The following is a 68056-nucleotide window of genomic DNA, read 5'->3' as shown; positions in this document are numbered from 1 at the left end:
TCAGCAGACCCACTGAAATTGATAGGCATGGCTAAATAATGCTAATTTCAGATGCATGTGGGAGAGGGCTATCAATGGCGATTAGCAGCTGTCCGGAGGCTGCTGTGAGCCATCGTGACCATGCTCTGCCTCCGCAGTTGGAGGCAGCAATGCTTCTGAATACCAGCTTCTGGAAATGGCGGGGGGGGGGGGGAGTGCTCTTGTGCTCAGGTTCTGCTTGCAGGTTTTTCATAATGGGCATCTGGTTCCGCCCTGTGAGAGCAGGATGCCGGACAAGATGGGCCACTGGTCTGATCCAGCAGGCTCTTCTGATCTTCTTACTTTCAAGAGGTCTGCTCTTTTGAGTTGGAGTCAACTCTGGATTTCAATTCAGTTTAGTCTCGTGCACTCCTCTGATGGCCTTAGACCATGTGGAGGTTTATAAACATGTGAAATAAATGATTTTTAAAAATCTGACACTGAGAGCTCCACATGAGTGTCAGGGGCTGGACTGAGGAGGAATGGTGGGAACCATCCTCCCCATTTTCCTACACCTTCCTGAAAAGAGGAAGACAATGTAGATTTAGAACAGTGGTTTGCAGAAGGCCATAGTTCAGAGGCTGCAGAGGGGGTAGAGCTGGGAAATATTGGAGGGGGGGGCAGCAGGAAGAATAAGCACCAGGGGAGAGAGAGCTAACAGACACAGTGTCTCTTGAAAGCATTCCTGACCCACCCCCCATCTCCCAGAACAAGGCGTGCCTTGAGAGTAATAGAACAGAAAACTCAGAGGCAGAAAGCACAGATCAGCTGGTGCAGGGGTGACGTAGAATAGGAGGGACTGAGGGGGTGGGACTTTACTTGGAGCAACGCCATTAACAAAGAGAGACCGCATTCCTTCATCTCTCTCTGTGAATATTGAATAAACTACATGGTAAGAACTCTTCTTGTTTTTCTACTTCTTGGCATCCCACCGTGAGAGGGATAGCCTTGACAATCAGGTTGAGAAATTTTATTTATTTTTTAACCATCGCTCCCCGCCCCCACCACCCTTCAATTCCTTGCAGCCGTCACCCACTTACCCTGCACTGTGGAGAGCCCCGAGCCAGACACCTTCCCTTCCAGTTCGCCCTTGGGGTTGCTAGCTGCAGACTCCATGACGGTCAGATCCTGCTCAGAGCTGTTCATCTGGTTCAGGACCGCCTGGACTATGGGAACCATCATGGCGGTGGTGGCTGTGTTGCTGATCCACATGGAAAGGAAGGCTGTGACCCCCATGAAGCCCAACATCAGCCTGCAAGGAGGACAGAGGCGGGGAGGAGAGAGGGAAGCTTGCCAGGTGGTCGCTTGGGGTGACTGAGGATCAGCCCCAAGGGACCAAGCAGAGCACATTTAAATACCTTGACTCCCACCCACTCATGAAAAACACTTACATCTGAGGTTGGATGGATAGGTTGGGGAAAATCATGCATGTTACACCCCCAGAGCCAGGAAAGGGCAACCTGGCTGCGGCAGGGGCTTTGTGCTGGATAGGCCCCCTGTAGAGCTCAGCTGAAGCTGCCCCCCACCCTCAAAGGTGGGTCTACAAATCTGGCAGCACACGTGGCAAGCCTATGCAATGTTTAGAAAGCCAATGCAATTTTTACATCCGTTTTTAGTCTATTGTTATTTTAACTTTTCAAAAGCCTTTAACTATTGCTGTTATTTTTTCTTATTTTTAATTTCATTGTTTTGACTTTTATGCAAATCACTTTGATGTTTCTTAAAAAAAACTATCAAAAGTTGTATAAATTTTGTGAAACGGATAAATAAATGGGAGGGTGTGCCTCCTGGGACAACGTACTGGTCCTCATGCCCAAGCAGCAGCTGTGAAAGGAGGCCCTCTGAGCATGTGACGAGTGTTACATGTAAGCCTCCAGCCCTGACCCAGTATAACACCCCCCCAAGACACACACACACACACACACACACACACACACACTGCATTAGAAGCTCAGCCATCGCCCCACCTGGTCTCATTTGGGATGTTGGGGTGGTTAGACAGGACAGGAGTCACTTACAGGGCAGGTTTCACCCCGACAATCAGCAGCACCCTCAGGGCAATCCGTTTGTGCAGGTTCCAGTGTTCCACAGCGACGGCCACGATCAGGCCCCCCACAAAGAGCATGTTGGTGTCTTTCAGGTACTGCATGCACACCTGGGAAGTGAGCAGGGAAATGAAGGAGGCATAACTCTTGGTCACTTTTGGCCACTGTCGTCAGAGATGGTGCAGCTTCATGGTGGATGGCTTGGTTGCCTTCCCCCACTCCCTGCCTCTCTGGGAAGGGCTCCCTCCCCTCTCTCCCAACACCCACCCTCTATACTCTGGCATCAGGGCTTCTTTAAGGTCTGGAATGCCTATAGTCCTTGCAAAATAAAATAAAAAAATCCTTCCAGTAGCACCTTAGAGACCAACTAAGTTAGTTCTTGGTATGAGCTTTCGTGTGCATGCACACAAAAGCTCATACCAAGAACTAACTAAGTTGGTCTCTAAGGTGCTACTGGAAGGATTTTTTTATTTTATTTTGTTTTGACTTATGGCAGACCAACACGGCTACCTACCTGTATAGTCCTTGCAGTCACCTCTGGCCATGCACAGAGTGCATTTCCTTTCCCAGGATGGCCCCAGCTTGCACTGTGGCTCAGCTCGTCTTTTTCAGGGCCCAATCCAGTCCGCAGCCTCCCTCTTGGTTCTGCCCCATTCAAGTGCTAACCTGTCTGTGTATTGAGATCTAATTCTGCTCCTGCCCCGCCTCCCTGTTGTCCTCTGACTTCCTGAGCTCAGTTGTGGGTTTTGCTCAGTCTCAAAAAAGGTTCCAGGTTCCAGCCAGTAGAGGAGGAAGAATTAAAACTTTTCTTGCAGGGCGCCTCACCTCTGCTGCCCTTGAGCCTTACCTTTTTGGACTCCAGGATGCCAAACATTGGGAACAGGATGACAGGCAGGAGGGCTGTGACTGCCAAAGGGATCACCTCTGTGCACCAGTACACAGCCATGAGGATGATCACATAGCCACACCTGGCCTCCTGCAAGGAGGGGAAAGAGAGAGGGAGGGAGGGAGAGTTCCATCAGGCCCAGTGATCACAGACTCAGAGAACTGTAGTATTGTATGGTTAGGAGAGACTCAAAGCATCCTCTAGTGACCCCCCTCTAATGCAGGACACAGGCAAGAATGCCTCAGGGCCCAGGAACCCTCCTTGCCAGAATGGCTGGCCAAGCACAGTGGCTGAACCAGAGGCTCAGCCTCCTCAGGAGACACTGGGATGGGTTGAACTGGTGCACCCCACATTTTGGGAATGGGACATCCATTCCAGTTTCCCAGATTTGCCAGGAAGAGACTTGATTGATGAAATCACTGGTCTTCGTAAACTTTTGCCTGTGTGTTCACTGGGTTCGCTGCCAGCCCCGCTCTCCAAATAACTGCCTGCCCAGAGCTATTGTGGTACTGAACACGTTGCAGGATTCTTTTTTCAAAATGCTGAGCTAGCTGGATCAATGCTCCTACAAACCTTTCAAAAGGCCCAAGACACTAAGACCTGAGGTTTGTAGGAACATTGATCCAGCTAGCTCAGCATTGCCCACACTGACTGGCAGCAGCTGCTCTCCAGGGGTTCCGGCAGGGAGTTTCTCCCCATCCCACCTGGAGATGCCATCTGATTTTATCCAGATGCCTGAATTGAGGATGGCTGACCTCCCCACTCCTCCTCACTCTCACTCGACCCAGACTCAGACCTCTGCTTATCTGCTGATTGCCTAGCAACACTCTGGCTGCCTTCCAACTCTTCCTCTCCATGAGAGCTAATAGAGTCTTCTCTAGGAAGGGGGGGGGTCAAACTGCCATTTCTCAATTCTGACAGTCAGTTCTCACCTACAGAGCCGGTACCTCATTCACTTAATTCACTCTCTGAGTCTAACTAATCCTCTGTGTTCTGGAGGCCCACATTGCTGACATCCAGGAGAGAATATCCTGTGCCACACACAACATTCTGCCTTCTGACATTTGGTTGCTGTTCCCTGCTCCCTGCTTCCTAGAATCTGCCTCCTGAGGCCACTGCCCCACTCTGCCTAATGGCAGCACCGGCTCTGGTTCAGAAACCAGTGCAAAAGAGAGCAGGCTCCTTGCAGATTCAGGAGGCATGGGAGAACCTGCCATTTAAGCTCATTTTCCACTCTTCAGTTCTCCACATTGCCACATTAGTTTGCAATTTTCATTTTTTTTAAAGTCCTCCTTAAAATTTGTCAGCATTGTTATTATATCAAAATATAAACATTTTGGCATGCAGTGGTGCCTCATATTTTGCAGAACAATTTCCCCTAATATAATGCATGTTTGTAAGCTATTTTCACAATTTAAGGCGCACATTTTACACTAGAAACATACATCTTTGCACACATTCCTTGGCTGGAGAACTACGCTGCAAAATTCAGAGGTGCACATTTTGAAAGAGGGCTCTGTGTTTCAGTTTGTGAATTGTTTCAGAAAACTCGAATTAAGTGAGGCTGCACACTGAATTCAATTGGCACAAGCAGAAAACAGGCAGAAAAGGAGCTGAGTGGGCTGGCTGGTGGGAGGGGGAAAGAGATCTACACTCATTCAGTAACTCCAAGAGCTAGGATAGGGGCGCCACTAGAACCAAAAAGTCCCCCACTTAAAAATTTACAATTACCACAATGCAGGAGAATTAATCACTCCCCTGACAGCCCATAATTGGAATGAATCTCCACCAAACCACAATTACGGCAACCACAAGCCAGACTCTCTGGATTAATGTTGCGTAAACAGGCCAGATCAAACTGCTAATGAGAGGCTGAAGTGGCCTAGAATTTGTCAAGTCAATTTTCCTGTGGGTAGACGTCCTGTAAACAGGGGATCTTTGGGGCAAACACCTCATTGCCTCTACATTTGATTGTGCCCAAAATGACTGTTTGCCAGAACACAGGGCAACAAATAGACCTGCTCTTACCCACAAGACCCCTCTTAAAAAAGAAAAAGAAGCAGGGGGTCAGATTTCACATTGGTCCAGACCTGTCTGCATGGGGCAGGTGGCCTATTTATTGTACATCTGGTCCTCTCCTCTGCTGATTATGGTAACCCACACTGCCAGAGCATCCCTGAAGCCTCTAAGCAAGGAGAGCCCATTACCTTCCCAAGCAGTCTTGGAGTAGGTGTTGAGCAGCTTCGACAGTCAGGTGGTCCTTCCTAATGTTCCTGGCCACTTTAACCCTTTGGTGCCTGGGTCCTGCCCTCTCCCGCCTCCCAGGCCGGCCACCAGGACCTAATATGGGCAAATGGGCTTCCCTTTGCCCAAACGTCCAGGGTGACCTCCCACGCCCTCCCTCTGCCTGAAGAAGCACCTGGTGCCCTCGGGATCCTGGGGCAGCTTGCATCCTTCCACCCAACACCAGCCAATGCCCTCCTGACCGGCTTGGAGTAAATCATTTCTTTAAAGTTCAAGAATACAACCAGGCTTAGAAATTAACGCAGCTGAAGTCGGCGGGGGTGGGGGAGAGAGAGACCAAAGGAGGGACACCTTCTAGGCTTGCGCAAATAAATAGAATATCGAAATCATGAAAGCATTGGGGGAAACTGCTGGCGACACAATACTAAAGCTGCATCTGTCAATGGGACGGACGAGATTTAGAGATTTATTAGAGTTGCCTGTGCAGACATTGTTGGTCGGTTCAGGCTGCCAAACACCCCACAGGACCCAAGTAGCATTGTGGCGAACGCAGGCAGAATCTGCTCCCCGCTGGGCACACAACTTGCCACCCTCCTGGGCAGCTCTTGAAGTGTGTGCCGCCGGATGCATCTGTGAAACTCTTTCCTTAGAATCATAGAATTTTAGAGTTGGAAGGGATCCCCAAGGGCCATCTGGCCCACCTCCTGCAATACAGGAATCTCAACTAAAGAATCCCTGACAGATAGCCATCTGAACTCTCTGTTGAAAAACCACCAGTGGGGGCGGAGCTGGGGGCTCAGCGTGGGCGGCCCCCTCTCAAGGTGCCTATCTGGAGTTGGGACTGGCGCTCCCCCTTCCAGTTGACAAGGGCTGGTGCTGAGCTTTCCCCCCTTTCAAAACCACACCGAAAATCTTTTTTCTTTCTCCCTCCCTCCACACCCCCATCCCGCTTGCTACTGAGCATCAGAGCCAGAAACAGATTTGAATCGGGTCAGTGCTCCGACCGGAACATGCACCCAGCAATGAACCGAATGTCTCTCTCAATGTCCTCAGCACAGGAATTGCTTAGGGCTACCTCCTGTTTGCCAAGTGCCTCCGGGAAGTCCACAGACCGAGCCCCCCCCCCAAAAAAAACTCTGGTGTGCCTGGCATTTACAGGTATACGCTCCCTAGACATGGAGGTTCCATTGGGTTTGTCTGAATCCTTTTTGCACCTATAGGTGGCGGTGATGCTGGTGACAGCTAGCTCCCTCTTCAGGCACCCAGTCCCCCTCCCCTCCCTCTCCCGCATGTTCTTGCGGCGGGGGCTTCTCTTGAGGAGGTTTTCCCCTCCCTCCTGAGTCTTCAATACCCCCCAAAAGAGGTGGACACTCTGGGAGGGAGAGGCTCAGGTCTTCCCTCCGTTGAGGGAGCCCGAGTGGGGAGGGGGCGCTGCTGATGGTCTACAGAAGAGGCCCACTGAGGGACACCCCCCACAAACGCCCCCGAGGAAAGAGACGGGAGGGGCGATTGCAAAAAGGGCACCCCCGCGAGCTCTGGAGAGGCTCCGTTTGAACCTGGCGTGCCTTGGCTTCCCCCGCCGAGGCGACGCTTATGCCTGGTCCCGGCAGCAGCAGAGAAACGCCAGCCCGGGCCGGAGGCAGCGCCGGGCCAAAAGTTGGTCCTGGGCGGTAGACTGTCCCTGTCCGGAGAGGCTCGGCGTGCCACCCCAAGGGGAACTGGCGGAAGGGGGGGCGCCCCTTCGCTTGACCAGGAGAGGGACCTCGCTCTGCCGGCTGGCTGCGTGGCCGGCCGGCCTGACTAACCTGAGTGGGCACGAGAAGCGGAAGCGGCAAGAGGGCGAGCGGGAAGCCGAACAGCGTGATCAGGGTCTTGCAACGGAGCAGAGAGCGGATCAGCGGAGGCGACGGCATCCCGAGACACAGAGGCACAAGAGACAGCGCCGCGCTCGCCTGGCCGGCCGGCCTTTTAAGCAACAGCGCCCGCCTGGGACCGAGCCAGCCCCCGCCCCACTCACTCCTCTCCCCCACCCCTTCCCACTCCGGGAACCGGTCTCCTCCTCCGCTGCAGCCTTCGTCGCCTCTCCTGGCCGCAGGACGCCTCTGAGCGCGTGCAGAGTGCCCTGGCCTGGCCGCGCAGGAGTCGCCGTCGCCGCACGGCGGGACCTCTTGCTCTCCTTCCTCGCCTGATCCAGGGAAACAGCTGGAACTGGAAAGTTACATCCAGAGTAAAAAATTTCCTCGGGCGAGGAAAGTCAGGGGAGAGGGGGCGGGGCACCCCTCGTGTTTGGGGGCAGCCGCAGGACAGAGAGGCAGATGAGATGGGTTGGGGTTGGGGGTCACCTCCGCGTCAGGTTGCACAACGCGTGGTGCGCTCTTGCGCAAAGAAACAGCTTCCTCAGAGGCCGGGATTTTTGCGCTAAAAGTGACGGGAAGCTACGGGGGGGGGGGGGTCACCCTGCCTTTGGTGCGACCTCTGGAAAGATACAGAGCAGGGGTTCCAACTGTGGGATATGTCAGTCAATTCAACATTCCATGAGATGGCTAACTGCCATCTGTGAATCTGTCAGTTAGGTCGGTTGTTCAGATTAGGCTGCTCCTGCTGGTTGTACATGCTTTGATGGAGTCTCTCAGTTTATATAGTTTATATTTTTTGTTTTGTAACCTTAATATGTACATGAATGAATATGTCGGCAAATTAGTTTATTTTGGTTATTAATCAGATTCACGTGTATCTTTATTTTAAGAGGGATAAAGGGATTGACAATCAAGAAAGGACTAAGGACTCAAACGAGTCAGCAATCCGTTTGCCGCTGTGCAGGTTTAAATAAGGAACGTTTAACTCTGCAACTATATTATATAAACGTTCCAACACCAACTTGAATAAAATTTGGGGGGGGGGGCAGGTAAGCCTTGCCCCGCATAATCGATCACGTGACTTGCTGCACGCACACTATTTGAATGGTAATGCCCATCAACTTTTTCTGAGGGGGGGCCTCAAATATTTTATTGGGGGGCGAAGGGACCTCAGTCCCTAGGAGTTCAGTCCAATGCTGTAGAGCCAGGTCGTTGGACTAGACTTCAGGTCCCTTCCAGCTCTACACTTCTGTGAATCAGTGCTCAGTCGCTCAGTCGCTTACTTGGTGTCACTCTCAAGGACCCCTCCAGACCATAATGCCCCTGTGCCATTGAGCGGTTTCCCCACTAAGTCCTGGCTGCAAATCTCATTTCACCTGAGTCGCTGTCAGCCTTTGCAATAGAAGCGTGATTATCCTTCCTACCTTACAGGATCGTTGTGAAGATCCCTGAGAGAATGGATATGAAGAGCTCTGAGCTCTTGAAATGGGCTTTATCAATCTGTCTTTTTTGCCAGGCCCATTAAATGGAACCCTGCTGCCCCTGGACTCCTGTTTTTAAAGGTTTTTACAAGACTTTTGTATACCACTTAGGGTTTTTTATTTTATTTTTAAAAATCTTCAGCAGTTAGGAAACACTTTTAAATCATTAAACCTATGCAGAGGCACATTCTCTGTGACTTGGGGGGGGGGGGTCTGCAAAGACAGCTCCTATCGATGGGGCAGGAGGGGAGTGTTGTGTGCACGGCAGGCTGATTCAACGTTTTCAGTCTGAATTGCTCAACCACTTTTCTCATGTAAATGTTCCCTTTAAAACCATGAGGACTAGAATCTTACTTTATTTTCAGAAGGAGGGCAGTAGCTCAGCGGCAGAGCAGCTGCTTGGCTTGCAAAAGTCCCCAGGTTCAATGGCATTTCCAATGGCATTTCCAGGCAAACCCAAACTCGGCCCTCCAGATGTTTTGGGACTACAACTCCCAACATCTTTAGCTAACAGGACCAGTGGTCGGGAATGATGGGAATTGTAGTCCCAAAACATCTGGAGGACCAAGTTTGGGGGTTCCTGGACTAGACAATCCTCACTTTCCCTTCCAACTTTATGATTCTATGAACCTGTAGTAAATCAGTACCATCATCATCAGATAGGACACTCTGAAGACCAAGTGCCTCTCTTTGCCTGAGGCCCTGCCAGTCAGAGGAGGAGATGCTGGAGAGCTCCTGCTTGTCAAAGTCTCAAGGCCGGCCCTAACCTTATGCAGAGCAAAGGCCATTGCACCCTCAGCCTTGTACCTCTTGAGCTTCTGCCACTGCTATTCGCCTCTGTTGGAGGCCAAGGTGCCTCATCTCACAGACCTACTAGGAACGCTGCAAATTAGCTTGGAGGAGATTTGCTGCCCCTTAGCCACTATGGAAGTCAGCTCCACCTGCCAGTCTGCATGTGGACATGCAACCAGTGTGGTTCTTTTCTCCCAGGCAGGAAAAATAACCTACGTCAGCTTTTCGTGCTCTAAAATGTCCGTAACGCATGGCCTGTGAACACCCATGCTGCAACATTGTTCAGTGGAGATGCCCTACATGACTCCCTCAGCAGAGAGCGGAAGCGGGGAGCAGGCACCCCCGGAGCAGACCTTCTGGGGTGCTTCTCAGGGTGCTCATTTCCCCAAGTCCAGCCATGTCAGGGAGCCTCAGTCTATCCAGGGTGTGTCAAACTTGGAGGAGCATAGTTAAACTATGGAACTCCCTTCCAAAGGAAGCAACACCCCCCATCAGATGTCAAGGAAATAAATAACCGTAGAACTTTTAGAAGACATCTGAAGGCAGCCTTGTGTTGGGAGATCTTTAATGCTTGGTGTTTTATTGTGTTTTTATATGTGTTGAAAGCCACCCAGAGTAGCTGGGGCAACCCAGCCAGATGGGTGGAGTATAAATAATAAATCTATAATCATCATCATCATCATCACCATCACTATCATCCTAGGTAAAGGTAAAGGTAAAGGGACCCCTGACCATCAGGTCCAGTCATGTCCGACTCTGGGGTTGCAGCGCTCATCTCGCTGTATAGGTGTCCACAGACAGCTTCTGGGTCATGTGGCCAGCATGACAAAGCCGCTTCTGGAGAACCAGAGCAGTGCACGAAAACGGCGTTTACCTTCCCTATTTATCTACTTGCGGTACCTATTTATCTACTTGCACTTTGATGTGCTTTCGAACTGCTAGGTGGGCAGGAGCTGGGACCGAGCAACGGGAGCTCACCCCGTGACAGGGATTCGAACCGCTGACCTTCTGATCAGCAAGCCCTAGACTGTGTGGTTTAACCCACAGTGCCACCTGGGTCCCTATTTAAAGCTACCATCCTAGATGGCTTTAAAAGAGGTTTAGGCAAATCAGTGGCTACAAGCCATGATGGCTATGCTGTGCCTCCATGGTTGGAGACAGCCATACCTCTCCCTGCAAATCACAGGAGGGGACAGTGCTCTTGCGCTTGAATCCTGCTTTTGGGTTTCCCATTGGGGCACCCGGTTGGCCACTGTGAGTCCAGGATGCTGGACTATATGGGCCATCGGCCTGATCCAGCAGCCAGGCTGTTCTTATGTTCTTGTGGAACTTCCATATCAAGAGACAGTCTATCTCAATCCCTAGGTCCTATGGGGTGTTTGGCTAAAGTAAGAAATGGATGCTGAGCTAGATGGATCATTGGTCCGATAGAGCAGCTCTCTTATTTGGGTTCTTAGGTTCTCTTGCAGGCCAGAGGTAGGGGCTCACTTGGAGGTTTGGGGCCAGCCTCCTCAGGTGGAAGTTATCACCAAGGAGATGGGTATCAAACAGGTAGCAGAAAAACCGGCCTCCCTACATTGCTGCAGGTGAGTAACTGTACCAACCAGCACACTTAATCCTCTCCTAATCTCCCCCTCCAGGAGGCTGGCAGAGGGAGACTTCTTCCATCTCACCTCTCCCTGACCTGCTCACTCCTCCACAAGGGGGGGGGGGCAGGTGAGAAACAGGAGGGAGCTGGCATGAGCCTGGCACTAGGTGTGCAACAGGCAGGCAGCCTTAGCCCTCCTTGCACAGGGCAACAGGGAATGCCCCTGGCACATCTGGGATTGCTCCAGGATGGGCTGAGCCACCTTAAGAACACAAGAAGTGACTGCTGAATCAGGCCAATGGCCCATCTAGTCCAGCATCCTGTTCTCATGCTGGCCAACCAGGAGACCTGCAAGCAGGAGTTGAGCACAGGAGCCCTCTCCCCTCTTGTGTTTCCAGAAACTGGCATTCAGAACCTGCTGGTGGTGGAGGCGCAGGCAGAACCCTCCTGGCTAGTAGCCTTCAATAACCTCCTCTGCAAATTTGTCTAATCCTCTTTTAAAGCTGTCCAAGTCAGCGGCCATCACTTACCTCTTGCGGGCGTGAGTTCCATAGTTTAACCATTAATTTTTAATTATTATTTATTAAAATTGGTATACCGCCCCATACCCGCAGGTCTCAGGGCGGTTACAAAATGAAATCACAATATAAAAACACAAAATGCATAATAAAAACAAAAACAACCCAATAGACCCCCCCCAACACATTTTAAAAGGGCAGTGGATAACTATTATTACCATTATTACTATTGCGATGCATGAAGAAGGACTTTCTTTTGTCTGTACTGAATCTTTCAACATTCAACTTCATGTGGTGTCCACAAGTTCTAGAGTTATGAGAGAGGAAGAGAAGCCTTCCTCCATCTGCCTTTTCCATGCAAAGCATCATTTAATAAATGTCTATCATATCACCACTTACTCGGTCCCAAATGCTACAACCTTTCTTCATAGGGGAGCCACTCCTTCCCCAATTTTTGTTGCCTTTTTTGGAACCTTTTCAAACTGGGGCAGGGTGTGTGTGTGTCTTTGCAGTGTCTCACCTGTGCTGGCCCCTGTTCAGGTGAGACCTCTCAGCATCATCACCAAGCACTTACATTTGTGGGAAGCAAACCAAGAGCAGAGCCACAGCCCAGTGGTTAGATAGTCTGCCTTGCGAGCACAAGTTCCCAGTTCAATTCCTGCCAGCATCTGACCCAGAAACTACAACTAATCCAGAATGTGGTAGCTAGACTGGTGACTGGGAGCGGCCGCCGAGACCATATAACACCGGTTCTGAAAGACCTACATTGGCTCCCAGTAGATTTCTGGGCACAATTCAAAGTGTTGGTGCTGACCTTTAAAGCCCTAAACGGCTTCGGCCCCGTATACCTAAAGAAGCGTCTCCACCCCCATCGTTCTGCCCAGACACTGAGGTCCAGTGCCGAGGGCCTTCTGGTGGTTCCCTCACTGCAAGAAGCAAAGTTACAGGGAACCAGGCAGAGGGGGCCTTCTCGGTAGTGGCACCTGCCCTGTGGAATGCCCTCCCACCAGATGTCAAAGAAATAAACAACTGTCTGACTTTTAGAAGACACCTGAAGGCAGCCCTGTTGAGGGAAGCTTTTAATATTTGATGAATTATTCCAGTTAAGGTGCGTAGCCATGTTGGTCTGCCATAGTCGAAACAAAATAGAAAATTCTTTCCAGTAGCACCTTAGAGACCAACTGAGTTTGTTCTTGGTATGAGCTTTCATGTGCTGAAGAAGTGTGCATGCACACGAAAGCTCATACCAAGAACAAACTCAGTTGGTCTCTAAGGTGCTACTGGAAAAAATTTTCTATTTTGTTTCGATGATGAATTATTGTATTTTAATATTTTGCTGGAAGCCGCCCAGAGTGGCTGGTGAAACCCATCCAGATGGGTGGGATATAAATAATAAATTACTACTACTACTACTACTACTACTAGTAGTAGTAGTACTATCTCCCAGCAGGGATGGGAACAATTCCTGCCTGAGATCCTGGAAAGCTTCTGCCAGTCAGTGTAGACAGTACTGAGCTAGATGGGCCAATGGTCTAATTCAGAATAAGGCAGCTTCCTATGGGGCAGGCAAGCAGGCAGGCAAGAGAGCCCAAGAGGGGTGAGCGGCAGGTGTGGAGGTATCCAGGCAGGTTGTCCTTGGGTAAGGAGGGAGGCATTGTGTGAGTGTGCTGGACTGAGAAGGGCAACAATAGACCAGCCGACAGAGAACATCCACCACCGGTTCTTGGAGTGCTGCCAGAGCCCAGATCCAGCAGAGAGATTCTGCTAGGCTGAGGCCAGTTCAACCAGGCAGACATTTCCCTCATTTTCTCCAGCTAGCAGAGAGATGGAAACCGCAACTGCTCCGCACAGCCATTTTAGTTGAGCCACTGTGCTGGGGCAGGGCCCCCTTCTCGGCAGTTGCTTCCTCCCTGTGGAACACTCTCCCATCAGATGTCAAGCAGAAAAAGAACTATTCAACTTTTAGAAGGCATCTGAAGGCAGCCCTGTATCAGGAAATTTTTTTATGTTTGATGTTCTGTTATGTTTTTATATGTGCTGGAAGCTGCCCAGGTGGCTGGGGCAACCTAACCAGATCTGGTGGGTTGTATAAATAATACCATTATTATTATTATTATTATTATTATTATTATTATTATTATTATTATTATCTCTCAAGGGCCCAGCCTTTGCTCATGTTGTGTGTGCACCACCTTTTGAAGGTGTGGAATAAAAAAGCAAGGGCTTTTAGGCATGTGCAAAGTGCTTTAGCAAAGCCACAACCATATCCTGCGAGCGGACAGTTTTCCCCAAGAAAGAGGTGTGAGGAATGGAGCCACACTTGATTCTGGGCTTTTAAACTTGTACAAGAAATGGTGTGGAGTTCAGGTTGGTGAGCAGTCTGGCTTGGCCGGCGGGGCAGTGACAGCAAATTGTTTAAGGAGTGGGGGGGGGCAGAGGCTTCAAAGGGGCCTATCCAAACTTGGTGGAAGGGCAGGAAAATGGGAAATCCAATTCAGTGTAAGGAAGCAAGGCAGCACCAAGGCAGGAGAGGGATGTAATTTTGCACACCTGCTCATGGGGACAGAACTGGCAGTGACTGCCAGGAATGAGACCTTGGGAGCAGCAAATCCCATGCCAAGGATGGTTAAGAAGAGGGACTGTAAAAAGTATGATAACGGCATTATGCAAACTGGTGTTGTGACCACCCTTGAAATATTGCATACTGCTATGGTTGGCCTGAGCATATCCAGGGAAAGGGCTCTTTGCACCCAGAAGGGGACCCCCCCCCCCAGGACCCCTCTCTGAAGGCTCGGTTCTGAAGATCTGCAATCCTGGCAGCAACAGCTCCCTCTCTGTGGCAGATTAGCGGAGCCCCTTGTTGCCAATGCCAGCCCAGCCCAGCAGGAGCAACCCCCCAAAGGCCGCCGGTCCTCTTTGGACCTCCCTAGGCTCACAATGCCCAAACACAGCCTGTCTTGTTCTGTTCTGTACCAAGAAACTCACACAAGGAAACTCACAGAGGGAGGGATGGGGAAGTTGCAAAGTGGCATTGTGAGGCCGCTGTGTTCCTTCAAGATCTCCTTCCGCAGCTTTTCATGCAGCAGCAGCAGCCAAGACTATCCCAAGGAAGCCTCTCCAGTCTTTGGCACTCGGTGTGTGCCCCCACCCACTCACTACTTTTACCCCCCCCCAAATAAATAAATAAATAAATAAATCTCTGAGCAGCAAGGTATTCCAGGAACTTAACTAGGGTTCGGTTTTCTTGCAATGAAGATCAGTGGAGAGGTAGGTGTCTTTAGAATGGAAGGATTTAATTAAAGGGACTGGTTGGGCAAGCTTGCTTTCATACCTTCAACCCTGACAGATACAGGAACCCAAGAATGGGAAGAAACTCAGGGCATCATCCAGACTGACCTTCTAAAAAAAAAACACCAACAACCCTCCAAAAAAAATCACTACATCACCTGTGGGTTGAAAAGCATCTTTGGTTTGTGGCTCAAGCAGCTGCTAAGGAGATGGGTGGGGTGGGTGGGAGGAAGAGAGGAGCAGGCCTGGCTACATCCCCCTCTGAATCAGCTGGAATTGCCCCACTCATCCCTCTGTGCATGGGTGTGAGAGAGCCTTGGCGGCGGCAGCGATTCGGCCAAAGGCTGGACTCTCTTCCCACCCGTACGGTTCTGTAGAATTGGTCCAGCACTTGAACAGGATGTCTCCCCGGGAGTTTTGAATCACACAAGATGTCAGGAAGGGAAGGGGGGCCTTTTGTGTAACTGTTTAGAAAGGACCTTGAGGGTCCCAGTTAAACTGCAGAACTCCCTGCCACAGGAGGTAGTGATGGCCACAAACTTGGATGCCTTAAAAAAAGAGGATTAGGTAAAAATCCGAGGAGGAGAAGGCTATTGATGGCTACTAGCCACAGTGGCCGTGCTCTGCCTCTGCAGTTGGAGGCAGCAACGCTTCTGAATACCAGTTGCTGTGGAAGCCACGGAAGAGGAAAGGGCTCTTGTGCTGCTTGCTGGCTTCCCACTGAACCATCTGGTTGGCTACCGTGAGAACAGGATGCTGGACTCGATGGGTTCTATATGCCTGATCCATCAGGCTCCCCTTGGGTTCTTAGTCCCCACCTGATGGAGATTAGCGGGTGTGGAGTTTCCCCAATCCCAATGCAGACTTGAGTCCCCTTTCGGGAACTGAGGCTCACTAGGAAGCCCCCACTTGGGGATGCAGCCCCAGGGGATGCAGGGAGCGTGGTCAGCCCTCGCCACAATTGGCTGGCTGAACAAGAGCCATTGTTACATGCCCAGAGAGGGTGGAGTGATGGGGTTGCACAGCTCCCTCTGCTCCCTTGGGGATGGTCCAGGCACCCCAACTGGCCAGAGCCAATGTTTTTCTCTCGGCCTCCAGAGACAGACGCCAGCGGTCACAGCAGCAGCGCCAGAGCTGACAGGCCCCTCCAGATCAGGACGTGGTGAAGGCAATCCCCTTGGCCCTGCCAGACCCCCAGAGCTGCAGGGGGGGCAGAAGCAGGGCCCCTAGGCAGAGACCTCCCTGTTTCTATACTGCTCTTAAAGGTACAGGATCCCCAGGGTCTCAACCTGACATCCTTCCACCTTTCACCTTTGCTCCCCCTGCCACTGCACAAGCCCACAGCAATCTCCTTCCCTGCCGTAATATGTATGAATTGCTCGTCCGCGGGACACCGTGTCCTTCATCCTGTGTTGCAGGGGTTGGACATAACAACAACAACAACAACAACAACAACAACAATAATAATAATATTTATTTATTTATTTATTTATTTATTTATTTATTTATTTATTTATACCCCACCCATCTGGCTGGGTCTCCCCAGTCACTCTGGGCAGCTCCCAACAGAACATTAAAAACTTCTCTAAACGTCCCTAGATGACCCTTGGGGTCCCTTCTGACTCTATAATTCGATGCCCTCCGTGAGAATGATACTTTCCAGTGCAGCACTGGACAGGTCCTCTGCCCGCAAGGAGCTTACAATCTAAAACAATGGAGCCTGATTGTTTGGCAGGCAGAAAACCCCTGGCTGAATTCCCAATGGCATCTCTAGTTAAAAGCAGCTCAGGTAGCAGGTATGGGGTGTGGGGAAGCTCCCTCCTTCGGAGACCTGCAATCCCAGAGCAGCTCACTCTCAGAGGCTCTGAGTGTGAGCCTGAGACCCCCCCACCCCACCAACAGGTTTTCATGGACCATGATGAGTTAGGCAAAAGGAGCTATATGGGAAGGGTCATAGCTCAATGGCAGAATAGCTGCTTTGCATGCAGAAGGTCCCAGGTTCGATCCCCTCCAGCGGCACCTCCAGGTAGAGCTGAGAGAGAGCCGTGGCTGAAACCTTGGGGAGCCGCTGCCGGTCAGTGTAGGTAATACCGACGTAGATTGACCCACTGATCTCACGCAGGTACAGTATAGGGTAGCAAGCTTCATGTGCTCGTCTGCTGCCCTCTGGTGGCCGCATCGGGTACACCGGTCCGGCCTCGCCTGGATCGCGCGCTGCTACGAGAAGCGCCGTCGGGGCTCCGCTCTCGGCGAAAAGGGGGAGCCCCGCCGGGGGGGGGGGCAGCAAGGATGGATGCCCTGGAGTACCACCCAGGGATGCTGCTGCTGGCTGGAGCTGGACAGCTGGCTGGCCCGCCGGCTTTCTCCTTGACCCGGCTGTTGACGTTGCACCCAGCGACTGACTTTCGTTTCCACCCAGGACAGATTTTGCAGAAATGAAAGTGAAAGAGGGCGCTGGGCAGAGATGGGAGATGGAGGTGGAGACACGCGTCTGCCAGAACTGGTAAGGAATGCAGCCCTGTCTATCATTCTCTGTCTGTTGAATCTCCTTCCCTGCAAACAGGCTGGCTGGGCTACAGTGGGACTGGGGCCCAATCCAGTAGGGTCTCCGGGCATGTGTGGGAACCCCGCCTCCACGCCCCGCGTTAAGAAGTAACGTTGAGGGCCCGGTTGTTTTGCATGTAGGGGGCCTCTCGGATTTTGTGACTCATGGATAAAATAATATCTGTCGTTTAACATAAAAGGAATTGGATCAATATAATTGTTGGGTGCGAAAGGATTCATATAACTTCACATATAAATGTGAACTCCAGTTGTGTTCCTTGAAACCTTCCAATATTAATTCATGGCGTTTGATTTTGGTACGGAAACTAGTTCTCATCTGTTTACTTCTAGGTATCCCTTTCTATTTGTTTTATTATTGGCATCTGTTACTATTCTTAGTTATTTTACAAATATATGGAAATTAATTTGTACAGTATAGAATTACAGCAACAGCCAGATGCAACATTTAGAGTTCCCTTCCCTTCTCGGTCCCTGCCGTGGGCAGTGACCCTCTTCTTGGCGAAGTCCTAGCCTCTCACAGTTCTATTGAGGACTTCCCAGGCAGAACCGAGTCCTTTGCCTTGGCAAAAGGCTCAAGCTTATTTATTTATTTGCTTAGAGCATTCCTGGTTTTAACAGAGCATTTGCACCAGAATGGCTTACATACAAAGTCCCTGCCCGTGTAGGCTTACAATCTAAGAAGACATGGCACACAAGGAAAAAGGGACAAGGAGGGAGGAGGAAAAACAAAATCCAACTCTGGCACTAATTCTTGCAGTATATCGTTGTTCTTATGAAGACCAGTTGGCACAGTTCAGGGGTGGTAGGAGGTGCCTTGTGGAGCTGGGCTTCCAGCAGTGCTGACTTGGCTCCTCTTCCCTCACCCAGCAAGCGGGACGTGGTGGCTGCCAACTTCTCCCTCCATGAGGCCCACTGCTTGCGCTTCCTGACCATCTGCCCCAAGTGTGAGGAGCCGGTGGTGCTGAAGGACATGGCGGAACACCTCGCTACAGCCCATGAACAGGTAGGGCATGGGGGATGAAGGCCCATAGAAAAATAGAACTGAAGAATTGGAAGGGATCCTCAGGGGTCATCTAGTCCAACCCCCTGCGATGCAGGAATCACAACTGCCCAGGCAGCAGATGTAGTTGTAGGACAGATGAGCCTGCGAAGTGGGTCGGGGATCAGAGTTCACCATAGCTGTCAACTTTTCCCCTTTTTAAAGGGAAATTCCTTTATTCTGAATAGGATTCCTCACAAGAAAAGGGGAAAGTTGACAGCTATGGAGTTCACATCAGAGGAATCATGGCGGACAAACACCACCTTCCACAGCCCTGGGTCTCTGCATTTGTAATGAGCTGTGGCCTGGCAGAGACAGAGAGTGAAAGCCATGGGGCCTGGCCAGATTCAGCCCCTTAGCCTTTTGCCCCAGTATATGGAAGGGAGCCAACTTGTGGTGAAGAAAAATCAAGACTTTGCATTGTGGTTAGGGTAGAAGTCTACTCAAGACTGTTTGTTAAGGACAAGCAATTGCGCTGGAGAAGTCCCCACCAGCCAAACCTACTTCTGATCTGATCCGATATGGGGTGTTCTGCCTATGATACGGGGTTCGCAAAGTTGTCACAACCTGATTAAGGAGACATAGCAAGAAAAACACAGGGAAACAGCATTTCTGGTCAAAACCCACCCACCTGACGTCCTGGGTTTGGGGTGTAAAAATGGCATGGGGGGGTTGTCAGGGAAAACCCAGATGTATGGCAACATGGTGGAAAAGGCAGTGGAAACAGCTCAAAAAGCTTAAAATTATTTTAGGAAATATGGCAACCCTATGCTCTCTCCTTTTTCCACTGTGAGGGAGACGTGGCCTTAAGACAGGCTCAGGCAGAGGTCCTTGCAGACTCTGGACCCAAACATTCTGCTTCCACATTTGCCTTTCTCTGCCATCGCCCTCTTGCCCTCACCTCGTTAACATCTTTAGAGCCTTGTAGAGGCACTGTAGAGCAGCCCCTCCAGCCTTGGGTTAGAACAAGGGTCTCTCAAAGCAGGTCCCTGGGGGGTGGGGGGAGGCCCTCTTGGGTCTGTGGCAGAGCATCTGCTTTGCAAGCAGAAAGTCCCTCCGCTGCTGCTGTATCATCACCAAATGGGGTAGTCAATGCCCCAGAAGTGGGGCTGATCAGGCACCTTCCTCTGTTCCTTGGGGTGGGGTGGGGTAGGGTGGGGGGTGGTTTCCCTTCTGCTACCTTGGGGCCTTCTTGTGTCAGTGCCAGTGCCCTTCCTCATCACCACCACCTCCTCCTCTTCCCACTTCCAGGTCAGATGCAAGCGCTGCCACCAGGCAATGCAGCGATACTTACTGGAGCACCACGAGGTAAGGAGGGGGCCAACTGGCCTTCCCAGGAGGATGCTGGGGCATTTTCTGAGAGAGTCAGGAACCTGCTGACTCAGCTTCCTGAGTCAGCCAGGAGCCAGTGTGGTGTTGTGGTTAAGAGCAGTAGACTTGTAATCTGGTGAACCGGGTTCGTGTCTCCGCTCCTCCACATGCAGCTGCTGGGTGACCTTGGGCTAGTCACACTTCTCTGAAGTCTCTCTGCCTCACTCACCTCACAGAGTGTTTGTTGTGGGGGAAGAAGGGAAAGGAGAATGTTAGCCGCTTTGAGACTCCTTCGGGTAGTGATAAAGCGGGCTATCAGATCCAAACTCCTCCTCCTCCTCCTCCTCTTCTTCTTCCTGCTTCTGTTCTGACCCTGGGATAACAGCAGCTCTCGGGCTCAGTTTGGTTAGAGGGGCCTGAAAGGGAGCCAGCAACACCCCCTCCCCTCCTCGCCCCCCCAGGTCCCTGGACATGGCTGCTTTTCACCCTGGCAGAGACAAGAGTTTGGGGCGGGGGTGGTCCTTGGGGGTGCCTCACAGGGAGTAACTAGCATTGGCTCCCTGAAGAGCTGACATGTGCTCCCGAGGTTGTGTTTCCTCATTCAGACAGTGTGGTGTAGTGGTTAGAGTGTCGGGCTAGGACCTGGGACAGACCTGGGTTCAAAACCCCACACCCCAACTTGGCCATGAAGGCTCACTGGGTGTGTGGCCTTGGGGAGCCAGTCACTCCCTCACAGGGTTGCTGTGGGGATTAAATGAGGACTAGCACCTTGGAGGGTACCAATCCCCACTCCGCCATGTGAAGCTCCGTGGGCTGGTCACTCCCTCTCAGCCTAGCCTACCTCACAGGGTGGTTGTGGGGATTAAATGAGCAGGGGGGGAGAGAACACCACCTTGAGCATCTCTCCCCCAGCCCCCTTTCCCCAAGACGGACCCCTGTCTCTCCTCTCCCGCTGCAGGCTGAAGACTGCCCCGAGCGCCTGGCCCAGTGCCACTTCTGCGAGCTGGAGGTGCCCTTCCGCCAGCTGCAGAGCCACCTCAAGGCCTGCGGCAGCCGGACCACCCCGTGCTGGGACTGCGGCAAGTACATCATGTACAAAGCCCTGGAGGACCACAGCCGCACCTGCCGGGAAAACAAGGTGCTCACTGGCCCCGGTGAGTTTGCCCAAGTCCTTTTTTTTATGTGGTGAGCGGTGAAATCTGAAATCTGTGGACTCGGTACAGTGTGTAGTTCAACTGTGGAACTCCCTGCCTCAGGAGGCAGTGATGGCCACCAACACGGATGGATTTAAAAGAGGACTAGACAAGTTCTCAGAGGAGGAGAGGGCTCCCGGGGGCTACTAGCAATGGATACCAGTCGCTGGAAACCACTGAAGGGCAGAGGGTTGCTGCTGAGCTCAATTTCCAATAATGGGCATCTGGTTGGCCAGTGAGAGAACAGGATGCTGCTCTCGGTGGGCCGTGGGCCTGATACCGCAGGGCTCTTCTGAAGCACAGTGGTTTTCCCCCACGGACCCCAATGTTGAAGTAACCCCTTCTCACAGAGAGAGAGGGCAATGAGTTGCTTTTAGATAAGCAAACAGGCAACTAGTCTAATACAAGGCCTCAATACAAAGTCTCTCACAAGAGGGAGCAGTCCTTTTAAGTACAAGGAAAACGGTTCGGTTGTTACTGGAGTCCAAAGTTGCTTGCCTGTCCCTTTCTTTATTCTCCTGGGTCTCTCCTGGCAGAAAGTTCTCCAGCCTCTTCCCTGCTGCCGCCATTCCCCCAGCGGCACCCCCAGCAGTTAATCCTCCTGCTAGCTACGTGTCCTTGATAAAAGGATTCCGTTCACACTTATCTGCTCTGCCTCCCACACACTTCATTTTCTCCTCTCAGACCGGACTCTACGCCTCTGTAGTCATGCATGCGTGTTTCCCTTTCTAAGGAGGCGGTTAATGAGAGTCACAAGACACAAGGCAGCGACTCGGGAGCTGGACCTTAAATACATTCACTGTAATGTAGTTTGTAAAATGCACAGTTGCAATGCATACACCAACACTTCTTTGGTTCCTATGGCAGCTGCAGGCCCTTACCCTGCCTCTACTTTTCCTTGACTCCTCCAATCTTGCATGGTGTTGATGTCTCCTAAGCCATCTCCCATTCTGGGGGCTCTGCACATGCCCCACATTAACCCCTAGGGAAGGCCAACACACTGCCCTCCAGATAAGGGTGCAAGAAGAGCCTAGGCTGGATCAGGCCCATAGCCCATCCAGGTCGGTGGCCATCGCTGCCTCCTCCCTCATCTCCTTCGTCCCAGCAAACGGTGGTGTAGCTGCTGACCCTGGGGAGAACTGAGACTGTGCCTGCATGCAGCCAACCTCTCCTCTGTCTTTTTCATGCCTCTCTTGGTTCTGTGAGACTGGGGGGAGCTTTGTCGCAGCAGGAGGGAGAGACATCTGTGACTCCTCTCTGCCCCTTGGCCTCCCTCCTCTCCTGGTTCAGCTTCTGGCTCTGATTCTGGACTTCTCTCTGCCACACTCTCCCAGCTCACTAAACCCTGTTGCCTCTTCAGCTTCCGAGACCACCTCTTCCCAATCTCTCTCTGACCACTCATCATTGTCCCACCACCACTCCCTGAGCTCTGAGCCTTCTTCATTTGGGGTTTCCCCAGCTGGTTCCTCCCACCATTCCTCTACGTCCAACCAATCTTAGGACACTGACATAGTCCGCCTGTCACTAGTAACCCTTTCTCTCCCTGCTACAGGGCCCAAGGCCAATCTGTGCCAGAACTGTAACAGCTGGTTCCCCGACGAGAAGTACCTCCAGCACCTGGTAAGCTTCCTGGCTCCATCTCACCACCATGGGGGCTTTGACTGGAGCCCATGAGAGGAGGCACAGATTCCACCCTCCCGCCGGCAAATGGCAGCTGCCAGTTGGCTCTCCAGGACAGGTGGCCGGGTGGCAATTTGTGACACCTGTCAAGTCACTGGAATCTCACCAGCCAAACCCTTGAGCCCAGGGATTAGGGGGGGGGGTCTTGGGCGGCTTTCTAGGGGCTGTGTGCCCCCAGTGGTAGGTGGGGCCAAATGTAAAAATGGGTGGAGCAATGGATAGGAAGCTTTGTCTAGTAGTGTGTAATCTGGGGGTGGGGTGGGGAGTCAGTAGTCTAGTAGTGTGTAATCTGGGGGTGGGGTGGGGGGCCCATTCCAGCCACCCCAAGGCTTTGAGAGCACAGAAGAGGGCTGTTGAGGGGTGTGGTCTGCAGAGACTCCCAGGGGCCAGTTAAAGAGCTCAGGAGGGCCATGTTCAGCCTGATATTCCCCAGCCCATTTTGTGACCCCCCTCCCTGCTAGGGTAAAGTTGGGGGGGGGACTTGGCTCCTTCCCACCTGAAAGTCACCCAACTTGGGGTGTGGGGAGGCTGTATGCACAGCCAAGAGGGCACCCCGACTCACCCCAAGCCTTTTGCCCCCATGTGTTTGACTCCAGCCAGCTTCTTCATTTGGGGAGGGGGGGTTGTGCTGCTGAGTCAGCCCCTCCCTGGCCCTGACTCTGCCCAGCTCCAACCTCCCTTTTTCTCCTCCGCAGAACGAGTGCAGCCCCCTCTCGCAGCTCCTGGGGGCCCTCAGCACCCGATCATCCACCTCCCCTCCTTCCCCCTCGAGCCCCCTGACCCCAGCCACTCCGCCCCCCACCCCGAGCCCTGCAGCCGAGAAGGACGTCCGGCCCAAGGTGAAGGATAAGGAGCTGTCCTCCCTGGGGAGACCCTCGATGAAGCCCTCTCGGCCCAAGAAGTCCTCCAGCCGGCCAGCCTTCACCTCCACCCTACCACAAGCCCTGGGGGACGAGGAAGAGGCCGCCACAGCCTATGACCAGCTGGCCACCTGTTCCCAGTGCAACATCCTCCTGCCCAGGCCCACCCTGCAGAAGCACGAGGTGAGATGGGGGGAGGGAAGAGGAAGGCTTTGGCTGGGTGGAAATGGGGGGGGGTATTTGCAGACTGCAAGTGGGGGGTAGCTCTCCACCTGAATCCCACCCCTAGGATCCCAAGAGGTCTCCCCCTTTGTTGTTCCTTCTCCGGCTTGCAAGAGGCCCCCAGCCCTCCCCACCTGATAGAATCATAGAATTGGAAGGGTCCTGGAGGGTCATCTAGTCCAACCCTCTGCAGTGCCCAACGTGGAGCTCGAACTCTCGACTCTGAATGGGAGTTGGAGCCCAGCAGCATCCAGAGGGGGCCACAGAGGAATGTCTGAGACTGTCACTACAAAGGGGGTGACCTTGAGACTCCAGCTGCAGAGCCCACAGGAAATGCAAGATAGCACTAGATCCAAAACAACTGCTTCTGCACAAAGAAAAGGCTCTGTTTCCTTAACTTTACAGGAGCAAATGGAGAGACTAGCTGCTAGTATTGCAGATATAGCACAAGGACTTAAAAATGTAACTGACGAGTTGAAGCAAACGCAGGCCTCAGTAAACACAATAAATGCAACAGTTAACTCTGCAACAGAAAAACTTCAAGCTGAAATTAAAGATTCCACCCAAACATTGGAAAAGTCAATTGGACAAATTGAGGAAAACGTAAGGAAAAATAGAGAAGAAATTAATAAAATTGGTCAAGAGGTGACAGTTTTGAAAAAGGACTCAGAGGAATTTAAAGTGGTTAAAGAAAAAATAAAAAAGGTGGAGGAGAAATTGGATAATATTGATTTGGAGAAAATAGAAAGAATTGGAACACAGCAGAGAAGTGTAGAAGAATCCCTTGCCTTTCTTCAACTCCGCCAAAGAGAAGGGAACATCCGTCTAAGAGGTCTCCCTGAATTGGAAGGCGATAGCCTAAAGGCATATATCGTGGAGCAATTTTCAACATTTTGGCATTTGGAAGCAGAAGAAGTCTCAGCCCTCATAGTGAAGGCCTTCAGGTTTGGGCCTAGAGGATCCAGAGGAAAGAAGAACACTAAAACAGTCAGCGACTGTCTGATTGTGCTGCACAACAGATACGACAGAGACTATTTTCTGGACCTACATTACAAGAACAACCTGGTGGTACAGCAGAATAAAGTCATCTTTTATAAGGACATCCCCAAATTTTTCCTGGACAAAAGAGTGTCGTACAACGATTTGGCAACAGAGCTAAGGAGAAGAAATATCCCTTTCAGTTGGGAATTCCCGGAAGGCCTGGCGTTCACGTTTGAAGGAAAAAAGATAAGGATAAAATCCCCGGTGGAAAAGCAAAAGTTTCTGGACAAACATCTGGAAGATTTTAAAGATACACCACTTGACCCAGCATTCTTTTACAGACTTCCAGGTGCATTCCCACCGCCGGGGTTACCAGGACCAAGTGAAAAGGACCCAGAAGAAGGCAAGAAAGCAGAGGCATCTGGAGGAGGAGAATAAAAAAGTAAAGGAAAATGGCGCTCAAATTGATGACATGGAATGTTCGGGGATTGAACCAGAGACCGAAGAGACGCAGAGTTTTTTATAGTTTGGAAAAGAAGAATTTAGACATAATATGTCTACAGGAGACCCATATAGTTCGACGTCACAGAAGACTATTACAGAACAAAAAACTAGGCCAAGAATTCATATCATCGGATAAAGTCAAGAAGAGAGGAGTGGTAATTTATGTAAAGGAAAAATATAGCCCAAGACAGTTATTCAAAGATGAAGAAGGGAGATACATCGCAATTGAAATTAAAATACAAGGCGAAAAATTCTTGATTCTGGGACTTTATGCACCAAATGATGGAAAGTCAATTTTCTACAAGAACATACATGATCTGCTGTTGGACTATTTGGACTATAAAATAGTTTGCCTGGGAGATTTTAATGGTGCAGTTTCCACACTAATGGACAGATCTCAAAGAACTAAATTAACAAATGATGGGAAACTACCAAAGACTCTTTTTGAAATGGTGGACAATTTAAACTTGGTGGACCCACCGAAACAGAGGCAACTTATTTCAGTGAATCCCAGAAGTCATGGTCGAGGATAGACTACATCTGGATCTCGAATGAATTGGCACCGAAAATACAAAAAGCAGAAATTGGCCCAAAGACATATTCTGACCACAATCCGGTACAGGTAACCCTAAAAATGGTTTCCAAGGATTCTTTTAGGTGGAGAATGGATGACGCTTTGATGAGAGATACTAAGCTGGTAGAAAGAGCTGTAAAAAAGATGAAGGAGTATTTTCAAATCAATTGGAACTCAGAAGTTGAAAAGAGGATTGTTTGGGATGCAAGTAAAGCGGTAATGAGAGGATTCCTCATAAGTGAAAAAGCAAAAAAGAAGAGACAACAAAATGCGGAAATGGAAAGATTGTTGAAACTGATTAAAGCAAAGGAAAAAGAATTAAGAGGACACCCTAAATGTTTAAAAATTCAAAAAGAAATTAAATACTTGCAATCCCAATATGCAAAAATTGTAAACCAAGATATTGAATGGAAAGTGAAATTGATGAAGCAGAGAACATTCGAGTCAGCAAACAAATGTGGAAAATTATTAGCCTGGCAGCTGAAGAAAAGACAGAAGGCAAATGTCATCAGCAATTTAGTAGTAAATGGAAGAATCGTGGAGAATCCGGAGGAAATCAGATGGTGTTTCCAAAGATTTTATAAACAACTGTACAAGGAGGAGAAGATAGAAGAATCAGAGATAGACCGATTTCTGGAAAAAAATGGATTGCAAAAAGTCCCAGAGGATAAATTAGTAATTCTCAACCAACCGGTATCGACCCAAGAGATAGAAGATGCAATCAACAACATGCAACTAGGGAAGGCCCCAGGACCAGATGGACTGACAGCAAAGTATATTACAAGATCTTGAAAGATTGGCTATCACAGCCCTTGAAAGAAATTTGCAACAAAATACTAGAAGGAGATAGGGCACCAGAGACATGGAAAGAAGCCTTTATCACACTGATTCCAAAACCAGAGACAGATAAAACGCTAATGAAAAATTATCGTCCAATCTCCCTTTTAAATGTGGATTACAAAATTTTTGCGAATGTCATGGCTACAAGATTAAAAAGAGTGCTAAAAGACTGTATTCATAAAGACCAAGCAGGTTTCCTACCAGGAAGACAAATAAATAACAATACAAGAATCATTGTGGACATTTTAGAAAAACTGGAAAGAAACATAAATACAGATGCAGCACTAATGTTTATAGATGCAGAGAAAGCCTTTGACAATGTATCTTGGACATTTATGAAAAAGAATTTGGAAAAGATGGGAGTTGGAGAAAGATTTTTAAATGGCATTAATGCCGTATATAGAGAACAAAAAGCGACAATAATAATAAACAGTGTGATATCGGAGGAAATTGAAGTTGAGAAAGGAACAAGACAAGGGTGCCCTATCTCCCCTTTATTATTCATTATGGTCCTAGAGGTCCTCCTAAATATGATAAGAATGGAGAAACAGATAAAAGGAATCAAGGTGGGAGAGAAAGAGTACAAACTACGCGCCTTCGCGGACGATTTGATGTTATCCCTACAGGAACCTGAAAGCAGTGTCCCCAAAGCCCTGGAATTAATTGAACTTTTTGGACGTGTAGCTGGTTTCAAACTAAACAAGCAGAAAACCAAAGTATTGAGTAAAAATATGAGTTTAGAGCAGATACAAAGATTACAAGACTGCACTGGTCTCAATTTTGTTAAGACTGTAAAATATCTAGGTGTCAATCTTACAGCAAAAAATCTGAACCTGTACAAGGACAATTATGAAAAATTGTGGACGGAGATAAAGAAAGACATGGAAATATGGACGAGATTGAAATTGTCGTTAATGGGAAGAATAGCAGTTGTTAAAATGAATGTTCTACCAAGGATGCTGTTTTTATTCCAAGCCATACCAATTCTGGACAAATTGGATTGTTTTAAGAGATGGCAAAGGGACCTATCGAAGTTTATATGGCAGGGAAAAAAGCCTAGAATTAAATTTAAGATTCTGACAGACTCTAAAGAGAGAGGAGGCTTTGCCCTGCCGGATTTAAAGATTTATTTTGAAGCAGCGGCCTTTTGCTGGCTGAAGGATTGGTTTAAATTGGAGAACGTGGACGTGTTGGACTTGGAAGGATTTGATAATATGTTTGGTTGGCATGCATACCTTTGGTATGACAAGGCAAAAATCCACAAAACTTTTAAGAATCATATAGTTAGGAAAGCTTTGTATCAGGTTTGGATAAGATATAAGGACTTGTTAGAGAGAAAGACTCCTAGATGGATCTCACCAGTGGAGGCCAAGGCATATAAGAGACCGAACATGTCTGCAAGTTGGCTAAGATATGTGGATATATTGCAGCGAGAAGGTGACTCAATTAAGCTGAAAAGCTATGATCAAGTAAAAAGCCAAGTCCCCGACTGGCTGCAATATCATCAGGTTCATGAAACATTTAAATTAGACAAGAAAATTGGTTTTCAAATGGAAAAATCAAAACTGGAAACAGAACTGATCGAATCGAACTCTAAAAACCTTTCCAAGATGTATAACTTGTTGCTAGAGTGGCATACGAAAGACGAACTGGTTAAATCGACAATGATAGATTGGGCGAAAGATGTGGGTCATAATATTATGATGGATGACTGGGAGAGATTGTGGCAGAAAGGTATCAAATTTACTGCTTGTAATAGTTTAAGAGAAAATATAATGAAAATGATGTATAGATGGTATCTGACACCAGTTAAGATAGCTAAGATGAATTCTAAAATGTCGGATGTGTGTTGGAAATGTAAATCTATGAAAGGTACCTTTTTTCATATGTGGTGGTCATGTCCTGGGGTAAATGCTTTCTGGGATAAGATTTATAACGAGTTAAAGAAGGTAATGAAAATTACCTTTAGTAAGAAACCAGAGGCATTCCTTTTGAGCATGACCAATGAAGAGATTCCCAGTCAGGATAGAGTATTTTTTATGTATGCCACTAAAGCTGCTAGAATTTTATTGGCAAGAACCTGGAAGGGTGAAGAGATCCCAACAGTGGAAGAATGGCAGATGAAGTTAATGGACTATATGGAACTCGCTGAACTGACCGCTAGAATCCGAGACCAGAGGGAGGAGAAGGTGTCGCAGGATTGGAAGAAATTTAAGGACTATTTACTTAAATGTGTAAAATTGAACATTTGAATATTTGAGCAGAACTAACTAGAAGAACTGGCTTTAGCAGGTTAATATTAGAAAAATTGTTCAGAAGAATTTTATGTTGGGAATGATTTAATGGTGTAAGAACACTTTAAGATATTGATTATAAGTTATGATTTATACTAGATTAAGTAATTTTAAAGAGTATTAAGAGATTTGGTAAATGTTATTGGAAAAAGATATAAAGCTACCTAAAGAGTATATACGATTTTAAAGGCAGTGGAGGGAACAGGGGAAGTCCCCTAACAGATAAGTCAGAAACAAGAAAAGTACAAAGATAGATATTTGTTAAGGTTTGTATATGTTTTTCTTTGTTTGTTGTTATTGTTATTATTTCTATTTTGTTTATTGTTTATTATGTATTGTGTTTTCATTGTGTTTATGTTTATGTAATGTTTTTTTCTTTGTTTGTTTTATTGCAAAAATAATAAAAAATCTTTTAAAAAAAAGAGGGGGCCACAGAGGCTTGCCACCCCTGGCCTGAAAGTTTTGACATTTGTGGGGAGGGGCTGTGCTTCCTTGCCCCCAGGGTGAACTGTGGCGCCACCTGCTGGCTCCTCCTTGGCAGTGGTGGGAGGGGGAGATTTCCTTACAGAAGTTTGGCCAGTCTGGGTCACATATCTGCCTGTATAAACCCCCCCCCCCATTTTGGGGAATGGGGGGGGTCTAAGCCTGCAGGGGGAGAGACCCTCACTACCGCCTCCTCTCCTCCTTCCAGAAAAAGTGTCGACGGGGAGCTTCTTTGCAGGCCCTGCGACGGAGCCCCCGGATCCTGAGGAAAGGAGGTATGTATTTATTTTATTCATTGGTTGCATTCTGTTGATATCTGCTGCTCAAGGTGGCGTACGTGGCTCTCCCCCTCATTTAATGCCCACAACAGCCCTGTGAGGTAGGCTAGGCTGAGAGGCAAGGACTGGCCCAAGGTCAACCAGTGAGCTTCATGGTCAAGTGGGGTGAGGATTCGAACCCCGTTCTCTTCCAGGTCCTCTCCTGATGCTCTTGCCATTCTGTCGTGTTCCAGTCTTATTTCAGGCAGAATCCTGCCAAGCCCCAACCCTGACCCCTCGCCTCTGGTCCAGGGGAGGATGCATAAGCGGGGGCACAGCCTCTGGTCTCCTCCTGCTGTCGCTGCAACCCTGAGGGGAGGAGGGGACTGAAGGAATAGAATCATAGAAGAGACGGCCAAGGGTCATCCAGCCCAACCCTTCTGCAATGCAGAAATCCCTGACAGACAGCCATCCGAGCTCTGTTGAGTGTCTGCCACCTCCCTAGCGAGTCAGTTCCACCGCCAAGCAGCTTTTGCCCTCAGAAAGCTCCTCTGTCCTTTGCTGGGTTTGGGGTTTTTTTTTTACACCTAGAGTGTAATCTCCAACCCCTGGGAGAAGCTGTTGGTGGACCTCTCCCTGCAGCCACTTGGAAGCTTGCAATGACTCTTGGAGGACGATTGGTTGATCGATCGATCCATTTCTCCCTCCAAGCGGGAGATCCAGTGCATGCTGTGCCCACCCCCACCCTCAGGGTGCCCTCCCTGGGGACCACAGGGGATTGCAGACCCCATTTTGTATATCTGCTGCCCTTTTCAACCCCCCTCCCCACCCAGCGGGCCGACAAGGCAGCTTCCAGGAACAAGGGGTGGTCCAATCTAGGGAGCCACCTTGGGAGGAGGCAACCCCAGCAAACACCCTTCGCTGCTGCTGCAGCAGACAGGAATCAGCCAACACACTTTTGGGGTGTTGTACAACTGTGTGTGTCCTGTGTTGCCTTCTAGCCTGGCTATGTATGGCATATCTGTGAGGACACACACACACACACACTGCCCCACAGCCATTGCTGAAGGCCCCCAGACTCCCCTGAAAAAACAAATCCTGCCGTGGAACTGAGCCTCCTTTGCTCATCTTGTCTTGCAGAGGAGTCGAAGTAGAGAGACATCCCTCTTGCAGGAAGATCCCAGGGCAGCGGCAATGACATCTCCCACCACTGGGCGTTGGGCCAGCTCAGATTTTTTTGCCTCCCTGCAGGATCAGGTTCAAAGTAAAGCGCTTTGCAACGCACAAGCCCCGCTCTGCCTTATTGAGAATAAAAGAGCTACGATTCGCACCCGTGACTGAGTGCAAAGAGCCACTTTGGGATTGACTCTGGCGGGAAAGGAATTGCGGAGACTCACGGGGGTGGGGGGCAGACAAGGGTGTTGTTGAGGTGTGCCACCTTGAAGCCCCCACAGTGAATGGGACCTGCGTCCTGCAGCATCCATAGGTAAAGGTAAAGGTACCCCTGACCATTAGGTCGTCGCGGACGACTCGGGTTGCGGCGTTCATCTCGCTTTATTGGCCAAGGGAGCCGGTGTATAGCTTCCTGGTCATGTGGCCAGCATGACTAAGCCGCTTCACCAGAACCAGAGCAGTGCACAGAAATGCCGTTTACCTTCCCACTGGAGTGGTACCTATTTATCTACTTGCACTTTGATGTGCTTTCGAACTGCTAGGTTGGCAGGAGCTGGGACAGAGCAACGGGAGCTCACCCCGTCGCAGGGATTCGAACCACCAACCTTCTGATCGGCAAGTCCAAGAAGCTCAGTGATTTAGACCACAGCGCCACCCGCGTCCCTAGCATCCATAGCCAGCCCCAAAGCAAGGAATGTGCCAGCAGACTGGCCACCCGTCAGCTGATCAAGCCCCTATACCGGTCTTGTTTGCGGGATCGGTCTGTAGGGCTAGGCAATGTCTCTCCGCCGCTAAGGTGGGGAGGAAGAAGCAGCCGAGATACATTTTGGGCATGGTGATATGTTAGCATATCCCAATATTTAGCTGCTGATACATCACGATTTTGAAAACCAAATATCGGCCAGTCCTACTGACCATACCCTGCCCCGGGAAAAGGGTCTGTTTCTATGTGTTTAAAGTGGGGAGAGGTGGCTTACAAGGAACCCTCTGCTTCCGAGGTGGCCCTACTTTATTGTCCCATAGAAAGTTTAAAGCGGATTTGAGCCCCTTTGTGTCCATTTGGGGTTGTGCAGAGAAGGGGGGGTCTGTGGAGCGCAGAGACTGCAGCAGCGCTGCTGCGAGGTCAGAAGTTGTTGATGGCGATGGACTCCCTCATCTGCATGCAGATGACCTCGTCAATGTAGATGGTGTTTGCTTTGACCTGGATCTCCTCCTCCAGAGACAGCTGGCGGCGGTTCAAGCCTTTCAGCTCGGCGTCGGCCTGGGCCAGGGTCTCCTTCAGCCTGTAAGGGAGGAGCAGAGGGAAAGAGGGTCACAGGCCTCAGGGCAAGCGGGCCCTCCTTGCTCCTGGCCCCACCAGAACTCTCCATCCAGACACCTGTGGGCGAGCACATTTGCCCACAGACTGATGGGAGCCTAACACCCAAAATTCCACTTGAGAATTATGGGAAAGAACCAAATTCGCATGGGAAGAAGAAGAGGAGTTTGGATTTGATATCCCGCTTTTCACTACCCGAAGGAGTCTCAAAGCGGCTAACATTCTCCTTTCCCTTCCTCCCCCACAACAAACACTGTGTGAGGTGAGTGGGGCTGAGAGACTTCAGAGAAGTGTGACTAGCCCAAGGTCACCCAGCAGCTGCATGTGGAGGAGTGGAGACGTGAACCCGGTTCACCAGATTACGAGTCCACCGCTCTTAACCAATACACCACAGGGAAGAACCTGCTAGTTCAGGCCAAAGGCCCGTCTAGCCCAGCATCCTGTTCTCACAGTGGCTAAATATCTCTAACAGCTTACTAATCAAGAGAGACTGCCCCTACACCTGGAGGTTCCATAAGAACATAAAGGACCTGCTGGATCAGGCATCTCATCCAGCATCCTGTTCTCACTTGGTCAACCAGATGCCCCAAAGGGAAGGCCACAAGCAGGACCTGAGCTCAGGAGCCCTCTCCCCACATCCTGTGGCTTCCAGCAACTGGTACCCAGAAGCATTGTTGCCTGTGACAACCGTCGTAGCTAATAGCCCCCTCGTTCCTCTGTTAATTTGTCCAATCCTCTTTTAAAGCCATCTCGGCTGGTGGCCATCACTCTGGCTCCTTTGGAAGGGAGTTCCATAGTTTCAACTATGAGCTGTGTGAGAAGCTCCTTTATTTTATCCGTGCTGGATCTTCCAACTTCCAGCTAGGTTGAAAGTCCACGAGAACGTGCATGTGAATTTGGTTGCTTTGCATAACTTACTCCGTTTGCCACGAAGGCAGGTAAGGAGGTGGTGCACTGCTACCTGGCCCCTCCCTCCCTCTTGCCCCACTAGAATCAGGCCCTGCTCAGTCCCTTTGAGTTCCTGGGATTCCCTGAAACATTCCCCAAATATCCAACCCTCCTTTCCACTTTAGGAGAGAAAGGCAGGTTGGTTCATTCCCAGGACGCACTGAACGGGCAGGTAGGTGCCAAGAGATGGACCCTGCCAGACCTCCTGTTGGTTCCCCATAAAACAAGCGAGGGGTTTTTGTGGCTTCACAAGGTGGTCCACAAAACGGCCACGATTGCTCCATCCAGCTCCCTTGCAGCCACCCCTCCAAAAGCCAGCAACCCTCCCAAGTTCTGCTGAAGAGAACTTCTGGGCAGTATCTGGTTTCCAACTTAATGATATATCACGAGCTAAACATCACCTTACAGTGGTACCTCGACTACCGAATTACTCGACATACGAATTTTTCAACTTGTGAATGAAAAAAGTGCCTGCACGCCTACGAATTTTTCGACATCCAAAGGACATCCGTTGGTGGTTTTAGATGGAGTTTACTTTACTTACAAATTTTAGATGGGGTTTACTCGACTTACGAATTTTTCGTTTCCAATGCATTCCTATGGGGAAATCGCTTTTTTCGACTTTTGAATTTTTGACCTACGAATGTGCATTCGGAACGGATTCAATTCGTAAGTCGAGGTACCACTGTATACTGATATATCATAATGCCTGAAATAAGGATGGATCTATGTAGAGGCATTGGCTGGCTTCACGGGTTTTCCCACATTGTGATTTTTGCATAGCACACACACACACACACACACACACACACACACATCATGATTTGCAATCTATGGGCAGGTCAAAAATTATGAAAGCAATATCATGATAAGGGCTTAAAACTGGTCTTGGATGCAACAAAAATCCAATGGCAGCATACGAATCAATCTGGCTTACCTGATCCAACAAGCCCCCCCCCCTTCACAAATGCAAACAAACCCCACTGCAGCCAAGCATAGACAACCAACCACACCCTGCCCCCCAATACCTCTCACTATCAAGGAAATGTAATAAACGAATCGAAAGATAACCTACCCAGTTGACACTGACACAAAACCCCACATGTACGCTGTGCAAAAGAATATAACCCCCCCACTTCTGCTCTTCCCCCCTCTTCTTCCCCAGCCGTATACTGTTCTCAACACTACAACAAATGTAACTGATTTGTAAGAAAGTCTGTACAACCTGAAAAAGAGACAAGGCGTGTACTTTCATAAACCAAGAAAATAACCAATAAAAATAAGTTAAAAAAACAAAAACCTGGTATTGGACGATACGCCCAGCCCTAACATCATGGTTTGCAATATATTGCCAGGTCAAAAACTATGAAACCGATATCACGATAAGCACTTCAAACCGGTTTTGGACCATATATCAACATATTGCCCAGCTCTACCCCAAACCCTTGGTTTGCACCCACAGAATCTTCCTTTTTAAACCTTCAAAAGTACAAGCCTGGGTACTTGAAGGCCTCCTGCTGAGGAACCACAAAGTGCATCCTTTGCAAGGCAGCACCCCACCCCCCACCCCACTCCTGGCTCCTGCTTGGGAGCAAGGAGGGTGCTGCTACCCTGCAGGGAGAGCTCTGGGGTGGGCCTGGCCCTGCGGCTGTTTTACTTGCCTCTGGATGTTGTGGTTGATCTCGTGCACCTCCTGCATCAGCCGGTATTGCGCCTTGTCCCGGCAGAGCTCCACATTGGGCCTGTGGGTCCTCGTCTCCAGGCGGGTCTGGGCCACCTTGGCCGGCCCCTCCTTGTCCAAGATGGCTTTCTTCAGGGAGTCAATGTTCTTCTCCTGAGCACTGACCTGCTCCATCACCTTCAAGGAGAAGCAGAGCGGAGTCAGGAGCAGGGCAGGAAGATCTCGGAGGACCAACTCGCCACTTCCCCTCTCTGCTGCCCCAGCTAAGGGAGTCGTCAGAGCATAGAATCCTAGAACTGCAGAGTAGGAAGGGATCCCCAAGGGTCATCTAGTCCTGATTCCTGACAAGACAGCCATCCAACCTCTGCTGGAAAACCTCCAAGGAAGGAAAGCCCACCACCTTCCAAGATGCTACACCATCTCTTAATGTTGGAAACTTCTTCCTAATGTTTAGTCGGCGCCTCCTTCCATTGGCCTTGAGTCCTCCCCTCTGGAGCAGCAGAAAGCAAGCTTCCTCCATCCTCTATGTGATGACTTTTCATATATTTGAAGATGGCTATTGTACCATCTCTCAGTCTCCTCTCCTCTCCTCTCCCCCCCCCCCAATTCACACAAAAGGCAGCCCATTAGGAAGCAACTGGGGTGAGGTGTCTGAAGAGCAAATCTGTGGCCTCTGGACATGAAACTCCAACGCTGGGTCCACACTGCAGCCAGCCTCAGAGGTGCTACAGGAATTCTTTGCCAACCCTACATGGGGATTATCTTTGTGGATTGATCCTTGAAAGGAGATGCTGTGTCTCTCAACCATGCCCATTGCTAAAACCTGAGCACTGCAGTTTAAAAGAGTGGAAAGCTGTCTTGGGGGGAGTTCAGAGCCCTGACATGCTGCCTGTCTGATAAACTACCTACATCCCAGGACTGATGTAGGTAGTTTATATATTTTTATTCGTTTGTTCCAATTGCACACTACCTTTTTCTCCAAGGGTGGTATACATTGTTCTCCACCTCCTCGTTAAATGCCTGCAACATGCCTGTGAGGCAAGTAAGGCTGAGAGGCCGTGAGTGGCTCAGGGTCACCCAGTGAGCTTCATGGCTGAGTGGGGAATCATACCTTGGTCTCCCTTGGTGTGACACTTGATGCCACACAAAACCCCTAAAACATGGTGATGGAATGGAAAAGATAAACCGGCAGTTTGCCCCCTTCAATCCATCAACTCCTCCCTACCCTATGAAAAGCGTTAATTCAGAACAGTGGTTTGCACTACCCACTAAGGAAGACAATAACACAGTAAAAGAAGAAAAACTGTAGCAATTGCACATATTAAAACGATTATCATTTAATGAAAACTGATGTACTTGATCCAGTAATGTGATGCCACCTTTTCAGAGTCTGATAGTCACTGACACCTCCATTGCCCACCCTAGGGAATTCCACTGCTACCACCCACTTAGGGAACCACCAGGCTAAGTGGTGACCAGATGGAGCTTTTGCTGCTGCCAGCCCAGTGCTTACCTTGTCCAGGTGGTCCTCCAGCTTGGCCTTAGCGCTCTTGGTCTCCTTCACCCGGTTCCGGAAGGCGACGTTGACAGTGTTGATCTGCTTGCGCAAGTCGCTGGCCGCCTGGGAGAGGATGCTATCGATCAGGGCCCTCAGCGCCAGGGAGTTGTTGCGCTGTTGGTCGGCCTTTTCCACATTCACGTTTGAGAAATCCTCCCATTCTTCGGGGCTCACTGAACTGCCAGGGGAATGAGAGAGGGGGAAGGAAGGGGGGTCACTCCCAGCTGGCTTGCCCTAAACCTTCAGGCTCAGGAAGGGGAGAGAGGTTTCTGGGGGGTCCCAGTGATGCTAAATAAACAGTATTATTTCTGAAACGTCAACAAGATTTTCTCTCTAAGGAATTGGGGCAATGAATCCATGTGGAACTCTGACGTGGCTCTGGCTCTGAAGATGGAATATCGTCCCGGCTGTGTTCTGCTCAGGGTTTTCCAAAGTATAAAAGTTGGTGCCTCCTTCAAAACAGGCAGGGAGAGATTGTTTGTGTGCGTGTGTGTTTATGTGTTTATGTGTGGGGTGCCCACGTCAGCCTCTGTCCTTGGAGAAGAAGGGTGGAACAGCATCCGCCTTGCACATGGAAGGTCCAAGGGACAATCCCCATTGGCAGCATCTCCACATAGGGCTTAGAATGCCCTCAGTCTGAAAGCCAGCACTGCTGCCAGTCAGGGTAGACAACACTAACCGAATGGACCAACGGTTCTGGTGCAGCTTAAGGCAGTTCCCTGTGTTCGTGGGTACGGTACTAGTTTGTCCTTATCAAAAGAATTAATCTGATGTTGCATGGTGTTAATCTACTCAGCAATCAACAGACACTTGGTTTATTTTGCGGGGGACTGACCTTGCAATTTCAGAGCTGCAATTTCAGATGTTTCCTCCTGGAGGGAGACAGGCACATTCCCACAGCTGGTCAGGGTGTACACACCTGTCTAGCCCTTACCAGAGGGCAGCAGCGGGCAAAGAGGCTGCAGTTACATTATGATTCCACCAGATTGTGGGAAATCTTCGGGAGAGGGAAAGGCTAAGGAAAAAACACTACACAAATCCAGAATCCCTAAGGCAGCTGGATGAAGCCTTGTATGCCTCCTTCCAGACCCGTCTCTACCCTGTGGCGCAAGTGGTGCGGGGAACCAGGGCACCAAGGTCTGAAGGGCGCCAAGCTGAGTGCCTGGGAAGGAGAGTTGGAGTCCGGGGAGAGCAGAGCCCTTCCGAACGATGAGTGGGCTGGCGAGCTTCTCCCCCTCCCCAGTGCACCACTGAGGGAGGAGGAGAGCGGCGGACCCGCTGCTGGGCACCCCTGCTCCCTCAACTCAGGATCCAGCGCACGTGCGAGAGAACCACAGGGATGCTGCAGAGTTGAGGGAGCAGGGGTGCACAGCAGCAGGTCCGCCGCTCTCCGCCAACTCTGGGAAACGGGGGGGGGGGGGGCCGCACCGGAGGGATCTTTGCACCATGGCGCCGGATATGCTTAAGACGGCCCTGCCTCCTTCCAGCAACTCCTGCAGCCAAGCTGGTGCCAAACATTGCTCTGCTTTCCTTTGAACCTCGTCAGTAAGGCCAAGAGGGGGTCTTGTTGTCTGGGCAGCCCAGGAGCTCCATACACACTGCCCAGCCTTGCACCCCTTCGCTGCTGCTAACAAAGCAGTATGACTTCACCCCCAGAGCCACACTCCATTGTCTCTCGAGACAGACGGATGGATGCCAGCAACAACAGTTGGATGGTGGGTAGAAAGAGCCTGAGGTTATGTCACCTGGTCAACACCACCTGGCAGAAAGCAGTAGAACCTTTTTCGGGAAGCCAACTCCATTGCTGCCCCAAAGAACTGCCGACCCCATCTGTTCCCACATGGGGCAATTCTCTCCCTGCCCTGCACCTTGTTGAAGTGAAGAGAGCTCCACAAGAGTTCAGTTGCCCCCGTTGTGCACCTGCCACCCTCCTCCTCAACCCGCCGTGACACTCACTTCTCCTCGACCTTCAGGACATTCTGGGCATATCCGATGTCCGTCGTGTTGTTGTTGAGGTTGGAGCAATAGTTGTCGATGTTAAAGGCAGTGTATTTGTCCTTCAGGTCCTGCTCCAGGTTGTATTTGGCGGAGCGGTTGAGCCTGGAAGAGGAAAATCAGCTGTTGGGTGGGGAAGAGAACGGGCAGAAAGGGGGCAGAAAGCAATGCCAGGCTGTAGCGGGGATCAGGTGTGGCACAGAAGTATCATCACTACTTGTTGTTAATAAATTTATAATCCGTCTTTCACCTGCAGAGTAGGCAACACTGAAGGAGATTGCTCCACCTGCAACCCATCCACACATCCTGGGAATAGCTGTATACACACACAAACACACACACTTTTCCAGTCCTGGCCACACACTCTCCAGAATCCCTACTCTCTTCTCCCCACCCTCTGCCTGCCCCCCCCCAATGTGTCCCCTCCCCATACCTGACTTGCTCAATGGCTTGCTCCAGCGTCCTCTCTAGCAGAGCGACGACTCCCTGAAGGACCTCGACTTCCTTGATCAGCTCCTGTTCCACCTCATCATGGACCAGGTCAATCCCAACGCGCCTCTCCCTGGACCAGAAAAAAAGAGGAAAGGAGAGCAATAAGAGCATAAGAAGAGTCCTGCTGGATCAGGCCAATGGCCCATCTAGTCCAGCATCCAGTCCTCATAGTGGGTCCCCACCCCCCAGAGGCCCCAGTGGCCTACAGTGCAGAGGGTTGGACTAGATGACCCATGGAGAGTCCCTTCCAACTCTGCAGTTCTATGATTCCACTCGGGAGAGGCCAGAATAATGCCCCCAATATATTCCCGCATCTTCACCGGTTCAGGAGACACTCCTGGGAGATGAAAAGCGGCTGCTTGAAATTTTCCAGTGCCTTTTCCAGCCGCGTCTTGAACGACAGCAGCACCTCCGTCTCCTTCACAAGCTGGTCGAGTTTGTCATCCAGTTGCTGCTTCCAGAACTTGATCTCCTCGAGCCTCTGCTCTGCGGGAAGAGAGGGAGCCAGGTGACACCCAAGGGAGAAGCCCACAGCACCAAGGCCTGGGGGTGGGGGTGGGGCTCTGGTCTCAATTTAGGGAAAACCCATGCTTTGTGATTGCTTTTTAAAAACACACACATACTAAACCTCATGGCTACAGGCGAAGGTGTGGAATCAAGATTGGACACAAGATCACCCTCTGGGCCTACAGGTCAGTGATTCAATAATACTCCTTGGCTTCCAAAGGCTGGAATGAGCAGCTGTCCACTGCTGAAGACAGAATGCTAGGAATTATGGGCTTTAGCCTGACTGACTCAACAGTCAGTTCGGGGTGAGATAGGGGCCCCCAAGAAGATTCCACCTTTTGTAGGGAGGCCCAAGGGAGGCCAGTGAACTGATCCTTCTCCCCAGCAGAAACCAAACCTCCTCCAGCAGACAACCCACCCCACACCTACCTATCCTCTTATTGACATCACTTTGGGTCTTCTGGGTGGTCCTCTCGATTTCATCCACCAGGCGCTGGCTCTCGTCCAACAAGCGCTCAGAGCGGCACCTCTCAGCCTCCGCGCTGCTGTACTGGGCCTTGTTGGCAATGTGCCACTCGGGGGGCAGGAACTTGGGGGGCACTTGCAGGAGCTTGGCCATGCTCCCTTCTCAGGAAGGTCCTTCAGGGAGAAAGGGCAGTTCAGCACCTGGAGAAGGAGATTCAGACAGAGGAAGAGAAGGAGGTGAACTGGATTTTCCTCAGTTACCGGTAACTACACCACGTGTGGTGTTTAAGACAGCTTTACTTGGTCAGAACAACAGCAGCCGCTGGGGAACCCCCCCAAAGCGGAGTCCACCAGAATATAGGTTACACAGACTGATACAGGTCCACTGACAGCAGGTTTGGCCCCAGTGAAAAAAATGGTTCGGGCCCCAACCAGCTAAAAAAACCTTCATTGCCATGGGAACAGGTAATGCGGGCACGGAGGAGGGGCTCCAGAATGTGGCTGCGATTGGCTGCTGCCACCTCGGAACCCGAGGAAGAGGGAATGAATGAATGAACCCCAGAATGAATGAACCACCTAAAAGAACATTGCACAGGATATAAAAGAAATGTGTGATCTTGGTTAAGGATAAGCATGTTAATATTTGTTACCTGTTGAGAATGTTAAGATCCTAATGACTACTGTAATCTTAATACTATAACCATACACTTCAAATGTTAAACGTGGGTGTAACACAACGCACATCACACCACAATTTTGCTTTTGTCGGCAAGGGGTTCGCTTACAAAAACCTACAAATGTGATTGCATTTCACAGCAGGAGGCTGCAGTGTCATACTGTCAAAGTGCAGAAGCAAGTGTTTGTAGAGTCAGAAACGCTCAGTCCATGGTACAAGTACACAAACCATTATTCAGAATTGTGTGTGTGTGTGTTACATAAAGCATATGCAAGATATTCGGGATCCAGGCCCCCTTTCCGAACCACCAATAATTTGTACCTGCTCTCCTCACACACCTGCGGCCCGCCCTTTGTCAGCCTGAGTTTATAGAGGGGCCTCCCTTCACCTTAGTTTTACACAGGCATAAAAGTAAGTCACATTATCGGAGAAAAAGCAGGTCTGCATGATCAGAGTGGGATTCCTGATTCAGCCAGGGAGCCTCCTCTATATCAAATTGGCTGGAGACTGAGTTTTTCCTGCACATACATTCTTAATACAGTCTGGCTTCATGCACTAGGCCTGTTAGCAGACCACTTTTGTGTTACAAAGGGGGGCACAGAAGGGGCAAGTATATTTCTAGGAGAGCAAGAAAGAAAAAACGACAGCCTATGAATGCCAGCAGTTCTGAAATAGGGAGCGAGTTTCTTGTATTTGGGGGAACTTGCTCACCCCCCCTCTGGCGCCGCCTACCAGGACCACCCTCCGTTGCTTGGGAGAGGCTTGGACGGCGCCGCATTCAGCCCAGATTGGGGGGTGGGGTGGCGGCGGGGATTTAGGAACCCAGCGCTCAGCCCCTCTTTGGCACTGGATCACCGGCTTGCAAAAACCCCGAGGGCTCTAAATCTAGGCCGAAAGAAGACAGCGAAGAGGATTAAGGTTTAAGAAGCCAGATCACCTTTCCGCAGCAGTAGCAGCAGCTCTCGTCCTCGGCGCGCGCGCTCGAAGCATCAAAGCTGAAGAGCCGAGCAACAAACCCGTCGCCATGGGGACGAGTAACGCGGGATCGCGGCAACAGGGGGCGGAGTTCCGGAATGCGGCCACGATTGGCTGCTGCCGCCTCCGAACTCGCGGAGGAGGGAAGGAATGAATGAACGAACCCTGGAATGAATGAAAAGGCGCGAAGCCTGGAAAACCGAGAGGGCGGCGTTTCTACCACTGGCCAGGACGGGGAGGACAGGCGCTCGGCACATGCTCAGGGCCCCCCTCGTTTTCCAGGAGAAGTGGAAAGCGACTGGAGTTCTTTATTATTATTGTAGTGTGGGGAATGAGGGCCATGATAGAGGCATTTATAAAATGACGCGTGGTGTGGACAGAGGACGGCTTTACTTCCCCTCTCGTAAGACGAGAAATCTGTGCGATCCTCCAAAGACACTGAAGGGTTGATTGATTGCATTTATAGCCCACCTTTTTCTCCAAGGAGCTCAAGATGGCGTACATGGTTCTCCTCACCCTCTTATTTTAGTCCCCTCAACAACCCTCTAAGGCAGGCTAGGCTGAGAGGCAGTGGCTGGCCCTCAAAGGCACCCCCAGTGAGCTCCATTGCCGAGTGGGGATTTGAACCCTGATCTCTCCCAGGTGCTAATCCAACTCTCTAACAACTATGCGCGCGTGCGTGTGTGTATATATATATCTTAAGAAGTGTGCATGCACACGAAAGCTCATACCAAGAACAAACTTAGTTGGTCTCTAAGGTGCTACTGGAAGGAATTTTTTATATATTTGTTATTATTGTACTCTCGCATAGCAGGGTTGGACAGACAAAAGGAAAGCCCTTCACAGTAGCGCAGTTAACCTGTAAAAAGAGGATTAGTCTAATTCCTGGAGGACAATAAGACGTACTAAAGGGCTAACTAGCCATGATGGAGGGGGCTGTGCTCTGCTGCCTTCGCCATCAGAGGAGGCAGCGTTCACTCTAGTTGTCGGTCTCTACTGTCATCCGTGTCCTGCTTCCTTCTCGCTATTGAAGAACCAGGGTAGCTAAAGAGAACCTTCCTACTCAGGACCAATCTACCTCCTATGACTGCGGGGCGGGGGCAGCAAAAGTCCTTTCTTAAAGCATCGCCTTGCGCATGCGCCAATGGCAGCAGAATGTGGTGGGGGGGGAGGGAAGCACCCCACTCGGCCACCCGACTTCGCTTCTGTGCTCAGCCAATCGCACGCTCTCTGGGCCTCGCAGCTGCCAATCCGCGTGCCCCCTGAGGCTGGCTCGAGCGGCCCGCGCCATCTATTAATATTCATGACGGGCTTATGAATATTGTAATCGAGCCGAGGAGTCGCCTCAGCCTCACAGTCGCCTGGGCGTGTCGGAATGGCCGAGACCTCGGAGCCTGGCGGGGCTCGAGCCCCTCCGGTCGCCGCCGCCGCCCCCGGCCGGCCCAAATTGACCCACCCAGGCAAGGCGATCCTGGCAGGTGAGGCAGAAGCGGCCGCGGCGGCCCCACCCCCCACCCATTTTCCTTCCCCCGGGCGGGCGCAGAACACACTGCGGTGCGGAATGAGGGGAGAGGAGGAGGAGAATGTCCCTTTGGTTGACGGCGCGACCTCCCGGTCCCACCGGCGCGGGCGGGTTGGCATCCCTTTTTCGCTTCTCCGTGGCTCCTCCTCGCCTTTAGCCCCCGGGAGCCCCTCTCTGGCCCGGAGGCTGAAGGGTGGGTGGAGAGAGAGCCCTTCAAGGACGGTGTTGCTCAGTGGGCACAGCACCTGCTTCTATCTGCAGAAAGCTCCCGATGCAGCATCTCCAGGGATGGGAATGGGAGAGGACCTCCCGACAGGCACCCCAGACAGGCGCTGCCAGTCAGTGCCGGCAATACTGAGCTAGGTGAACCGTCATCGCCCTCCTTTGGTGCAACGCTGCTTCCTCCGCTGCCCAGACCTGACTCTCTTGAACCACCACCAGCCCTGCAGAGCAGGACACAGCAGGCTGACTCTTGGGGCACGGAGCATCCCTCTTTTCTCCACGCAGATCAGGGCCCAGCTCACTGACGCCTCACCCCCTTTTTTCTCTCCTGCTCAGGCGGCATTGCGGGGGGCATCGAGATCTGCATCACCTTCCCCACCGAGTATGTCAAGACGCAGCTGCAGCTGGATGAGAGGGCCAACCCACCGCGCTACAGGAGCATTGGTCAGCCATCCTTTCCACCCCTTGGAGCGGCTGGCCAGAGTCCCAAGGCGTTTGCATAGCAGGGGGTTAGACTAGATGACCCTTGGGGATCCCTTCAGTCTACAATTCAATGACTGGCTGCTCTGACCCCCTACTGGGACTCCCCTCCTCGTTCTGGTTTTGTTTAGACCCAGTCTCCCTACCCAAGGCAGGTTGGTGGGTGGGCCTAATATCTTCTCAGACATTTGCTGTTAGATTCAGCCCTTCCCAAGAACAAGGCATTTGTGCCCCCAACAAATATCTCTCCACCCGACCCCCTCCTTGTGATCTAGATGGGCCACACCCCCTCTGTGAAATTGAGGCTTCCCTTGAGCCCATCATGTGCAGACTAGCAAGTGAAACAGGCCTGGGAAGAGTTCCTCTGAAAGGAGCACAAATCTCCCTTGCAGCTGAGTTGTCACAGACCCTCTGCCTTGCAATGACTTCAGATTGCCTTCCCAGAACTGTACTCAAGCCAGGAGCTCCAGGCAGCTCTCGCAAGTGAGCCAGTCCGCATTCCGCATCTCCTGTGCTCACAGCATCTTTGGTGCCTCCTTTGCAGGGCACTGTGTGAGACTGACTGTCCAGGACCATGGCTTCCGGGGGCTGTATAGGGGCCTCAGCTCCCTGCTGTACGGCTCCATCCCGAAATCTGCTGTCAGGTAGGCACCTGCTGCTCTTTCTTGGCGACATCACCCTGTTGGATTTTCTCAGACTTGCACACAGGGGCCACTTTGGGGGTCCTAAATACAGCACCCAAACAGAGAGCAGTCCAAATGGACTCACTAGAGCAGTGGTTTTCAACCAGTATGCTGTGGCACCCTGGAGTGTCTTGAATGATGGTCAGGGGTGCCATGGGCAACACTGGCCTCTGTCCCTCTTTCTTTTCCCTCCCTCCTCTGTTGCCCTCTCAAGTCTCTGCCTCCCAAAGGCTTGCACAGCTGTTCATTGCAGCAGTCCTGTCTGTAAGCTCTGCAGGCAAAGGTTGCCTCTGGGAGGCACTTCTCTTTGGGGCAGGGGGGCAGTTCAGAGACCGGAGGGGGGGGGCAGCAGCAGCAGCTGCCCAGAGAGCTCCCAAAGAGGGGGGAGAGGAGGCTGAGGGAACACTCCACAAGGGAGGGTGTCCGAAAAAGTGTGAGAGGATGTCTGCTCTGCAGGCAAGGGTTGACATAACTGGGCTCCTGAGCCCCACGGGGGTGCCACAGAATAATGCAGTTGGTCAAGGGAGCCATGGACTCAAAAGGGTTAAAAACCTCTGCACTTCATCCCCATCCCGGCTAGAGGGATCCCCGCAGGTGGTAGCAGACTCTCCTTCATGGAAAGTTTTGAAGCAAAGGTTGGATGTCCATCTGTCAGGGATTCCGTAGTTGTGATCCCTGCATTGGGTTGGGCTGGTTGACTCTCAGGGATCCCTTCCAACTCTACAATTCTATGATCCCAAGACACAGTTTGAGCCCCCTGGTTTTCTGCAGGTTTGGGGTCTTTGAGGTCCTCAGCAATTCTGCCAAGGACCCTCAAGGGAAGCTGGACAGCAAGAAGAGTTTGCTGTGTGGCCTTGGGGCTGGCGTGGCGGAGGCCGTGGTGGTCGTCTGTCCCATGGAGACCATCAAGGTAGGTGGAGCTCCAAGCATTGGTTGCATCTCATGGCAGATGCGATGGAACTGCAGCCATGAGGCTGGCTCAGGTAGTTGGGCAGAGGCGAGGTGTGTGTGTGAATGTGCCCCCGCCCATAGGCATGGAGTTGCACCCACCGTTGGGGAGGGGTCCTGTCACGCACACATTACATCACACCCTCTTCTCCTAACATTACCTATCTGTGAGGTAGGTCTGGCTGTTGGCCTGAGGTCACGCAGGAAGTTTTGTGGATCAGTGGATTATTTCCCCCCGCCCCCGAACCCAGGTCTCCCTGATTGCAGCCAGGTACCCTGTGCTAAGCACTGCACCACCCAGGCTGAGCTTGATGCACCATTTAGAGCGCATTCTCAGTGTGGAAGGAGGGCACCCCGGCCCTCATTTTCTCCTATCCCATTTTCGCCTTTGGATTTATTGATGAGGAGACACACAGAATAAGTTCGGTGCTGAATTCGTTATTCTTCGTTGCCGTTTGCAGGTGAAGTTCATTCACGATCAAGGGTCCCTGACACCCAGGTACAGAGGCTTTTTCCACGGAGTTCGGGAAATTGTACGGGAACAAGGTAAGCTGGAGCAGAAATGCAGGCAGCTGCTTTTGTCTCGGCAGCAGAATAACAAATAAAGCCCTCGTTACAACTCCTTGGTGGTGAATTCTGCCACAAAGACCCCACCTGGACTCCTGTGTCTGGTTCTGGGCACCCCAGTTTAAGAAGGCTACTGGCAAGCTGGGTGGTGTTCAGAAGAGGTCAACTAACCACTACACCATGCTGGTTCTTTTCTGCATTTAAAGCAGATGCTCTACCGTAGAATCGTGGTTAGAAGGGAATCCCAAGGGTCATCCAGTCCAACCCCCTGCAATGCAATGCAAAAGCACCGAGCTATGGCCTTTTCCAGAAAATTGGGGAAGCTTTGCCCAAGCAGTATAGAGCCACAGGGGTGTCTGCCACACAGAAACCTCTAAACTCTCTCTTGGCCCGAGACCAGGTGGACTTGAAGGCAACCAGGCAGCAGCTGCCCCCTAACCAGAGCTCCCCATTTTCTCTGCCCTGCAGGCCTGCGTGGGACCTACCAGGGCCTCACAGCCACCATCCTCAAGCAAGGCTCCAACCAGGCCATCCGCTTCTTCGTCATGACCTCCTTCCGCAACTGGTATCTAGGTAAGAAGGCGCTCAGCTAAGCCGGGGATGAGCTTTCTTTATCCCTGTGCTGCTGGTGGTGGTGGCAGCCCTTTCCTGCATCAGCCTGAATGTCTCTTTCTTCTCTGCCCTTCTGCTGGGCCTGGCAGGGGACGACCCCCACAGGGAGATGAACCCGTTTGTCACGGCTGCGTTTGGGGCCACTGCGGGAGCAGCCAGCGTCTTTGGCAACACCCCCCTGGATGTCATCAAGACCAGGATGCAGGTGAGGGCACTCCCAGCCACCTCTGGGAAGGGGCTGGATTTCAGCTGCTCTTAACTCCAAACCTGCCTCTTCTCTCTTTCTCAAGGGACTGGAAGCATACAAGTACCGAAACACCCTGGATTGTGCCTACCAGATCCTGAAAAACGAGGGCCCTTTGGCGTGAGTGAAGCTAAACTGGCCGCCTTCATCTTAGCTGACTTGCACTGGGGCCCTTTTGTGTGCTTTAGACCTTTATCTCACTTTCTCTCCTCTTTGGCAGCTCAGTGGTGTTTTAGCCTTAACAATCTTAACGAGGTAGGCCAGGCCTAGATATACTGACTTTACCAAGGCAGCTCAATGAATCCAGGCGGCCTCTTCTCCCCAATCACCCACCCAACAACAGCCAAGCAAAGTGCACCATCTCCCACACTGTACTGGATTTTAGCACTCCAGTTTATCTTCTGCAGTTTTCTTGTGGTTGACTGCCTGAACCCTTCTATCCCAGCTCCATCACTGAGATCACCTGCAGCATCAATGGTCAGAGAAACTGAGCCCTTGGTGTTGCATCAGCCCAGTCCTGTGGAACTCTCTGAAACTGGAGATTCAGCAAGCACCTTCCGGGCCAACATTTAAATGCCTGCTGAAAGCTCTTCTATTCTGCCAGGCCTGTACAAGCAATTGAGAATACACACCCTTCCACAATGGCTAGTTGATGACTGTTTAAAAGTGTTTTTTATGGTTTTGTTTCTATACACCACTGATTTTTTGATAAAAGTATTTTTATAAATAAAAAAATACAGCCTGGGAGGCAGGATACTGGATGGAGCCACTGTCTGGCATTTTCTCCTCTTCCCCCTCTCACATTTTTCATAAGACACACTGCCAATTCTCAGTTGTTGACATATGTGATGTAGCACAAAAGGCATTCACCCTGCCTCCAAGATTTCTCTGTCTTCCCTTGCAAGATGTCCCTACCTGGAGCTGCTGACTCTGCAGGCAGCACACTCATTTAATTAGTATAGAATTGTAGAGATGGAAGGGACCCCCGAGGGTCCTCCAGTTGAACCCCCTGCAATGTGGGAATCACAGCTCAAGAATCCCTGACAGATTTGTTTAAAAACTTATTCGTGGCTTTCATCCAGTGCATTCAAAGGAAGTGTGTGTGGTTCTATTTCCTTTTACCGCTGCCCATTTTATCCACAAAGCAACCCTGCAAAGTAGGCCAGGCCGAGAGATGGTGACTGACCCCCCCCCCCTGCTCACCCAGAGAGCCTAAATAGCTTGGGCTGGGTTTTGAACCCAGGTCTCCTTGGTCCAGCACCCCCGAGTCTCCACCCACTAGCTGCTGTCTGATGTTGGGTTAACAGGTGGTGGCGGGGGACAACCTGTTGAAAACCCCTTTCTAACTTGGGATCTTTCCCTTGCACAGGTTCTACAAAGGGACGGTCCCCCGCCTCGGCCGGGTCTGTCTGGATGTGGCCATCGTTTTTGTCATTTACGAGGAGGTGGTGAAACTTCTCAACAAGGTCTGGAAAACCATGTGAGGCTCTTCTGGTGCAGGAGGGGCTGGCGGACGAATCCCCGTCCCACCCACAGCTCCAGTTTCTCTCCCTTCCCTCCCAACCCAGGAGGGGGGAGCCTTGTAAGGTCAGAGGTTCCCCTCTTCCAGGCTAGCCCCCCAGCAAAAGGGTCACCTTGCTCTTATTAACCTTGCCCACCCCCTCATTCTCTGGGAACACTGAGCGGTACTCCAAAATGCTTCCAGCTCAAGCGCCACATGGCTTTCGTATACCTATATATGGTCAGGAGCGCATACTCTTCCTGCTACCAATTCCAGGGGTGGGGAGAGGTGCTGTCCCCTCCAAGTCAGCTGTTGTCAGTGTGTTTCGGGAGCAGATGCATTACAGGAGAGAGGCTTTGCATTCCAAGCTCAAGCCAGGCACAGCAGCCCCCTCCCCTCCTTTAGAGAAGACAGAGTCCGCCTGCATCCATTTGCACGTGCAGAGAAGTTGGGTTTGTTCCTGGGGGGGGGGGGGGAGAGATTCCTCTCCACTCTAGGAAGGAGCCATTGCACCCATTTCGAGGAAAGCCGTTGCGTGTTTCTGATGTTCGTGCCTTTTTAAGCCTGTCTCTTTTTCTAACTTAGTTGCCGCTGTTATTTAAGGCTGACTTGATGTTTACAAGTTCATAAATGTCGCTTTTTCAGAATAAAAGGACGAAGACCAAACAAGAGCTGCCTTTTAATATATATAGAGAGGGGATTAGAAATGGCCATCTGTACAGAGCCAGGCATTATATATAAATGTATGTATAAATATCAGCAAGGAAGCCTCAACCCAAAAGGCCTGGAGCAGCTCTTGCTGGACTGAGCAAGCCAGGAGCACCTCTTTTGGGTGGGTCAGGGTGGGGGTAGTGGGTGCACCTTCCTAGGCCTAGCAGAACCAAGGAGCCCTCCTTCACAGGGTGCTAATTTTAGGGCTCATTTTCAAGCTGGGAGGGGGGCTGTTTGGGACAAGAGGTCCTGCTCAGTTTCCATATTTGGGGAACTATGCAGAGTCTTCTGCCCTCTAACCCCCTGGGGTCTTCAGGCTGGCTTCAATTTTGTCCAAAGCAGGGAGACAAGAGTGAACACACACACAGACACACACACATACAAACAGCGTGGCCTGCCTTGTAGGTGGGAAATGAAAGTGGGACAAAGAGGAGCCAGGCTGGTCTTGGCAATCTGACTTGTGGCTCCTGGGGCCATTGTTCAGCTCTCAGCTTTGCCACATGGGCTGTTGCACCTTGGAGTTGGGCAGCGGAAGCAAAGTTGCCTTCACAGTAGAAGTAAAAACGGAAGTGGGCTGCCCAATGCCAAACAAACACACACACAGGCTGTGGGGTTCCTTCAAGAACTTACCCCTGGCCGAATCTAGCACCTGGCATCCAGCCTCTGCTACTAACCTCAACTCAAGAAAACAGGGGTAGGTAAGAGGGTGGCACTGAGCTCTGTTGGCACACATGATGAAGGCAGCTTCCAGGCGCAGGCAGACACCCCCGGGGGCCTGTGCCAAATGGAGGAAAGGGCAGCCTGAGCACCTCCTCCAGCCTCAGCTGCCTGGAGAGATCAAGAAACCTCTGCCTCGACCAGTCAGCCCTGCCGCCACAACCCACTGGCACTGGGCCTGGGGCGGTGGCAGCCTCTGCCCGCCTGGGGCCTCCCTCCATGGCAACGCAGGAAGAGGTGGGCACAGGGGAGGGAGCAACTGTTTGCTCCGGCGAGAGCAGTGCCACAACCCTCTCGGCAGGCGGCCCTGGCGGCTCCCTTCGCGGCCTGCGCTGGCTTCATTCAAAGCGCCGGAGGTGGTTGTAGAGGGACTGGACGTAGGTGAAGACGCACATGGGGTCCGGCTTGCGGCCCATCAGCATCATGTCGTCCACTTCGATCAGGCGGTCGCAGCCGGCCATTTTCCTGCAAGAGGCAGCCGAGAGTCAGAGAGGAACATTGGAAGGGCCTGATGATCAGGCCAAAGGGGGCCCATCTAGTCCAGCATCTTGTCCTCACAGCGACCAACTGGATGCCTGCGGGAAACCCGCAAACAGGACACAAGCACAAGAGTTTTCTCCCCTACTGTGGTTTCCAGAAACGGATTCCAAGGCAGTGCATAGCCATTGCGACTAATAGCCCTCTCCTCCTCCGTGACCTTGCCCAATCCCCTTTTAAAGCCATCCAAGATGGTGGACATGACTTCCTCCTGTGGCAGGGAGTTCCACAGTTGAACGACACACTGCATGAAATGCTTTTTCTCTATATTGAATCTTCTTATGCTTCACTGCATTGTTCACAAGTTCTGCAGCATTTCCTAAACTTCTTACTTGCCTTTTCTCCAAGCAGAAAGTCCCAAACGCTGCAACTGTTCCTTATAAGGGAGTCACAGAATTGTAAGTTGGAGGAGACCCAAAGGGCCATCTAGTCCAACCCAAACCCTGCCCACAACTGTCCCTGGTTAGCAGCCAGACACACTGACCCATTGCACCACCTGAGTCACTGCACCCCCTTGATCACTTGGGGTGCCTTATTCTGGACTTTACCCAACACCTTTTTGAGGCGAGGCAACCAGAGCTGTACCATTTTTCTAATGCAGTCATTACTCAGACCTCCCAGCAAAGGAGGCTTGCTCAGGTGGACTTGCCCCAGGCCCTCCATCTCATAGAACATTTTCTCTCCCCACCCCCTGCCCTGCAAGCCCTCCCCAAATGTCAGGCAGAGGTAATAAATGCCGCAGTCTTAACTGGAGAGCCTGGGCAACCAATCTCTGTGCTCACTAAGGGTGAGCTTCCAGCCCAGGAGCAGGGGAGGCTGCAGTCAACTTACTCTGCCGTGCTGAAGGCCACTTCAAAGTTCTCCTTGCGCTTGGTGGGGTCTCGTGCTTGGTAGTCAAATTCCTCTGGGAAGAAGGAGTGGACCAGGGCACAGAATGCCATCCCGTCACTCCAACTGGAGGAGAAGTTCTGCAGGTCGATGTGCTGGGGGTGGGGGGGGGGAAGGGAGGGAGAAGTTAGAAGGAACACTCTGTGCTATCAAGCTTACGAAGCCCCCTCCCCTTTCACAACAGGCCATGGGGTTCTACAAGAGCGAAGGAGGGAGATGGTGAGATGGGGATCCCTACTTGGCCATCAAGTTGGCTGGGTATAACCTTGGGGATCAGGCCCTGCCTCTCAGCCTAGCCTACCCCGCAGGGTTGTGAGGATTAAATGAGGGAGAGGGAGACCCCCATACGCCACCCACTGCTCCGCAAAGAAGGAGGAGGGAGATACAGGCAATGGAATAAACAAATACCTTGTAGCCAATGGTTTTGGATCGGCACCAGTCGAGGAGGATCTGCTTGATGCTGCTCGCACTGGCGACCCCAAAGCTCTGCGACCGCTTCAGCTTGGCCCGCCCCTCCCCTTTGCCCCTGCAGGGAAGAGCGTAGAATTGTAGAGTTTGAAGGGACCACAAGGGTCATCTAGTCCAACCCTCTACAATGCAGGTATATTTTGCCCAACGTGGGGCTCGAACCCACCACCATGAGATTTAAGAGTCTCATACTCTACCAGCTTAGCTATTCCCAGTGTGGAGGCACGGCACAGCCATTGGGGCTAGTAGCTGTCAATAGCAGTCTCTCTCCTCCATGAGCTGGGCTGTGGCTGCCGTGAGAGTTTTTGTCCCTCCTTTGCTCGTGGGAAATTTGACCATCTCGGTCACCCTCCTCTGCACACCTTCTGGCTTTTCAATGTCCTTCCTAAACTATCATGCCCAGAACTGGACACAGTATTCCAGGTGTGTTATAACTAAGGCAGTAATACTATTACTTCCCTTGATCTGGACACTACTTTGGTTGATGCAGCCTAGAACTGCATTAGCCTTTCGGCTTCCGGCGAGGTCGCCATCACGGGCGGTCGCTGGGTTGCCTCGGCAGCGAGGCGACCCAGTTCAGCCCGGGGGTTGGAGCCCTGCCACCGCTACGCGGGGCTCCGGTGAGGCGTGGGAAGAGCGTCCTGCGCCTCGGGCTCCCCGGCGGGCCCGCTAGGCTAAGCACCCTTCCCTCATTCCTCCTGTAAAGGGGGAGTGGGGGTGAAGGGAGCGCGAAGCCAGGCCATTAGGGGAAATGCCCCAACCGGGCGGAAAAGCGGCGAGTACTGGCCTTGATGAGCGACGACGTTCTCCCTGAGAGATGAAAGGAAAAGAAGCCCGGAGGTCGTGAGTACTTAATTGGATTAACTGCTGAGCTTAAAGACTTAACGACCCAGGAGGCTTTAGATAAAGGAAGTCTGCCTGTCTCCCTTCGGAGGCAAGAAAATAACGGATTGTGATACTGTTGCTACTAGATGGATACATTGTCAAGATTTTTTTATGAGTGAGACTTTATAGATCTCCCTTTGGGGCGGAAGAGGATGGAGAATATTCCATTTGAAAGTTTTGGTCTTTGCGCCCCGGTCTCAGAGAAAATGACTGCGAAAACTCTGAACCGAAGTGGAAAATCACTGCTATATGACGGATAACATTGAAATAGAAACTGAAATTTGATACCTATGCCCGTCCTCACCATGTTGGGCTTTGTTTTTGAAATTGTTTTGAACACTGGACTAACTGATGAAGAAAGGATTATTATACTGAAACTGGAACTGCTTAATCAGAAATTGAAGGTTTTGAGTGGGGATATGAAGAAAAATCTACTTCCCACAGAGGAGACCTTCCAGATATTCGATACTATGGAAGAAAGACTTGGCAAAGAGCTGAAGGAGATGATTAGAAAATTGAGTGAGATGGCATGGCAATTCCCGGAAAAAGAAGCGTCCCTCGGTGGTGGCAGCCTGAGGACGGCGAGGAATGTTATATCCAGCCCCCGAGGTGTGAGCTCGGGAGCGAAGGGCAAGAAATTAAGATATTTACAAATAGAAGAATGCAGCATTGAATGGGAGAAGCCAAGAGAAGATGAACAGGGTATCCTGATGCTCGATGCAAGGACTGTTGGGGACTGTGTCTGGTTCTGTGGACGTACAAGAAAAGATGACAATGGGAGGAGTGGTTCCGGTGAAAGATGGAGAAGGACATTGGACAGAGGGGGGATAGGGTGAACTGTGTTAAGTATAGAATATTACTGCTTTGTTATGGTAATCTGAAATCGGAGGGTTAAGACATTAAGTTTTATTTTAATTTTTAGCAAGAAAAGGGATATTTTGAAATTTTTTGTTATTAGCAGCAGTTTAAGGGAAAGAAGAATATTTTAGATTTGATATAAGAATAATTTGTTAAGATTTAAAGAATTGTTATTAAGATTTATGTTTAAGGTTCGAACTTTTTTAAATGAATATAATTTTTTGAGAGATGATGTTATTAAAGTAGAATATGGATTTAAAACCGAAGGAGAGAAGGTAGGGGAAGTCAACTGTCAAGATTTGGAACTAGAACATTCTCTTAAGTGTGTAAACAAGAAGAATTGTATTTGTGTTTGTATTTGATTTATATATGTAGGTGTGGGTGTGGGTTTATGTTTTGTTATGAAAATGCCAATAAATTCATATAAAAAAAAAAGAACTGCATTAGCCTTTCTTGCTGCTGCATCACACTGTGTACTCACGTTCAGTTTCTGGTCTACTGAAACCCCTGAATCCTTTATGCATGTACCGCTGTCCAAGTCAGCTGTACCCCCATTTTGTACATGTGCATATAGATATGAACCCCTCATAGCTACAAATCGGGACCACGGGAGGTGCCACATACTTCCCGCTGTCCTGCTCAAATTTCTCAAAGAGGGCCTTCCTGGCCTGCGTCCCAGAGGTCCGGGGCAGCGTCTGAGACCTCACCAGCTCTCTCCGCTTCTCCACCTGCCTGGGGGGTGGGGAGTGGGATTTTGGGGCTGCATCCCGCTGGTTGTCCGCAACAATGCTGTCAGAACAAGAGAAAAAGGCAAATGCCCTGTTATAACAGAGCTACAGATGATCAACCCTTTTGAAGGTGTGGTGGCTCCCTGAACGATGCCTCCTAGCCCCCCCCCCCAGCCCCAAAGCCTCACCTTTCACTAGCCTGGTGGGCTCCGTAGGTTACGGTTGACACTGACTTTGTCACGGAAGAGAATTTCTCTGCGGATAAAATGAAATGAATGTGGGTGAAGGCATTTTGGTGGTCCTGTCCACCCCCCCCCCCCCATTTACAGAACTCCTGCCCAGGGAACAATTGGCTTTTCCACTCCCCAAAAATCCTTATAGCCACATGTGTCCAGATCCCTTTAAGGTATTTATTGCTGCTGGTTAACCAGGCTCATAAACAGAAACTCCTCTTTGTTGCCTAAGTCCATCTCCTCCAGTCTTTGCGGAGTCAAGGGTCCATCAATGTCCCCTAGCTAATGCAGGCCTGGTGTTTTGAGTGTCATGCAGATCCATGTGGGCCCATAAGAGCATTAGAAGAGTCCACTGGATCAGGTCAATGGCCCATCTAGTCCAGCATCCTGTTCTCACATCGGCTGACCAGATCCCTATTGTGGGAAACCCACAAACAGGACCCAAGCTCACGAATCCTCATCCTGAGGCAGGGGGGTTGCAGGGGGGGTGGAGGGCCCCGGGCAGCGCCCCTGCTGGGGGTGACACACCGGGGGCAGCCCCGCCCACTGGGCTTTTTTTTTACTTGTTTTAATATTTTTTTTTAAATCTTTTAAGGCTATTTTTGGCATTGCCGGGGTGGAGCCGCAGGGACGGCCAGCGAGGAGGGGTGTCACCCCCCCTCGCTGGCCGCCCCTGCGGCTCCACCCCAGCAGCGCCGAAAATAGCCCCCCCTTCCAGCAGCGCAGCTCGGCATGGAGGCAAGGGGCAGGCCAGCGAGGTGGGGTGCCACCCCCTCCTCGCTGGCCCGCCCCTTGCCTCTTTGCCGAGCTCCGCTGCTGGCTGGCTTGCGGAGCCGGGGCATGGAGAGGGGCGGGCCAGCAAGGAGGGACACCCCTCCTCGCTGGCCCGTCCCTCTCCCTGCCCCGACTTGCGCTCCGCCAAGGGAGCCCGGGCGGCGGATTCGGGAGTTTTTGCAGCCTGCGAAGACTCCCGAATCTGCTGCCCAGCCCCCCTTCATGCTGCGGCTGCTCACACAGGCACGAACAGCCGCGGCATGAAGGGGTGCCGCCACCAGGCGGAGGCTTCAGGAGTCTCCCAAATCCGCCGCCCAGCATCCCCGTGGCGGGGCGTCGCGTGCGTCATGATGCACGCACGCACGCACTGCGATGCCCTGCCCCCAGAGGTGCCTCTTGGCTTCCCGCCTAAGAACGCCCCTGTCCTGAGGTATTCAGAGGCATTGCTGCCTCCCACCGTGGAGGCAGAGCATAGCCATTGTGGCTGGTTGCCACCCATAGCCCACTCCTCCGTGAATTTGCCTAGCCCTTTAACGCCATCCAAGATGGTGGCCAACGCTGCCTCCTTTGAGTGGGGGGCAGTTCCATGGCTTAACCATGACAAGCATTTGCTTAAGTCACTCTGTCTCAGTGAGCCCTGAGCAGGGTTAGGATTCCGGCGTTGGGGTGGGCCCTGAATTCACCTCCATACTGTAATTATGGAATCCCTTGTTGTAAATGGCGGGGTGGGGCAGAAGAAGCTATTCAGTTGGGACAAGCTGGCTGACCTGAGGTGACGGCGGCGCTTCCGGTCCTCGTGGAACTTACGCTCCAATTCTTCACTGCGCTCACTGCAAAGAAGCAGAAGTCAGAAGCCTGCAGGTTTGGTTTTCATGCAAAGGAAGGCAGGCGTCTATTTATCGCAAAGCATTTGAAGAGCCCTTGAAGGATCAGACCCAGGCTGATGGACCAGGAGGGTGGGCCTCCCCTTGCTCTGGCAAATGTGTTTGAACAATTGATCCTCTAAGCTGCTGGGGAGATTTCAGGGGGGCCCCTACTACAACTCCCTATAAACTCCCCAGTAAACACATATTTAAAGGGCCTAGCACAAAGTCCTCCTGGCAATCCTGCTGGGGTCGGGGGCCAGCCAGGAAGGATGCATGACACTCACGGGTTGCCTTGGGGGTGAGGCCCTCAACGGCTGAAGGGAGCCGAATGCCTCCCGCTTGCCACCAGCTGCCGGCTGGGTTCCTGCTCTTCTTTTACCTCCTTGGCTTGATGCTTTCGACACAGCCTCGCTCGGCTGCCCTCCGGGAACATTTGGCGAGATGGGCGACCCCGTGGTTTCTCCCGAATAGGTTCCTGACACTCTGGTGACGGAGGTCACAGGAAGGTGCGGCATCCGCAGACTCACTGCCGGCTCGTGGGCCTCGGGAGAAGAATTCGGCCGGTGGAGAGGAGCTGGTTCCTGGGCAAGCCTGGCCTGGCCTTGGGGGGGGGGTACGGGGAGAGACGCAAAAGTAGACTGAGTGCAAAAGTCACTACTGGGGCTCTGCATGTTCATAGTGAACAGTGAAGAAGCACAGCTCACATTAATGGAAAAATTCTAGACCATCCTTTGAAGGAGGGGAGATCCCTCCAAGCAGTTTGCAACATCTTGTTTTTTCCTTCTCCTGAGATTATTATCATTTCCTGCAGCTGACACAAACATGCTATTGCTTTAAACTAACGGGACGGCGGGTGGGGGTGGCAGCGAGGACGGTGGCAAGAAGAATAGAATTGTAGAGTTGGAAGGGACCAAAGGATCGTCTAGTCCAAACCCTTGCAATGCAGCAATACGCAGCTGTCCCATACGGGGATTGAACCTGCAGCCTTGCCGTTATCAACACTTAATAGCTCTAACCAACTGAGCTTTCCAGTGCTGAACGTGTGTGTGTGTGCCCCCCCCCTCCCGGACACAATACTGCTTTTGCCAAACCAGAGATCCGCCTGCTGGCATCCTGTTCTCACAGTGGCCACCAGATGCCTCTTTTGTGAAACACACAAGCAGAAGTTGAGCCCCCTTCCTAAGGTTTCCAGCAACTGGTATTCAGAAGCATTGCTGCCTCCAATTGCGGAGGCAGAGCCGGGCCATGGTGGCTACCAGCCATGGATAGCCCTCTCCTCCTCCATGAATCGGCCCAATCCTCTTTTAAAGCAATCCAAGTTGGAGACCATCACTGCCCTGCTGTGGGAGTTGCACAGTTTAACTCTGTGCTGCATGAGGAAGTATTTTCTTTTCTCTGTCCTGAACCTTCCAACATTCAGCTTCACTGAACCTTTCTCCATCCACTTCCTCCAATTACGACATGCATCATTTTATAAATTTCTATCATGTCACCTCTCACTCGCCTTCTCTCTAAACTAAAAAGTCCCGAATGCTGCAACCTTTCCCCGTAGGGGATTCGCTCCATCCCCTCGATCATTTTGGTTGCCTTTTTCTGAACCACTGTGTATTTAGCTGGGGATAGTGGGTTGCCCTCCTGGATGCTGTTTGGGCTTTTGCCACTGCAGAGATCCTTCTCTGTGTTGGAGAAAGCAGGCAGGACTTTGGGGGCACCTGCAAGCCAGAAGGTGAATAGCAAGGAGTTGGCTGCCCATTTCCTGATTGCCGAAGTTCCCCTGTTCTCAGGTTTGGGTGGAGGGAGGTGGTCAGAGAAGGGAGAAAGGAAGTCCCACTTCAGCCTGATGGCTCCCAGAGCAAGGCTCGCTCAACCCTGTTGGCACCTTTACGCAATCCATGACTTGTGATGTTTGCCTATGCCTGGCTTATGCTCTTGTACTCAGAAAACTTTTCAGCCATTTCTATCCCTCCTTCATCCCCTAGGGGGATCGCAATCACAACTTTGAAAAAGAGAGAATTGAAAAAATGTTAAAAGTTCATGTTGAAAGTTGTAATTGGGTGTTTGTAAACTGCTTTGATTTTCATTCAGACACAAGCAAAAATAAGCAAACAAACACCTCAATAATGTAGATTTAGCTCGTCTTCCCATCTCTGGGATGGATAAAGGGTAAAAGAGGGAACATGTTTAGAGACCCCATTAATAGCCATACCCCACGAAGGCTGCCTTGCGAGTTCGCAAGGTTTAGGGTGGGCCAAATTTGGGGCTGTTCTGGAGCACAGCCTGTGTTTAGCTGCGATTAGCTGCGATTCCTGCATTGCAGGAGTTCAACTAATGACCTTTTGGGTCCCTTCCACCTCTACAATTCTAGGATTCTCCAGCAGGGAGTTACTTGGCTTCCTTACCTCCGGAGGGCTGGTGGTGCCCATTCTCCAATGCAGCTGAGTCAGGGGCTCTCCTGCTCTTCAAGTCACTCAGATCATCTAAGTCCAAACTCTGCAAAAAAAGAAGAGAACTTTGAGAGGAGCACGTGCGGGGCCAGAACCCCAAAGAGCAGAGCTTCAAAGCTTTTCAGAATGCAGTTTTTTGGGGGGAATGGGTGGTGCTTCTGAACCTCAAGTGTGCTGCTGACAGGGGCTCCCAAACTTACCCCCCCATGGACCACTTTAATTTTCCTGCCTGTTCTAGCAATTGTAATACGCTGTGCTAATTGCTGTATGGTTTTTAATTGATACCCCAACCCATCTGACACCTGGAAATAAACCAGATGCCCTCATAAGCAGGACACGAATGCAGCAGCAGCAGCCCCCTCCCCACTGATGACCCCCCCCCAGTCCCCACTCTTCAGGGACACATGCCTTCTGGCAGTGGAGACAGAACATAAGCATCAGGGGTCAGAGCCATTGACAGCCTTTGCCTCCTCCCTGAGTTTGTCTCATCCGCTTTGAAAGCCATCCAAATAGGTGGCCATCCCTTCCTCCTGAGGCAGTGAGTCCCACAGTTTGTGCTGTGTGAAGAAGGACTTTGTCTGTCCTGAATCTTTGAACCTTCAGCTTCATTGGGGTGGGGTGGGGGGCTTGTTTCTAGTTGCCCATGAGAAAAAGCTGCACAGACAAAAGCTGACACATTTCTGAAAAATCATTATGTTTATCAAGCAATCTGCGAAATTACAATACAGAATTACACCCACACCCAAGGCAGGATTATTATACTTGTCACTCGTGCTAAAAAATGTCTCCAAATATCAAAATGAACTTCACCTAAAAAATGTCTCCAAATATCAAAATGAACTTCACCTTAGCCAATCTGCAAGATTCAGGTCCTCAGTAAAAAAGACTGCACTGTTCCCCCCCACCACCTGTCAAGAAATGACATGCAGCCCTTGGTACAAACTTAAGCCAGGAACTGCAACCCACTGGCAGGAGGTACATCACCTGGAGAAGATGTGCCCACCTGGAATCAGGGATTTGCAAAGAGCTCCTTTCAAATATTGGCCTGGGGCCTGGAACAAGGAGTGTCTCTCAGAGCATGTACAAAGCATGTTCTCTTCATCAGCTGAGTAACCACAGCCTCCACCAGGACACAGAGAAAAACCTCAAGGCACGGGAATGTGGGATCTGGGAGGAAAGTGGTGACCTGTGCAATATGCCTGGTTGTCACCCGCAGGTGGTGAAAGGAGGACCTCGGAGACAGCCAGAGGGCAGGTGCCTGTAGAGCAGCTGACTAGACCAGTGCACCCACTAGGTGCTATTACCTCTGGGCAGCCTCTATGGCTGAGGGGTGAAGGGGGAACGTGGAGACCTGGACCTCACTGGCCACCCTGCAATGCCCTCCAGCCACAGCTGGATTAACACTCCAAAGTGAGGCTGCCATAGAACCTTAAAAGTTGGAAGGGACCTGAGGGTCATCTAGCCCAACCCCCTGCAATGCAGGAATCTCAGCTAAAGCACCCATGGCAGATGGCCATGCTAGCTCCTCTCATGGAGTCTGTTCCACTGCTGAACAGCTCCTACTGTCAGAAAGTTTTTTTTCCATGTGTTTAGTCGGAATCTCCTTTCTTGTAACCTGAGCCCTCTCAACAAGGCAGCAGGAAACATTTGCCACTGCTAAGCAGCAGCTGGCCCCAGTTGCCCTGAGGCACCACCAGTGACTGCCATTAGCCCAGGATCGGCTCGCATGACACAGCGAGGGTGCAGTGCTGGGAGCTCAGCCCCAGCCGACGTGGGGAGCACCCAGAGGTGAGCTTGGAGAGAACAAAATGCAGGCCCTTCTGAAGCCCCAGCTGTCAACCTCTGCTGTCGCTGAGCGTAACATAAACCAGACCCACTCCCTGCAAAAGCCATTAATCGTGCTGATGGAAAGGCCAGAGGCTGGTTGCTGGGCTGGAGGGGGACTCCAGCTGCCTGTGCTCCTCTCCCCCCCTTCCCCCCAGGGCTCAGCTGCCAAGGTGACGTCATGGCTAAGTGGTCCTGACAGCAGCAGGCGGCTCAAAGCAGGAGCCACCTGGAAGCAGGAGCACACAGCTGGATCACTGCCTCTGCCTCCTCCACTTGGGCTTCAGAAAAACACAGCAGAGGCTGCAGGAGGGGCTGGGAGACGATCTCTCTCACACACATGCAGGCCAGCGAGATAAACAGTGGAAGCAGAAAGTCTCTGCAAGGTTTTGGCCCAGCAGCGGAGATGAGGCTTTGCAAAGAAAGGCAGATCAGAAGTCTGGGAGAAGGTCAAGGCATGAACCTCCTCATGGAGATGGCCTTGATGTCCCCACACCGACAGATGGGGGTGGCAAAATCTGGGGCCAAACCAGCCGCATAACCCTGCTAGACTAGATGTGCCCCCTTTGGTTTGATCTAGCAGACTGTTCTTATGTCCTTATGGTGGTTTGGGTCAAATGAGGAGAACTGGCAGGCCAGAGGTTCCCCACCGCAGCCCATCAACCTCCCCAGTCCAGAGACTGTGCAGCTCTGAAGAGTCATGCCGTGGGGGGTGCAGGTGGAAGCAGTGTTAGAAACCCAGATACAGCATATAAGCTAGGAGCCAAATGCCTCCTTAAACCAGGGTTGCAGTCACCAAAATGGAATGTCCTAGTTGCTACTTTGAGGCCAGAGGGCTCAAAAGTCGTATTTCTCAACAATACCTTTTGGTTCTTGAAATTTGTTCCGATCGTGCAGATAAAAATATCACGGGCAGAATTCTAAAGGACGTGTTGCTAGTGAAGATCCAAGGAGCCCCAGGCATGCACCGCCAGGTGGTGGAGACGTCAGGTGGCATCCTGGTACCCACACATCTTCACTTGGTCGAAAGTGACCGGTAGCCAGGTGCAAAATGCACTTGGTTCAAACACTGGGCAGAAGGACAAATGTGGGTAGGACCCTGCCTGGGGTCTTGTCAGATGGGTCTTCCTGGCTCCTGCAAAGCTCCTAGCCTTTGGTCCAATCCAACAGAGCCTGAATAGTGGCTGATCTGATCTAACTTTTGTTGCATGCAGCTAGGCAAAGCTCTCTCTCCAGGAACAGTTGCTTCTTATTAACTTCTTGCGAGTCTAGTTTGCCTGTGCTTTGGGGAAAACATTTTAACATCCATGTCCCCAGATTTCCCAGCATGGGGGAAATTAGTAAGCCTCCCCCGCCCAGCAAAAAAGGGCAAAAGGTGATCCCCACAGGACTAAATCCACCCGATATCCACATTGAGAAATCCCATCTCCTCCACAGGAGGTAGGGACACCAAGTCCCAAGTCACCCTTCTATTTAGGGGCTTGGCAAGCAACTGGTCCTTAAGACATCCCTAGCCTCAACCTCTGGCCGATTCCCATGCCCCCACCAGCTGCTTCCCTTGGCTCCGCGCTCTTGAAAAACAGCCTGGTCAGTCCTGTGGCCCAATGCCAGACAGAGGACAGCAGTACTCTTCACATGCTCCAGGGTGCTTTCTTTCTGCATCCCAAATCCAGCACTTGCAAAAACAAGATATGCATCCTGTGGTGCTTTAAAGACTGGCACGTTTAGCTTTCGTGGTTACAGAGACCATTTCCTCGTGAAAAGAGGTTCTGGGCTGGGGTCACTGAGAGCAAGCTTTGCTCGGCCGCACAATCCCCCAGGAAGGAGGCGGCAGCGTCCCCCAAACTCCTCCCTCGCTTGCTGCCGGCGCTCTTTGCACCGCCCCGTGGCCGGAACGGGCTCTTCCTTCCTCGCCCACCTCGTTCTCGTGCTGGTGGGCTGCGGCCCTCCCACGCGGAAACGGCTACAGGGGGCGTCGGAGGGCCGCCGCCACCACCACCCGCTCCAGCCAGAGCGCTCGACGTGCTTAAGCGCTCGTGCAAACATCCTGCCCGCAGCAAATCCCCCGCCCTCGAGGGTCGCTCGACAGCCGCCGGTGTGGGGGCCTCTTTCTTTCCTCCTCTCTCCTTCCCCACCCCTACCCCGCCCCCTCGTGCCAGAGCGGTAATTCTTCTAAAGGAAGGAAAAGCCCCCAAGGATTGCTGTGTGGACGGAGCCTCCTTGACCGTCGGAGCCGAGAGGGAGAAGGGGACGGGAGGGCCTCCAAACTATCGGGGTTGCTGCTGCTTCTTTTAAGACGCGATCCCACCTGCCCGCCCACCCCATTGACTTCACCTGGCTTTTGGTGGCGAGCGAGAGCCGGGCGTGGCTGGCGAAGCGGTTGCTGTTGCCCGGCCAGGGCGCCGCCGTCGTAGGGGCTTCGGGCTCGGGACTGGAGGCGTCCGGGAGCCCCGCCGCCCGGTTGAGGGCCTCCACCTGCCGGGCCAGGCGCTCCACGTGCGCGCGCAGCTGCCGGTTCTCTCTCTGGAGCTCGGACACGTTGTGTGCCAGCGGGTTGGCCAGGCGCAGCACTTCGGCCACCTGTCGGTCCACGCCGTTCTTGAAGGCCTGGATGTCCACGTGGATCTCGCGCACAGCGCCGCGCAGCGTCTCCTCATAGCGACCCAGCGCCTCGCACACCGTCGCCGCATCCTGCGCGTTCAGGTCCGCAAGGTCCCCCGGCGACGACCCTGAAGAGGACGCCGCTCCCCGCGACGCGCTGACCTCCATGGCTCCAGAGAGCGCAATCGGTGTTCAACACTTGCGGCACCTCGAAGCGCCCCGTGTGTTCATCCGCTTCTCTGGCCGGCCAAGCCGGACCCAGCCTTTTATAGACGGCAGGTGGGAGGGGGCAGGCCGCCGCCGCTCTGGGCCTGGAGAGGGATGGGTGGGCGCGATGGAGGGAGGGAGGGAGCAAGCAAAGACGCGCGGGGAGTGGGAGCTTCCTGGCCGCTACAGACAGCCCCCTGGGGGGGGGAGGAGCTGCTGGCCCGGCTCGCCTCTCCTCAGTTGTTGGGGCGCAGCTGCCAAAGCAACTATTCGTTATACCGTAGTTGGGGGTGGGGAAAGAGGGTCCTCCAAGAGGCGAGGGGGTGCTCCGAGAGGGAGAGGACACCTGTGCGCAAAAGGAGGGGGCGGCCGGTGGACGCTTCATCGGACAGTTATTGGGTAGTTTTGCCAAGCAGCAAGTCCCTGGGGAGGAATCTTCCTGTTGTCTTTGAATTGGCCTCTTTTAAGCCCATTTCGCAGAGGGAAGGAGAGAGGCACTCTGCATGCCACAGAAGGAAAAGCAGGGGGAAGGAGGACGACCCACACAGGGACCTTCCTGCCCAGCACATGTCGAGGCTTTCCCTATACATCCTTCCTTAGCCTGTGTGCAGGCAAGCCAGCCACCTGAAGGGGAGCATGTTCCCAGGATTGTTTCCCCCCTCTCCCAGAGAGGTGGGGGCAACTGCAGCTGTATTTTCCCATCCCCAATACATTTCACAGATGCAATCCCATCTCACCCTTAGGAAAGAAATTCTCTTTGCAGAGACAATCATGAGCGCCCTTTTGCTATGTTTGGAGGAAACCTGGTGGGTACTTGGAGAAGGTTCACTTCTAATGATCAAGATTCCTTCTTTGAAATCCAGCACTGGGGAAGCCTCATAACTCTCAGATGGGCAATGTAATGGGAAAGAGGTTGGTGGGTGAGACTAGTATCTCCTAGCTAGAGGCACCTGGATGCTACACACAAGTGTAGCTTTAAGACATCAGTGGCTGTGAGTGTATTGGCGCGGGGGGGGGGTCCTTCTGTTTATTCCCACCTTCGTGTCATAGAAGGTCAGTGGGTGAACATACAAGCAGTTCTAGTGATTCAGGCATCTTTTCTGGCCAAGTTTATCATCTTCGATCTACCTTTATTACCCCAAATGCAATAGGTATGTTTATCGGACACTTAAATGTGCGTTAGTTTTTTGGTTGTTGTTTTTTTAGGAAAACACACCAACCTGATCCAAAGTTGCAAAACTGCTACACAGTTACGGAGGGGCCGTGACATCACTGGCACTAGCCAGTCAAGCGCTGTGCACTCCCCACTTTTGCCACAAGTGAGCAGAAACGGGAGCAACTTGCCGAGGAGGAAAGATTGCAGCATTTTTGATCTTTTAGTTCAGAGCAAGGCGGAGTAAGAGGTGACATGATACAAGTTTATAAAATTATGCATGGCATTGAGAAAGTGGATAGAGACAAAAGGTTTCCTTCTTTCATAACACTAGAACTTGTGGATGTGAGGCAGTGATGGCCACCACTGGGGAGAGAGCTGCGGTGCCCATGTCCAACTTGCAGGTTTTCTATGGGCATCTGGGTGGCCACTGTGAGAATAGGATGCTGGACTAGATGGGTCATTGAGCAGACCTAGCAGCCTCTTCCTTAACTGGTTCTTACTGAGGAGCTTCACCCAGGAGAGGAAGTTGCTTGTTTGACCAGCAGAAGGAGGTGCATGGGTAATCATGGAGATTCTCACTCGGGGCCAGATTCATTTGTTTGCAGCCTCCTGAGCCTTTGAGCAGGGTGTTGGTGAGGCACCATCTCCACATCCATTTGCCTCCAAAAGTTATTCTGCATTCAGCCGGAACGCCAGTTCTTATTTCACTGTGCACACAATGTTTTTGTAAAGCAATAATCTCCGGCGCTCTTTTGGCTGGGCTCGGCTCGCTGCCTGCCATGTTTGTGACATGGCTGGACTCCAGATCACAACACTGCTCTGGACGGAGGAGTCATTAGGCAAAAAATAGCCTCCTTTGATTATATGAAGCTGTGGCTCGAAACGTTTTCTGCCAGAGGTCCAGAAGGGAAAATCCAGCACATCCCAAGACGCTGTGAGATCATGTCAATTAAGTGTAATCAAGGCAATTAGTCTCCGTCCCACCCCCACTAATATGTATATTCAGTTGCTGTGAACTGACGTCCGCTCTTGGGCTGTTTGCAAGGGTGCTGGCAGAACATTTTTTATTTTTTTAAAGCCACGGTTCTTAGTCGGTGGAGCAAAAGGCAGCCTGAAGGCAGTGTCGGCAAGGGAGAGGTCATTGCAAGGGCTGCTCAGGTGGTTTGAGGTGGGGAAGGACAGGAGCTTATGGCAGATCCTGCCCACGCCAGCCCCATTTTCATCCTATGCTGACCTGTGGAGTTGGAAGATGAAGCCTTGTGACCCATCGGAGGAGTTGGGTTACATCCAGCTAATGCTTCTTTCAAGGGCCCCCATTGTAAACATGCAGCGCAGAAGGCAGGAGCAGGACCTGAAAGGACACTCTGGAAATGACTCATCCCTCTGCCTGCATTTTCTAGGAGTGTTTTCTCACCCTCCTCTCCCAATCCCAGGCTACTAGCCGGGGTGATTATGCTCTGCAGCAATGCTTCTGAATACCAGTTTCTGGAAACCACAGGAGAGGAGAGAGCTGTTAAGGCAGGCATACGCAAACTCGGCCCTCCAGATGTTTTGGGACTACAACTCCCATCATCCCTAGCTAACAGGACCAGTGGTCAGGGATGATGGGAGTTGTAGTCCCAAAACATCTGGAGGGCCGAGTTTGCCTATGCCTGTATTAAGGCATCTGATTGGCCGCTGTGAGAACAGGATGCTGGACTAAATGGGCCATTCTCCTGATCCAGCAGGCTCTTCTTGTGTTCTTATCTAAGGAAACCCCTGAAACAAAATCAGGGGCCCCTGTGGGTACAGCTGCACTCAAATCTCCTCCAAGAAAAAGAAATGTCGCTATGTAGAACCATCTTCAGATGCTGAGTAACCTGACTTCCAATAACCTTTTGCTCTTCAAAGCATCACTTGAGCAGGCCAGCCAGAATGATTATCCTACTGCTGCCAAGAGATGATGATTTCTGCATCAATCAGGCATTGTAAGAACAACAATTCAGCTTGAGCAGACCAAAGAGAGATCAGCCTGGATAGCTCAGTTGGTTAGAGCATGGTGTTGATAATGCCAAGGTTGCAAGTTCAATTCCCATATTGGACAGCTGCATATTCCTGCATTGCAGGGGGTTGGACTTGATGATCCTCAGGGTCCCTTCCAACTCTATGAGTCTATGAGACAGACAGCAGCTTGTCCAGCATCCTGTTCTCACAGTGGACAACATGAAGCCTCACATTGGGAAGCAGGTCTGGGAGGGACTGACATCCCCACAAACATACCCAAGGCCTGCTGGTGGTGGCTGTGCAGATTACAGGCTGGAGGAAGTTGGATCAAATCCAAGGGCTTGGTGGGATCAGGCCCTGGGCAGGAACCAGGCCCCACTGTGCTGGAGGATCCTTCTGCAGCAAGCAGTTTTCCTCTATCCGGAAGGGCAAAAAAATCACTGCATGTAAAAGGACCCTGAGCTCCAGACATTTCATGCAGATGCTGCACCCACATTTCAATGTTTTATGCACCACTGCGGGGGGGGGGGGAGAGAAATTTGCATTTCCAAATGGAAAACATTCTTATTGACATTTAAGCATTGCCTCCTTGCAACATAAACAACTGGAATTTAATGTCGCCAAAGTTCATGGGAATTACTCTTCCAATATGATCCGAATTGCCCTTTGAACAGTGGTGGTGAAAGCGCTTTGTTAAGTTAATTGATGTCGCTTTGCCTGCAGCCTTTGAAGGGCAAAATGACCATTACTCCTTGGTGAGAGGTTTTATTTTGTTTTTGCACCCTCCAAATGTAAACGGGGGGGGGAAAGCTGCCTCTCAAGAACCCAGCAATGGCTCCCTCCAGGCAAAAAGCAGAGAGACCCTTCAGAAAAACCCAAATATAGATCCTGCCTTCCAAGCCCTTGCAGAGGAAGGAAGGAAGGCGGAAGGAGACTGAGGAGAGCCAGAATAGCATCAAACAGATTCTCACACCAGGGCCGCAAAACTGATCCACCATCATCCTGAGAATGTTATGAGGCCCCCTGAGGATTTTAGCACCGGGCTAAAGCACATCCTAAGTCCATTTTCTGGGCATCAGTTCCAAAATACTGCCCTTTTAAGAGGGGGGGGATGCATGTTGAACCTATGGACACCCTCCCCTATCTGGACTGCATAAGCTTTTCCAGTGCATAGTTAAACTATGGAACTCCCTCCCACAAGAGGCAGTGATGGCCACCAACTTGGATGGCTTTAAAAGAGGATGAGACAAATTCGTGGAGGAGGAAAAGGCTATTGATGTCTACTAGCCAAGATGGCTGTGCTCTGCTTCCATGGTCAGAGGCACCAATGCATCTGAATACCAGTTGCTGGTAGCCACAGGAGAAGAGAGTTGCTGTTGCACTCAAATCCTGCTTTTGGCTAAAAGGATGCTGGACTAAATGGGCCATTGGCCTGCTCTGGCAGGGCTCTTTTTATAGCCCAAGTTGGTTAGAGTGTGGTGCCGATAATGCCAAGGTTGCAGGTTCGATCCCTGTATGGGGCAGCTGCATATTCCTGCCTTGCAGTGGGTTGGACTAGATGATCCTCAGGGTCCCTTCCGACACTACAATTCAATGAGTCAATGTTCTTGTGACCCTTAGGGTAGCAAGCCAGCCCCTCTCCTCTCTGTATGCCCCCAGCCTCCCTCCTGAAGAGGAAGCAGGGATTTCCTTGGGGGGTCAGAAGTGGTGTGGGGTGTGTGTGTGTCAAGAGAATTGGAGTCCAGGTTTGCCACATGGCACAGACAATTTAGTTGCCTGGGGCATGGAGCCTTGGCTGGCCTGGACACAAACCCTCTGCTTCTAAATCAGATGTGTATTTCTTGCCCATCTCGAGCCAGAAAACCAAAGAGGAAAGTGTCCCTGTCACTCGATACTCCCCTGAGCCCTTTCTCAGCCACTGGCAAGAAGACTCTCCCCTACTTTGCTTGTAAATTATGGCAGAAATTTCTCCCCTGGAGGGCAAACCTGGATTGAGATGGGGGTGTTTTGCCTTTGGGCACTGGGTCTTCATAGATGGAGCCCACAAGGAGACCCTCCCTCTCTGGCTTCCTTCACTCCCATGCCAGCTC

General features: G+C 51.4%; 5 protein-coding genes across 5 annotated transcripts in view; 2 read left to right on the top strand and 3 right to left on the bottom strand.

Annotated features, from left to right (window-relative positions):
* Positions 1-7117, bottom strand: part of SLC13A5 (solute carrier family 13 member 5) — a 19169-nt gene extending 12052 nt beyond the window's left edge. Inside the window, exons 1-4 of the mRNA XM_033172308.1 lie at positions 6999-7117; positions 2911-3039; positions 2037-2173; positions 1059-1270 (exon numbers count right to left, since the gene is read on the bottom strand). Of these exons, the coding sequence (XP_033028199.1) occupies positions 1059-1270; positions 2037-2173; positions 2911-3039; positions 6999-7106 (586 nt within the window). The 5' untranslated portion in view covers positions 7107-7117. The remainder of the gene's footprint in view (positions 1-1058; positions 1271-2036; positions 2174-2910; positions 3040-6998) is intronic.
* Positions 7118-18053: 10936 nt separating this feature from the next.
* XAF1 (XIAP associated factor 1) lies at positions 18054-30856 on the top strand. The gene is made up of 7 exons (XM_033172554.1): positions 18054-18284; positions 19572-19628; positions 20590-20785; positions 22377-22444; positions 23200-23547; positions 29471-29537; positions 30660-30856. Exons 1-7 carry the CDS (start codon positions 18054-18056, stop codon positions 30671-30673), a joined length of 981 nt encoding a protein of 326 aa, XP_033028445.1. The 3' UTR covers positions 30674-30856.
* An 841-nt stretch (positions 30857-31697) lies between these two features.
* TEKT1 (tektin 1) lies at positions 31698-41369 on the bottom strand. The gene is made up of 8 exons (XM_033172263.1): positions 41270-41369; positions 39621-39857; positions 39005-39170; positions 38626-38754; positions 38154-38297; positions 36153-36375; positions 34620-34816; positions 31698-31975 (listed from the first exon to the last, which is right to left on the bottom strand). The coding sequence occupies exons 2-8, from the start codon at positions 39808-39810 to the stop codon at positions 31816-31818; spliced, it is 1209 nt and encodes a 402-aa protein (XP_033028154.1). The 5' UTR covers positions 39811-39857; positions 41270-41369; the 3' UTR covers positions 31698-31815.
* A 1246-nt stretch (positions 41370-42615) lies between these two features.
* LOC117059807 (tricarboxylate transport protein, mitochondrial-like) lies at positions 42616-48507 on the top strand. The gene is made up of 9 exons (XM_033171652.1): positions 42616-42785; positions 43388-43495; positions 44076-44175; positions 44986-45124; positions 45624-45708; positions 46198-46302; positions 46431-46546; positions 46632-46705; positions 47955-48507. Exons 1-9 carry the CDS (start codon positions 42683-42685, stop codon positions 48067-48069), a joined length of 945 nt encoding a protein of 314 aa, XP_033027543.1. The 5' UTR covers positions 42616-42682; the 3' UTR covers positions 48070-48507.
* A 62-nt stretch (positions 48508-48569) lies between these two features.
* Positions 48570-62816, bottom strand: SMTNL2 (smoothelin like 2). Its single transcript, XM_033171651.1, has 9 exons — positions 62354-62816; positions 58151-58241; positions 56131-56325; positions 55653-55715; positions 54067-54133; positions 53775-53939; positions 51348-51465; positions 50883-51034; positions 48570-49979 (listed from the first exon to the last, which is right to left on the bottom strand). The coding sequence occupies exons 1-9, from the start codon at positions 62786-62788 to the stop codon at positions 49853-49855; spliced, it is 1413 nt and encodes a 470-aa protein (XP_033027542.1). The 5' UTR covers positions 62789-62816; the 3' UTR covers positions 48570-49852.
* Positions 62817-68056: the final 5240 nt, after the last annotated feature.

Source organism: Lacerta agilis, chromosome 15 (assembly GCF_009819535.1).
Source record: "Lacerta agilis isolate rLacAgi1 chromosome 15, rLacAgi1.pri, whole genome shotgun sequence".
Classification (NCBI taxonomy): Eukaryota; Metazoa; Chordata; class Lepidosauria; order Squamata; family Lacertidae; genus Lacerta; species Lacerta agilis.
The sequence above is the reverse complement of the archived record's forward strand: the minus strand, read 5'-3'. Positions and strand labels throughout refer to the sequence as shown.

What these genes read in the sequence shown, in the direction of transcription:
- XAF1 (XM_033172554.1), top strand. Translation starts at nt 18,054, where the DNA reads ATGAAGACCAGTTGGCACAGTTCAGGGGTGGTAGGAGGTGCCTTGTGG. An exon ending in TCGCTACAGCCCATGAACAG is followed by an intron (nt 18,285 to 19,571) that starts GTAGGGCATGGG and finishes TCCCACTTCCAG; the next exon opens with GTCAGATGCAAGCGCTGCCA. An exon ending in CAAGGTGCTCACTGGCCCCG is followed by an intron (nt 20,786 to 22,376) that starts GTGAGTTTGCCC and finishes TCCCTGCTACAG; the next exon opens with GGCCCAAGGCCAATCTGTGC.
- TEKT1 (XM_033172263.1), bottom strand. Translation starts at nt 39,810, where the DNA reads ATGGCCAAGCTCCTGCAAGTGCCCCCCAAGTTCCTGCCCCCCGAGTGG. An exon ending in CAAGCCATTGAGCAAGTCAG is followed by an intron (nt 38,298 to 38,625) that starts GTATGGGGAGGG and finishes TTCCTCTTCCAG; the next exon opens with GCTCAACCGCTCCGCCAAAT. An exon ending in TGGAGGACCACCTGGACAAG is followed by an intron (nt 34,817 to 36,152) that starts GTAAGCACTGGG and finishes TTCTCCTTGAAG; the next exon opens with GTGATGGAGCAGGTCAGTGC.
- LOC117059807 (XM_033171652.1), top strand. Translation starts at nt 42,683, where the DNA reads ATGGCCGAGACCTCGGAGCCTGGCGGGGCTCGAGCCCCTCCGGTCGCC. An exon ending in AGGCAAGGCGATCCTGGCAG is followed by an intron (nt 42,786 to 43,387) that starts GTGAGGCAGAAG and finishes TCTCCTGCTCAG; the next exon opens with GCGGCATTGCGGGGGGCATC. An exon ending in GTCCCATGGAGACCATCAAG is followed by an intron (nt 45,125 to 45,623) that starts GTAGGTGGAGCT and finishes TGCCGTTTGCAG; the next exon opens with GTGAAGTTCATTCACGATCA.
- SMTNL2 (XM_033171651.1), bottom strand. Translation starts at nt 62,788, where the DNA reads ATGGAGGTCAGCGCGTCGCGGGGAGCGGCGTCCTCTTCAGGGTCGTCG. An exon ending in GAAAGCATCAAGCCAAGGAG is followed by an intron (nt 55,716 to 56,130) that starts GTAAAAGAAGAG and finishes GCTTCTTTGCAG; the next exon opens with TGAGCGCAGTGAAGAATTGG. An exon ending in CCAAAACCATTGGCTACAAG is followed by an intron (nt 51,035 to 51,347) that starts GTATTTGTTTAT and finishes CCCCACCCCCAG; the next exon opens with CACATCGACCTGCAGAACTT.